The 60,948-nt window shown below is 42.5% G+C and overlaps 1 protein-coding gene across 1 annotated transcript; it reads left to right on the forward strand.

Moving 5' to 3' along the window:
• The first annotated feature begins 5,945 nt into the window (after positions 1–5,945).
• Positions 5,946–54,537, forward strand: NISCH (nischarin). The gene is made up of 21 exons (XM_075939424.2): positions 5,946–6,191; positions 10,630–10,713; positions 12,652–12,834; positions 19,772–19,820; positions 22,281–22,444; positions 25,660–25,755; positions 27,988–28,083; positions 28,749–28,901; positions 31,617–31,685; positions 32,187–32,372; positions 32,627–32,755; positions 36,372–36,485; positions 37,363–37,471; positions 40,651–40,772; positions 42,170–42,225; positions 42,768–44,096; positions 44,908–45,082; positions 46,603–46,762; positions 48,067–48,195; positions 51,830–51,991; positions 53,130–54,537. Exons 1-21 carry the CDS (start codon positions 6,114–6,116, stop codon positions 53,756–53,758), a joined length of 4,272 nt encoding a protein of 1,423 aa, XP_075795539.2. The 5' UTR covers positions 5,946–6,113; the 3' UTR covers positions 53,759–54,537.
• The last annotated feature ends 6,411 nt before the right edge of the window (positions 54,538–60,948 follow it).

Raw genomic sequence — 60,948 nt, forward strand, 5'->3', positions numbered from 1 at the left:
TTTTAATGATTCTGGACATTCTGTATACTTTTTTTTTTTTTTTGGACTGCTACTGCACATTGAGTGGATATTTCCAGAGAGCTATCCAAGATCTCTTTCTTGAATGGCAATAGCTAATTTAGTCCCCATCATTTTGTACACATAGTGGGGATTATTTTTTCCAACGTGCATTACTTTGCATTTATCAACATTAAAATTCATTTGCCATTCTGTTCCCCAGTCATCTAGTTTTCTCAGATCCTTTTGAAGCTCTTCACAGTCTGCTTTGGACTTACTATCTTGCAGACTTTTGTTTCATCTACAAATTTTGCCATGTCACTATTTACCCTTTTCTCCAGGTCGTTTATGAATGTGTTGAATAGGATTGGTCACAGGATGGGCCCCGTACTTACCGCTCTACATTCTGAAAACTGACCTTTTATTCCTACCCTTTGTTTCCTATCTTTTAACCAGTTCTCAATCCATGAGAGGACCTTCCCTCTTATCCCAGGACAGCTTACTTTACTTAAGAGCCTTTCGTGAGGGACCTTGTCAAAAGCTTTTTGGAAATCAAAGCACACTATTTCCATTGTCCACATGCTTGTTGACCCCTCAAATAATTCTAGTACATTAGTGAGGTATGATTTCCTACCATGTTGACTTTTCCCCGACAAATTATGTTCATCCATGTGTCTGACAATTCTCAACAGAAGAAAAGTGTAGTCACTGTTTATGTGGAATTATACAGAGATAAAAATAGTATGTTCCTCTTAAAATATCTGGGCTGATTAAACTTGCTGATGGGAAAGGCTTGTAAAATGGACTGAAATAATAATAGAGGCCAAAACCTATTAGCCAGAAGGACAAGTAACTTCCCTGTCCTGGCGCAAGGACCAGGGGCATGACCTGGTTAGAAGCCTGGTACTAAGTTCCCACCTTGACAGACCACAAGGGGTCAGTGGAAGTCCCATATATGCTGAGGCCCTGCCATGTGCCACACTCTTTCATATGGTCTTAAGCAAGTGGATATGATAAATATTGAACTCTCTCCCCTCCCTGCCTCTTGACAGCTGTGATGGGGAAGCTGCCTTTTGGCTGCTTCAGGCAGAGAAGTTCTCTTTCCTCCTCCATATTCTGGGCAGCTGGAGGGAGACTCTTTCTTCCCTCACTGTCCCTGCCTCGAGGGCTGTGTCTAGATTGGCATGATTTTCCGGAAATGCTTTTAACAGAAAAGTTTTCCGTTAAAAGCATTTTGGGACAAAGGGTCTAGATTGGCACGGACGCTTTTCCGCAAAAGCACTTTTTGCGGAAAAGCGTCCGTGCCAATCTAGACACGCTTTTCCGCAAAAAAGCCCCGATGGCCATTTTTGCGATTGGGGCTTTTTTGCGGAAAACAAATCTGAGCTGTCTACACTGGCCCTTTTGCGCAAAACCTTTGCGCAAAAGGGACTTTTGCCCGAACGGGAGCAGCATAGTATTTCCGCAAGAAGCACTGATTTCTTACAGTAGGAAGTCAGTGCTTTTGCGGAAATTCAAGCGGCCAAGTGTAGACAGCTGGCAAGTTTTTCCAGAAAATCAGCCGCTTTTCTGGAAAAACTGGCCAGTCTAGACACAGCCTTGGTGTTTGTGAAGGAAGGTGATTGGCTCTCTTCCTCACACCAGCCTACTGATTTCGGAGAGTTGCTGCTGTTGGCAAGGAGCTGCATTTCAAGGAGTGGCTGCACCATCTAGCCGGGAGGGGTTGCACACACCAATGTGTGCTCATTGTACATAAGTGCTGAGGTGATGCAGTGATGGAAGCAAAAAAATTCCATGAGCCTTGTGGTGTAAAATTGCAGCGCTTTGCACAATGACTGTAGAGTACTGACGTTCACCTTCTGGAAGGATTATAGTTAGGCCTCAAAAGGAAGCTGCAAACAGGACGTGAAATGAATAGCTTAGTTCACTGTCCAGAATGAAGCACAAGCCCTGAACAAACAAGAACAATGGGGAAACGTGAATCCTTTCATTTTTAATCATCTGAAACATTATTAGTAATGCAGCTAAAGAAAAAGTTTCAGTATCTAGTCAGATCCTCTTGGAAGAAAATCTCCTGCTGACTTTAGAGTTGCTACACAAAACCCAACATCCGTCTCCTGCCCCCTTCCCCAAGGTCCTGCCTCCATCACTCCATTCTCTCTCTCTCCTTTGTTCACTCTCATCCACCCTTGTTCACTTTCACAGGGTGGGCCAAGGGTGCGGGCTCCAGGCTGGAGCTGAAGAGTTTGGAGTGTAGGAGGGTGCTCTAGGCTGAGACTGGAGCAGGGGGTTATGGTGCATGAGAGGGTGCAGGGTGAGGGCTCTGGGCGGGAGTTTGGGTGCAGGGGTAAGCTGAGGGCTGGGGCAGAGAGGTGGTTGTGGGAGGGTTTGGGGTGCAGGAGGTTGTGCAGTGTGCTGGCTCAGGGCTGGGGGGTGAACTCTGAGAAAGAAGTTTGGGGCTGAGGCAGGGGGTTGAGGTGCAGTAGGGTGTGAAGGATGTAGGCTGCAGGAGGGAGTGCAGGGAACTAGCTGGGGCAGGAGATCAGGGTGTGGGAGCGGGTGTGGGGTGCTGGCTTCTGCCAGGCTGTACTTACTACAGGTGGCTCCCAATGGGTAGCACAGCAGAGCTAAGGCAGGCACCACTCCTAGATGCAGCCAGCATATTCCCGCAGCCTCTGGCAGGGGTGGGGAGAACAGGGGGTTCTGCAAACTGATCTCGCCTGCAGCACTGCCTCCTCAGCTCTCATTGGTTGCAGCTCCTGGCCAATGGGAGCTTCGGAATCAGTGCTCAGGGTAGGGCAGCACATAAGAATGGCCATACAGGATCAGACCAATAGACCACTTAGCCACATGTCCTGTCTTCCCACAGTGGCTAGTGCCAGATGCTCCAGAGAAATGTACAAAACAGGAGTAATCATCAGGTGATCATCCATTGTTGTCCACTCCCAGCTTCCAGCCATCAAAGGTTCAGAGACATGCTGAGCGTGGGGTAGCCTTCCTGACCAGCTTGGCTAATAGCCACGGATGGTCTTACCCTCTATGAACTTCCCAATGACCTGCCAATTGAGTGACAAAACTTTTGGGGTTCACAGGTGCTAACCTGGCCCCAAAAGAGGAAGTGTAATCAGCAAGTTGCCTGCAAGATGTTGCTTGTCCTGCCGGCCATGCAAACCCCACTCATAGAACATGGCAGTATTTTGTCAGCAACTGTGTTAACAAAAAACATTTGCACTGCTTGACCGTTAGCAACATGGCAGCTAAAAGCTGTATAGAACGGACTAAGTCTAATTCTTCTTTGAACCCAGTTTTACTTCTGATCTTCACAAGATCCCCTGGCAATGAGTTCCACAGATGGACTGTGTGTTATGTGAAGAAGTACTTCCTTGTTTTAAACCTGCTACCTATTAACTTCATTGGGTGACTCCTATTTCTTGTGTTATGTTAAGGGCCAAACAGAACTTCCTTATTAACTTACTCAACTTTATTTATGATTTTCGAGATCTTTATCATGCTCCCCTTAGTCATCTCTTTTCCAAGTATGACATCCTTGTGTAATGAATCCTCCTCGGCAGTGATAGGAGAAATGGCTGGAGAGACACTGGCTGCATATGCTAATCCTGCCATGCACGCACTTGAGAATTAATTAGGAACAGGAGAACAGGATCAGACAAGATGACAAACATGCCAATACAGCAAATTGTTATTTACTTCAGAAGATGGAACATTCAGAAGGAGCTTAATTAAAATTGCTATCTAAAAATACTTATTATCTCATTATGACACAGTGCTTGGCAGCAATTCCTGTTGACACTGTGATGATGGCAGAAGACCTTTATCAGGTATGATCCTCTTTGAAGTCACAAGCTGAGTGAGAAAAGGGAAAAGCTCCCACATTCGGGGAAAAAAGAGTATTCATTTATCAAGCGGACATTTGCCCCTACATGGAAGACTTGTCCTATCTGTTTACTGTCCAGTTCCAAGGTGCTCCTATTTGTTCTCAAAACACAGAGCCTCTTAACACTTAATCTATCTGTGATTCAGTTTTCCCATCTAGAAAATGGGAATAATGATGCTTACCTCCATTGCAAAAATACTTTGAGATCTATGGATGAAACGTGCTGTATCATGTAAATGGGGCAATTATACCTCCTTGGTAAAGCACTCTGAACTCTACTGCTGAAAAGTGCTACATAAAAGCCAGATACTATTAATGATAAAATATTCTACCCTTACTTAGGAAGCACAGTGTAAGCAAAGGCATAATTTAGACTTTCCTCTACACTGATTTGGAAGGTTCTGTTTACATAACCTGTTTACAGCAGGTTTAAAACAAAAGGAAGTTTTTCTTCACTCAGCACACACTCATCCTGTGGAACTCCTTGCCAGAGGATGTTGTGAAGATCAGGACTTTAACAGGGTTCAAAAAAGAAAGATACATTCACGGAGGCTAGGTCCATCAATACTTATTAGCCAGGATGGGTAGGAATAGTGTCCCTTGCCTCTGTTTGTCAAAGGCTGGAAATGGATGACAGGAGAGGGATCACTTGATAATACCCTGTTCTGTTCATTCCCTCTGGGGCATCTGGCATTGGCCACTGTCCGAGGACAGGATCCTGGGCTAGATGGACCTTTGGTCTGACCAAGTATGGCTGTTCATATGGGCCAAATTCTCTTTTGAATTACATCCCATGCAACCAGGGGCAGATGACAATTTTGTGGGGCCCAGGGCAGCACAATTTCGTGGGGCCCCCCTTTGACACAGCGCATGCGCGGGGCTTCTTGAAGCGCGGGGCCCGGGGTGGCCGCCCCGCTCGCCCTGCCCTATATCCGTCCCTGCATGCAGCCCCAATTCATGGAGCATATCTCAGCTCAAAATTTGCTCCATCGTTCTCCAAAAGTCTTTAGTATAATTAAATTAATACCTAATTCTGATATTAATTAATTTTTCTTTCATTTGTGTTTCCCTTTCTCTCTCTTTCTCTCCCTCTTTTGTCTTTCCTAACTTCTTTATTTTGATAAAGTTGAGCCTAATTCAATCCTTGGTTGTGTGGGTGTAAATGAAGGCATAATTTGCCCCTTTGATCTCCATGACACTGGTGTAATTTTGGAAGAGAGCAGTTAACTGTCTAGGTCTTTATTGGTGTAACTGGAATTATCAAAGTGGCTTCAGTGACATCAAAAGAGTTATGCCAATTTACACCAGCTGAAGATCCGTCCCCGTGGATTAACTTTAGTGTCACTGAAGTTGGAAACAGTCTCACTCTCTGTTAAGCTTAAATTGCCATTTCCAGCTACTCTGGAACCTTGTAATTCTGACAGTCTTCTGCTGAAAGGACCTGGGAGGGATAGCTCAGTGATTTGAGCACAGGCCTGCTAAACCCAGGGTTGAGAGTTCAATCTTTGTGGAGGCCATTTAGGGCAAAAATTTGTCAGGGATGGTACTTGGTCCTGCTGTGAAGGCAGGGGACTGGACTCAATGACCTTTCAAGGTCCTTTTCAGTTCTAGGAGATAGGCAATCTCCATTAATTAAGTTCCATGTCAAGAAGGAGCAAGGTTTCCTCATGGAGCTGCTGTGTTGAGATGCTTGTGAAAGCAGCTGTTACCTGCCTGAAAGGCAGGGCAGCAGCTACCCTTAGATGCGTGAGGCCTCAAGTGGCTATTGCAAGACGGTGTGGCTATTCTTTACCACGCTCTTGCTATCTCCAGCGCTGGGGCACCAGAGGAGACTTGCACCGGCTCCTGGGAAAACCATTTTCCAGGGAACTTGCATGAATCCCCCTCCTGGCCTGAGCCATAGCCCCGCCCCTAAACGGCGAACCCGCCTCTTCTCTGGTATAGCCCCGCCCCGTGAGCCTGAGGCCCCGCCCCTCCAGGGCTTGGTCCCGGCCACGGCGGCTCAGCCTGGCCCTACGCCCCGCCCCTCTGGAGTAGCCCCGCCCCTTCCGTGCGTCTGCTCGCGCGCGGGCCCCCAATCCCGTTGCGGCGGGGGCGCGGGACGGGGATGCGAACCAACATGGCGCTGGCGGTTGGTGCGCGGGGCCGCGGCGCTGCCGCGCGGAGGAGGGCGGCGGAGTGAGCCCGGGCAGGCCGCCGCCGCCGCCGCGCGGGACGAGGGATGGAGGCGGCGGGGGCCGGGGAGGAGCCGCCCAAGGAGGCCCGGATCCTCGGCTCCGAGCTGGTGGAGAGCTACACGGTGAGGGGCGCCCCGCGGGGGGTGCGGAGGGAGGGGCGGCAGGCGGTGCGAGGCGGGTGAGGGCGGCCGGGCTCGTCTCGCTCCCCGCCCCCGGCAGCGCTGCGAAAGCCCCCGGGACCCCGCTCAGCGGCCCGCCGGGAACGAGCCTGCTCCCGGGCCTAGCGGGTGGGCCCCAGCACCCGGCCCCAGCCGCCGCCGCCGCTGAAAATCTTGCGTGGAGCAGAGCCAAGCCTTGTATTGAGGCGAGCGTGGGGCGAGCCGCTGCCCGGCTCCCTGTGCTGTGCGCTGTGGCCCGTTTAACCGTGAGCTTTTGTAATGGAAACGTGTGGAGGGTTTTCCTGGGGGACATCAGGAGATTTGGGGAGGGTGATGGGGACTCACATTTTCAGCAAATATTTCTGAGTTCACTGAACAGCTTGGAGAAGTACCAGCGGGGGAGCCGTGTTAGTCTGAATCTGCAAAAGCGGCAAGGAGTCCCGAGGCACCTTAGGCTACGTCTAGACTGCAAGCCTCTTTCGAAAAAGAGTGTCTAGATTGCAACTAGTACTTTCGAAATAGCAAGCCGCTTTTTGGAAAGAAAGCACCCAGGCAGTCTGGATGCTCTCTTTCGAAGAAGCCCTGTTTGCATTCAAGAACGCCTTTTTTCGAAAGAGCACTTTGATCTGATTTTGATCTGAGGAAGTGGGCCTGGCCCACGAAAGCTCATCATCTAATAAACCATCTTGTTAGTCTTTAAAGTGCTACATTGGCCTGCATTTTGTTTCGAAAAAAGGCGTTCTTCCTCGTGAAATGAGGTTTTCCGCTGTCAAAAGAATTTCGATTTAATTTTGAAAGAACGCAGCTGTAGTATAGACGCAGGTGAAGTTTTTTAAAACCCTTGAGTCTGGACGCAGCCTTAGAGACTAACTGAAGTGTAGGAGCATAAGCTTTCGTGGGCAAAGACATGCATCTGACGAAGTGGGTCTTCGCCCATGGAAGCTTATGCTCCTACACTTCAGTTAGTCTCTAAGGTGCCACAGGACTCCTTGTCGCTTTTGCAGCTTGGAGAAGGCATTTAAAATGCCACAGTATGCAAATTCTATTTGAAAACACTTTGTGTAGGAATTATATAAAATAATGTCTTGGTCTGTGTTTCAAAAAGCTGTGTAAAATAATTATAAAGTAATAAACTTAAAAAACAAGAAGTAGTCTGGTAGCACTTTATAGACTAACGGAACATGTAGGTGGTATCATGAGCTTTTGTGGGCTGTGCCCACCTACATGTTCCGTTAGTCTGTACAGGATAAACTTAAAAAACAAGTAGTCTGGTAGCACTTTATAGACTAACTCAGCTACCTCCTGAAGCTTATGAAGTGATAGCTCAGGGAAAACCTCTCCATCAAATCACTCCATAGAACTAAAACTTTGTTCTCCTATTCTAGTTTGCTATGCTCTGAACAATCTCTTCTCACTGACTCCATTTGTATGATTGCATAGACTTCATTCTGCACTGTGGGTAGAGTTAAGTGCTCAGAAAATGCTTCTGACACCATTTAAAGGGATATGGTGTAATTTTAAGATGACTTCTTTCTGATTTTTTTTTTTACCCACTGTTATAAAATACTGTATAAGCTTACGGTAGTTGGAAAATTTTGAGGGGAACATTTTTACTTTTTCCACATTACCTTTGTGAACAGGGGTGCTGAGATCCATTGAATCAAGTTGTAAACCCTGTGGATGATGGAAATCATTTCAAGCCAGTGGATATGGCAGTATCTTTTAGCACCCCTAGCTCCAGCACAGACCTTTGTTAACTTTCGCACAGCAACGGGGCAGTTTTTAAAATAGGAAAATGTTATTGTAGAACTAAGGCAGTTGTAGTGCCTGAAATTCTATAACTGTTTAGATTTTACATTGGTGTCTCTTTAAATATTTGTAACATGACTATTTTCCTTATGTTTTCCACATTTTGCAATGAGTCAGATGTTTTAAGCAAACTTGCTGTTTAAAAGCAAGCCCCATGTTTGCTGTGCAGGACACTTTTATATTGGGCAGAGTAAATCAAAACATCGGTAGCTAGTGAATATTTCAATTAATTTGGTTTAAAGGAGCATTCTGTGTGGTGTTTGTTAAATATATATCCCTGGAAGCTGGCCCCAAAACTGCATTTTCCTCGGAGCAGAAGAATTTCAGTATCTGTATTGCTCCTTGGGGGGCGGTGATCTGTGCCTTTGCTGGGGGAGACCAGGTGAGCTGGCCAGGCAGGACAGGGTGGTGAGAAGCCCCAGAGACCAAGGAGGCAAGTGTCAGTGGCTTTGCTAGCACTCTGAAAAGCAGCCCCGAGGGGTCTTTTGTGACCTTACCCCGTCAAAGCCGGGTCCCAGCACAAGCCAGGACTGATCCAGCCTGTCCACGCTGGCTCTTAGTCCTGGGACCCAGCATCAACCCCCTACTGCAGCTCTTCAGTACAAGTGCTTGTAGTGCAGAGCTGCCGTGCCAACCCGGCATGAGTGCTACCCCCTTACTGGTTAACCATCGACTACATGATCAACGAATTACGTGCTTCTTAACATCCCTAATAGCTATCCATTAGCAGAGGGAGATGAACTATGCCAATCAGAAAGGCTCTCCCATTGGCATAGAAGCGTCTTCACGTAAGTGTCCAATGTCACAGCTGCAAGTGGAGACCTATACCTGGGCTTTGCAGTTTCTCACCGAGCACAAATTCTAGCATACACTTTCAACCTTTATAATTGCATGTAGTACTCAGATGAGTCGGTAATTCTTTGTATGACCTAAATTGTATCTTATAATTACTGTACTTCAGACACCCAATTACTGTTTCGTGTAGCAGGTGCTGTGCACTAGACCTCTTGATTGCATTCTGTTGTAGATAGGGATGTGGATGGGTAACCAGTGGCCCAGGAGCAGCTGGCTCCATGGTCTGGGAGCTGGCAGCCTCCCCACCCCTGCACTTCCAGCCCTGCCGAGGCTGCATGTAGTCTGGGAGTCAGCAGCCCAGTGGGGTGCCTGAAGCAGCTAGGTTGGAGCAGCCCCTGTCTATGGCACAGCCCCCCACCCTCACCTGTTTAATTTGTTAACTGGTTAAACTTAATGTTTAGCCAGTTAACTACTTAGGATTTTACATCCCTAGTTGTAGACCTCGTTTGTCTTGCAACATAGTAACATGCCATAAATTCAGCTATTTCATGAACAATTGAGCATTTTTGGTGTAAGCCAGTTTTAAAGTGTAAATTGATATCTATTTTAGTACATTGTATCTTAGTGCGCTGGGCTGATCACATAAAACAAAGACATTCTTCGTTTATTTAGATTTGAAAACTGATCACAAGGATTGTTGGTTTTTTTTTTTTCAAATGTGGTTAGTGATGGAACCATTTCATTTTAACAGTTATAAAATGGGACCATGTGATCTGCAGTCTTCCAAATTCCTGGTTATATTCAGTGATTTCAAGGTTTGCTGTTCAGCTGATTATTTCACTTCATGTGAATCCTAGAAAAAAGTTAAACAATGTAGTGCCTCAAATTTTGTGTTGTTCTATTGTACACTTGGAGATTGACTGTGTTGGTTTAGGGTTCCCCTCTGCCACCACTTTTTACCTTCCAACACCCTCCAGGTTTCATCATGATGACTTCCTTCCAACCAGTCAGAAGGTAGATTGAGTTACCTTTAGAAACAATCACTGCAGCTGTGTAAAAAGTCTCCTACAAATGAAAATCTTAAGGTTCACCTATTCAGTGCCTGTATAGTAAAATACTTTGAGTCCCCTGGTGTAAATTGGTTGCATCTTAGCTGTAATGGCCCACCGTGCACACAGCTACTGTGAAGCTCTGTCGTAGCTTGGAGCAGACTCATTGGATCTTGAGAAATCCTGTTTATCTTGTCTGGCTTCTCAGTTTCTGTAACCTGTAAGGGAATAGAGTTATTTAAATGTACCATGGACTTGCCTAGGCTTCTCTGAGCTGCTCTTCAGTTCGTGGGAGCTGTGAAGTCTGTACATGTATGCTAGGTTGTCACACGGGATGAATTTGGTAGACCTGAAGGAGAGTTATTCGCTTTTAGGGTTATGAAGGGAGCTTTTGAAGAGCCATGTAACTTAGCTGCAGGGAATGTTCAGAGCATAGGGCAGAAAGAGGTGACATTTTGAGATATTTGTGGTTCATCTTTAAATCATACAGATAAATGGTAATTGAGTTTAAATGAGAGCCAGCTGCCTGTCCTCATGTACCATCTTAGTAAGTGAGACCAGATTCCTTGTGCATTGGCTCTGTTGCTGTATTAGCTGGGTATGCTTAGATACTAAGGTTGGATAACACAAAACAAACTACCATTGCTGGATCATTTTTCAGTGTTATGTTACAAGAGACCTATAATCATCATCTTTTCTTTAGCATTCATACTCCTCAGGTACCTTACTCTGCTGTTTGCTTTCTTTAGGTATATATTATTCAAGTCAATGTTGGGAGTCATCAGTGGACAGTCAAACATCGTTACAGTGACTTCCATGACCTGCACGAAAAGGTAAAGAGAAGATTACTGTGATTTTTCACCACCTGCAAAATATTTTGAAAAACTTGTCAAATCCTGCTTCCTAACACAAGCTTACTGACATTCTTTTTAGAAAATATACAGTAAAGAATACTAGGCCTTTTGGATGTAGTGTTAATGAAAGAGTCGAGATTTCTTGGGTTGCAAAATGAAGTTCTTGCACAAGCAATGCAGTCTGCCTTTTTTATACTGCCTTGGCTAGATCATGTCAGCCAATAAAAAGGTAATTCAACCGTTAGGAGGGGTCATAGCCATTGTGCTTGCAGAGTTAAGAATGTTTTCATCACCTCCCCTGACTAAGCCAAAAGAAGGCACAAAACCAACCACCGCTATCCAGCAGCAGGGGAGAAGGGAGGAGAGGGTGCGGATGGGGGAAGCTGCTCAATTAGTGCACAGCAAAACTAAAAAAAGCAGTGTTGTACCTCCTGGAAGCTAGCATCTGCCCTTCCCCAAACCCTTGAATCAAGCTTGCAGACCAGTGGTGGGCAACTTGCAGCTTATTGGGGTTCTATGTAGAGATGTAAAACCTGTTTAATCAGTTAACCAATTAAATGTAACGCTTGACCGGTTAAGCACTTAAATGCGGCTGGGCATGGGTTACAGCAGGCCTACCCCCCGCCTGTGGTATGGTGAGCTGCTCTGGCTGGGCCTGCCGCATCATGCAGCAGGCCTGTCTGAGCTAGAGCAACCCCCGAACCCAGATTCTCCTGCCGGTCTGGGCCTCCGGTTAACCATAGTGGGTAAATATCACCCATTAAGGGTATTGCTCACTGGTTAACCATTCACATCCCTATTTCTGTGTGTGGCTCACAAGACATTTTGTTGCCAGGTACTGCTGGTTTTTGTCCATGTAGTTTACTTCCTATCAGTATTACAAAAGTGACCTGCACTTAAAGCAAGGGCACATGAAGCGAGGTGTGTGCTGATTGCACACAGCAATGATTGTGAGAGCCTAATGCTTACCAACCTGTACTGATTTACAACAGCAACATGGAAATGGGCGATTCTGAGTCCAAGACATCCAGATCTGCTATGAGAATGTCTCAGGGTCTCACTTGGTATCCTGTAGTACTTGTTGAACCTCTCTAATCTAGTATCAAAGGGGTAGCTGTGTTAGTCTGAATCTGCAAAAGCGACGAGGAGTCCTGTGGCACCTTATAGACTAACTGAAGTGTAGGAGCATAAGCTTTCGTGGGCAAAGACCCACTTCGTCAGATGCATGACATGCATCTGACGAAGTGGGTCTTTGCCCACAAAAGCTTATGCTCCTACACTTCAGTTAGTCTATAAGGTGCCACAGGACTCCTCGTCGCTTTTTCTCTAATCTAGGACTCTGATTCGGCAACATCCAGCAGGATCACAATCTTGCTGGATCAGAGTGCCCTGGAAGTGGGAATCGAGTCTGACAGCTGGAGCTCAGCAGTAGCCAATGCCAGCGGCAGGGCAGCTGGCAGCGGACACGAAACCCCAGGCTGGTGGTGGATGGGAAGCTTTGACTTCCCCTGGTCTGGCAAACTCCCCAGTTCGGGACCACTCAGATCCCGAAAGTAGAGGGTGCTGGACCAGGGAGGACCAACCTGTACTTACTGTCTTAAGCATTTATATTGCAATTATCTCTGTGGTATCTGAATAGGAGGAGTAGGCAAATGTTTTTTGTTAATGTTCACATTCCATGGTGAAGGTATAGTCAAGGATCAGACTCCAGAAAAATAAATTATTAGTGTTAAATTTGCTGTTAACTGTTTTCATGTTGTTTCGTTCTTATCTCCCTCCAAAAATGTCTGAAATTCAAAGCAATGTTACAGGAAAAAAGAAAACATTTGCATAATACTTTGTTGTACAATATTGTACCCTTCTTGCTAGATCAAAAACTATTTTAGATGATAACTTATAATATTGCTGTTTCTACAGCTTGTTTCAGAAAAGAGGATAGACAAAAACCTGCTGCCTCCCAAGAAGATCATTGGGAAAAATTCCAAAAGTCTAGTGGAGAAAAGAGAGAAGGAATTAGAAGTTTACCTGCAAACACTTCTCGTCAAGTTCCCCGTTGCTGCACCCAAAGTTTTGTCTCACTTTTTACACTTTCATTTATATGTAAGTTACGTGCTAGCTATGTAGGTATTTATAAAGTGCCCTCTCACCATAGTATTTTGCCCATTTGAGTCAATGAGCAGAGCAGGAGTCCAGTGAAGTTTACCTCCTAATTTTAAGTACAGGCAGTCCCCGGGTTACATGGATCCGACTTACATCAGATCCCTACTTACAAACGGGGTGAGGCAACTCCGCACTAGCTGCTTCCCCCCAGCAAACCAGGGAGACGCGAAGCTAGCACTCCCCCCAACAGACCAGGGAGATGCGGAGCGGCTTCTCTCAGTAGACATCTCAGCTTGAGAATAAAGGACTGAGGGAAGTGAGGTGTTGGAGAATAAAACTGAGCTCTGGAGAAATGTTTGGCTAGAGTTTCCCCTACAATATGTACCAGTTCTGACTTAGATACAAATTCAACTTAAGAACAAACCTACAGTCCCTATCTTGTATGTAACCCGGGGACTGCCTGTAGCTTGTTATTTTTTTACTTGATTAACCTCAGTCTCTGCAGGGTTTGGACAAATAAAAAGTTAGGTCATAGAATGAGTTTTGTCAATAACATCTTTGACGCTGTCCCTACTGTCATTGAAACTTCTATCAAATAATGAGGACAGGGCCTTTGGAATGAAAAATATGTTGGAGGAATACCCTAATGTACCCTAATGTTTTGAATGAATCTGACTTGCATTGTTAGACTGAAATCAATATTGCTAGGTCTCAAAAGGAAGATTATGTAATTGAACCCAACCTGTACTTAATGATTAGCGGTTGGAACAATGGTTCATATTATGACAGCTTCAAGTGGACCAGATGAAGAAAAATGGTCTCTCTACTGGAAAATGTACTGATAGTGGCCTCTTGAGGAAGTTCTACCCAGCAAATAGAATATTATAGCAGAAGATGCTTAAAGTAATAACTCCTTATTGCAGTCCACCAGTTGAAAATGGTTCATTCATCTCTTATGATTGGATTTCTCCTTTTTGCAGCATGCTGTTCTGTTGTAAGCATAATGAAACATTACAGAGAAGAATTTGCATTGGGGTTTGAGCAGGAAGGAAATGTAGCAATTGCTTTTAATGGATGAATGTGTGATTCTGAGCAGACACGATAAGTTGTATCCTGATAAATTAATATGACTATCAGCTTTTAAAAATATAACTGTGCTTGGTAACATGACATAATGTTTAAAATACAAGGTTAAGAGAGAAGTCCGGGTTCTAGTGTGGTTGTGCACAGCGTTCTTGTGTGACAATGAGTAAGTCACTTAATTTCTCTGTGTTTTAGTTTCCTTATCTATATAATTGGGGTTGATACTTTGATCCATTCATATTTTGGAAGGTCTTTGATTTCAAGTGGAAGTACTTCTACAGTGGATATGCAAAGCATTTTTGTATAAGCTACTTAACCTATAGTCTCCCTCTTCAAGTATTAATTTGGAAAATGGCATATTTAGGTAGACATCTAGATCTAAATTTTCAAATACATGGTTTTTATTTCTTGACCATGATTGCCCAGTTTGAGATAGAAGGAGGTGTGAATTTCAGAGGTGCTGCTGAGTTGTGCTTAACCCACGCCTCTGAAAATGAACCTTACGTGTCTGACATTAAGCATCTAAAATGTAACAAGCCCATATAATATTATTTAAATTGATTTTTGGTTTATTTTTTCCTATTTAAATGTTCACAGTTCTGAGAAATTATGGAGGGAATAGGTAAGGGGCCAGACAATTTAATGATAGTAGATAGTAAGAATCAAAAAAAGTTAAGGCTTTATAGCTGTTAATACACACATTTTCAACATTACATATAAAAATATACAAAGTAAATATCCTTTGATCAAACTCTAATAAATCCTTAAGCAGCACTTTTCATGCTTTGCCAATCTGTCAATTTCATTTATTACCCAGGATAGTAGTTCTTCTGAAGTATCTTATGTGTATGTTGAAGTCAACATTTATTTACCTTTACCAATAACAATCTAATCATTCCAAGCCTAAATATACCTAATGAGAGAGGCACATCAATATTTTATGGTTGAGCAAACTCAGGGACAAAGGTTAAGACTTCCCAATATGACCATCTGGCAAGTCAGTGGCAGAGATGAGAAGAGGATTTGACGGCCCAGCCCCTCTGCTTTTATGATAGATTGCCTTCCCATTTGCATCTGGGAATGTATCCAAACCCAGCTCATTGAAACATACTGCTATGTATTCAACCACATAGCTTTTTAAAAAATTATTAGAGCTGTGTTTAGCTCTAAACAGATCAACTCTCATCCGTTCTTTGGATAGTACTTGTGAGTTAACAGCGAAGTGAAATGTTGCTTAAATGATACTATTTTTTCCTAGTAGGCAAATCTGGGTTGATGTTTGAACTCGTTAAATCATGTTGCTCAGATGTTCTAGAATACTTTTAAATATTTACAACATTAGTTAGTTACACATCAAAAAAGCCTTAATATTAACAATTCTGCTAAATAAAAGCACCCCCTAGCAGGCTTTTAAACCCATATGTCAATGTCCTGTCTTCTGAAAGTGGCTAGTGCCAGATGCTGCGAAGGGAATGAACAGAACAGGACATTTGTAGAGTGATCTACCCACAGTCTTTCAGTCCCAACTTCTGGCACTTAGTGGCTTGGGCACACCCAGAGCATGGGTTTGATGGATCTGTCCTCCATGAATTTATTTAATGCTTTTTTGAAACCAGTTATATGTCTGGCCTTCACAACATTCCCTGGTAAGGGGGTCTAAAAACTGACTGCATTTTGTATGGAAAAACACTTGTTTGTTGTAATCCTGCTATCTGTTAACTTCAGTGGGTGACCTCAGACTTCTTGGCTATGTCTACATTGGCCCCTTTTCCGGAAGGGGCATGTTAATTTCAGCCATCGTAGTAGGGAAATGCGTGGGGGATTTAAATATCCCCCGCGGCATTTAAATAAAAATGTCCGCCGCTTTTTTCCGGCTTTTAGAAAAGCCGGAAAAGAGCGTCTACACTGGCCCCGATCCTCCGGAAAAAGCGCCCTTTTCCGGAGGGTCTTATTCCTACTTTGAAGTACTTTGAAGTAGGAATAAGAGCCTCCGGAAAAGGGCGCTTTTTCCGGAGGATCGGGGCCAGTGTAGACGCTCTTTTCCGGCTTTTCTAAAAGCCGGAAAAAAGCGGCGGACATTTTTATTTAAATGCCGCAGGGGATATTTAAATCCCCCGCGCATTTCCCTACTACGATGGCTGAAATTAACATGCCCCTTCCGGAAAAGGGGCCAGTGTAGACGAGCCCCTTGTGTTGTGCTTGGGGCCCCACCAAATTCACAGTCCATTTTGGTCAATTTCACAGTCATGGGATTTTTAAAATGGTAAATTTCACGATTCAAATATTTAAATCTGAATGTTCTTTGTGTTTGTAATTGTAGGAGTCCTGATCCAAAAAGAAGTTGTGTGGGGGTTGCAAGGTTATGGGAGTTGTGGTCCTGCTACACCCTTACTTCTATGCAGCTTCTGGCAGCAGTATTGCCTTTCCAGCTAGGCAGCTGGAGAGCAGTGGCTGCTGGCCAGAAATACAACTTTGAAGGCAGAAATAACAATGGCATTGTATGGTATTACCAGCCTTCTGCACTGCTGCCTGCAGAGTAAGCAGCCGCTGTATTATGGCCACAGACACAACACAGAAGTAAGGGTGACATGGGTATGGTGTTATTCTGCACTGCTGCTGGCAGGATGCTGCCTTCAGAGCTGGGTACACAGCCAACGTTACAACCACTGAGCTCCGGTTGCACAGCTCTGCAGGCAACGAAGAAAGAAGGGCGGCAATACTGTGATCCTCCTAAAATAACCTTGTGAGCCTTCTGCAAATCCCTTTTGGGTGAGGACCCCCAGTTTGAGAGTGGTTAGTTGAGACCTGGAGAGTGGCAGCTGCTGACTAAGTCCCAGCTCTGCAGGCAGCAGTGCAGAAATAAAGGTGGCAATATCATATCATGCTTACTGCTGCTGGCGGTAGCTCTCAGTCCTAGCCACTGCTCTCCAGCTGCCCAGGTCTGAAGGTAGCAGTGCAGCTACCTCTCCTACAGTAACCTTACAACCCTCACATACCACCTTTTTGGGTCAGGATCTTTACAGTTACAACACAGTGAAATGTTTTATTTAATTATGTAAAATAATGACATTTATGATTTTAAAAATCCTGACCATGAAATTGACCAAAATGGACTGCCAGTTTGGTAGGGCCCTACTCATCATTTTCTAAGAATTGCTGTTCTAATTTGTTCATTTAAAACAGGAGCAAGAACAATTCTATGCTGCTGAATTATTTTTTTAATGCAACTTTTGTAGCTTTTGATCCAAAGTTTATTTGGGTTGAACATTTTCGACAGATCCATGCTCAGTGCAGTTTCATCTTCTGTTTCAGAAATATGTTTTCTAAAATACTTCAGTAAATGAGCAAACTAATGTGTGGTTTTGATAGGCGCTGTCTTTATCCCCTTGTTATGAAGCATCAGAGTTGTCTGTGGGCAAAATAAACATTTGGATGTAATTAAGGGGTGGCAGTTGGCTCTCTGGAGGACAGAGCACGCATATTGGCTCCCACCTGCTGCCCTGTGCTGCTGCTTCTGACACAGAGGCAACAGTATGGGTGGCAGGTGACTCCCCGGAGTTGATACACGCCCAGCGTCATCTTTTAAGCCAGCTTCCTGGAGCCCTGTGGGTAACAGTGAAAGTTAACTGATTACAGTAAAACTCCATTGGTCCAGCACTCCTGGTGGTCCGGCACCATCAGAAACACGAAAGTGTTCCAGGCAGCCAGACAATTGGAGCTGCTCTGCGCCCGATTCAGCCGCTGCTGAAACTGACCAGCAGCTGAATCGGGGAAGCCGGGGGCAGAGCAGCTGGGGTGCTGCTGGGTTGGTCCGGTAATGCCGCCCATCGGGGCTGCGGGAGCAACCTGGCAGCACCCCAACTGCTCTTGGGGATGCTTAGGGCAGAGCAGCTGGAGTGCTGCCGGGTTGGTCCAGCAGCGCTGAGGAGCGGTGCTATGGGACCAACCCGGCAGCACCCCAGCTTCTCTGCCACAGGGGTCCCTGATTCAGCCGCTGCTGAAACTGAAGTAGGAATAAGAGATCCTCCGGAAAAGGGCTTTTTTCCGGAGGATCGGGGCCAGTGTAGACGCTCTTTTCCAGCTTTTCTAAAAGCCGGAAAAAAGCAGCGGACATTTTTATTTAAATGCCGCGGGGGATATTTAAATCCCCCGCGGATTTCCCTATTATGACCTGTAAAATTAGCATGCCCCTTTCGGAAAAGGGGCCAGTGTAGACGTAGCCTTAATGAATACTGAATTGAGATTCATTTAGTTTCTATTACATCCTCCATTATAAATTAGCTGAATATTTCAAGGTTAAGTTTAACTGTTGCTTGAAGGTTTACTTTTGATACTGTTTTTGCAGGGATTTCTTTGTGTTTAATAGAGAATTAATGAAAAAAATCTTACTACTTTTGCCTTGTGTCAACTGCCTTTGAATTTCCATAGGACCTTTCCTCATTGTGGGTGGGAAATATTTAATTCCCTGTCTTGGTGTCTTTCATTCCCCTCCTTTATGGACTTGGTGAGGTAGTAGTGTTAATGTCCCTCTGTTGACATTTTTTTTTCTCTTAATCTCCCTTCCATTTACACATTTACCTGTTGATTCATGGGGCTGCATTAAGGACAGGGTGGGGCAGACAGCACTTAAGCTGTCAAAGTAAATGTGAGGAAGAAAAGCCTAGAGCAGGGCTACACAACATGTGTCCCATGGACTGCCTGCGGCCTGTTTGTTTGCGGCCCGTACGGTACAGTTTGGGTTTATGCAGGGCTCAACATGTGGCCCACGAGTGGGATCCTTTGAACGTTGCCTCTACTGGGAACACGCTGCACAACAGCGAGTCAATAAAATGGTCTTCTGTTGATATGCGTTTTAGTAGTTAAATGTCTGGACTGTCATTGCTCATTAAAAGTGCTGTCATAAGGGTGGAAATCAAGTAAATATTTCATTTTATTAATATCGGCAGAACTGACTTAAATGGAGCCTGTGTGTTGTGTTAATCTTGCCTTAATCTTTGTATTCATGCCTGTAGGAGTGAAAGAAGCTATTTACATATATATTTGCTGGGCTTGACAAATAATACAATCTACTTGCCCGTGGCGAGTAGATTGTAATCCGGAAGAGCTGGGTTCGGACGATCTACGCGTGCGCAGATCGCCGGACAGTGCGGCTGTCGAGCAGGGCTCGCTGCGGTTTGGCGAGCCCTGTATATTTGTATATATTTACATATGTGCAACCACACTTAAGTTGCTCTCGGCATGTGCTGTGAGCATCGTGGTCCCTGGGGCTTCCAAAGTTGAGTAGCCCTGTCCTAGAAAGAAGTGAATTAACTAACTATAGCTATCCTTTTCTTTTGACCTGTGCAAGCCAATGAAGGCATCTTTTCCATGTTAGTGGTGTGTAGTCTGTCTGACATAGGAGAGGAAATCTTGAAAGTTTAATACATGAATAGCTTATTCCAAGATCTCTTTTCAAAATAGTGGACTTGCTGTTTCTCAGTTCTGAGTGATTACTACAACCTGTTTAAGGAATGAGTTTACTTTCAAGTAGTGCCAGTGTTCTTGGTTATATTTACTCGAGTATCTGTTACATTGAATAGAGTAAAGACATCTGCTTAAGAATGAGTGTATTTATCTGTAGTCTAATGCTGTCTCTGGCTTTTTAGGCTCTTAATTTTCAGAATTATTGCAAGCTGTATCTTTAGTGACTTTAGTATTTAAAAAATCCATAGATGTAATTATGGCCTCAGTACTTCATTTTTAAAGATGTTTCTGAAGATCTAATGTGTTAGGTTTTTTGATAGTCGTTAGAAGTGCTCAACATTTGAAGAATGGAAAACATTTAAATTAACTCAAAGTGGTTTGTTCTTTGCAGGAAATCAATGGGATCACAGCTGCACTGGCTGAAGAGCTCTTTCACAGAGGTACTGTAACGAGTTGCATAGAATTTAATAGAGAATGGCATGCAGACTTTCTTTGAACATCTTTCTCTCTCCCCCTCGCCCCCCGCCCCCCCCCCCGGTCTCCTATTTATTTCGAGTTTCCTTATCCTGTAATCATAACTCCGGTCATCTGAAGAAGTGGGCTGTGCCCACGAAAGCTCATGATACTATCTACATGTTTTGTTAGTCTATAAAGTGCTACCAGACCATTTGCTTGCTGTTTTTTAAATTATTTTTATTTGAATATACATGGGGTGACGTGTGTCCAGGCAGCTAGATATAGAGTTCCCTTTTGAATGTTGTAGATCATGTTTTCTCTGGTGCTTTTTTTTTTCCCTTCCTTTCCTTTCCTTCCCGTCTGTCTCTTGCTGTGAACTCTTCCCTGTTGGATGCTCCTTATTTTGGTACGAGCAGTGCTGGGCCATTGTCCATGCTGGCTCGTAAAGTTGCTCTCAGCAGCTAAATGGAAATGTAGCAAATAGGTACTTCCATGCGTGCGCAGACCCTGCCTCTTGGAATGGACTTATTGGAACGTGTGTCAAACTCTGATATGATGAGAACTGAATGTCCTCCTCACCAGGAAACTACCTCAAACCTCTTGCTGTGGCATATTCCAACCAAGGATGTAAAATCCCATTTAATTAGTTAACCAGTTAAACATAGTGTTTAACTGATTAACCATTCACATCCCTAATTCCAGCACTTCCTCTTGTAACTTAAATGTAAGTTTTTGTTTTAGTGCAAGCTGAAATAGAACTTAATTTGCTCACTGCATTCATTTGTGGCAATTTTTTACTTCTAACTTAATAGTATACTTAACCTCATAATTCTGCATTCTAGTCAGCTTTTGTTCCTGAGACTTGGCGACAGAATGCCTTTTCCATTTGTGAAGGGAATTCTTGTGTTCTTGCTGCTCATGGAGCTGGTCTGTAATGAAGCGGAAGGGAACTTGTGAAATGGTAAAACCATTTCAGAGGGAGTTTACGTGGATCCGACTTATGTCGGATCCCTACTTACGAACGGGGTGAGGGAACCCCAAACTAGCTGCGCCTTCCCCTTCCGAGACGCGCCGTAGCAGTCCCACCGCCCGCGTCCTCCGCGGCGAGAAAAGCCACTCAGCGTCTCCCTGGTCTGCTGGGGGGGTGCCCCCCAACAGACCAGCGAGACGCGGAGCAAAGCCGCGGAGAACGCAGGTGGTGGTACTGCGGCGTGTTTGGGCGGTCCCGCTGCTCGCGTCCTCCGCGGTGAGAAAAGCCTCTCCGTGTCTCCCTGGTCTGCTGGGGGGAGGGTGCAGCTAGTGCGCCCCCTCTCCTCCCCCCCCCCCCCCCCCCCAGCAGACCAGGCTTTTCTCGCTGACGCCTTTGGTAGAGCAGCTGGGGAGCTGCTGGGTTGGTCCCACATCACCGAGGTGTGGCGCTACTGGACCAACCCGGCAGCGCCCCAGCTGCTCTGTCCCAGGCGTCCAGATTCAGCCGCTGTTGAAACTGATCAGCGGCTGATTCCAGGAAGCCCAGGACAGAGCAGCTCTGCCTCAGGCTTCCTGTAGTCAGCCGCTGGTCAGTTTCAGCAGCGGCTGACTTGGGAGCACCTGGGGCAGAGCAGCTGGGGTGCTGCCGGGTTGGTCCAGTAGCGCCGAGGAGACCAACCCGGCAACACCCCAGCTGCTCTGCCCCAGGTTTGTCCGATTCAGCTGCTGCTGGTCAGTTTCAACAGCGGCTGAATCTGGACGCCAGTTCCGACTTACATAGAAATTCAACTTAAGAACAAACCTACAGTCCCTATCTTGTACGTAACCCGGGGACTGCCTGTATTACGTTGTCAGAACTCTTTAAAATAATAATTACAGGACGTGCAAACCTCATTAGATGTATATTGATGTATAGTAGCAAAGCAGAACCTGGCACTGGTTTGTAAGAATGAGTCTTCCAAAGTCTGCAGTTGGCCTTCCTGTGCTCTCATGGAAGCAAGTGACGGAGTGCTTTTGGAAATCACATCCATAATCCTTAAAGTTTGTTATGAAAACTGATGCTTGTCCTGTCCCTAATGTCTAATAACCACCTCTGAGTGAGGAGAAATGCTAGCAATTCAAAATCAATGTATTTGTGTACTATTTTCTGTATTCCCCTTTGTATACAGCAAATTCTGGGAAGTCTGCAAATATCATTTTTGTTAAAAGGAATAACTTCATGAAGTCTGTAGTTTTCAGTTCTTCAAATACTTGTTTAAAATGGCAACAACAAAAAAATGTTGCTTAAATACTTTAGTCAGAGCTATGGTATAAAGGGCAATCAGACAAATCTCCAGCCTGAGACACCCACCACATAATTCTGTTTTGCCTCTACCCTAGAATAATGATGAAAATCAGCTGTTTCTCCCTTTGGATGAAATCTTAAAATATTAGGCCTCCATGTTTATCATCACTGTGTTTTTGGCTTTTTTCAGGGGAGCAATTACTAATGGCTGGAGAGGTCTTCAACATCAGACCATTACAGTTATATGCTATCACTCAACAACTGCGGCAGGGGAAACCTACATGTGCTAATGGAGACGCCAAAACTGATCTAGGTCATATACTGGATTTCACATGTAGACTCAAATATTTAAAGGTAGAATGTACTGATGTAAATAACGTCAATGTCGTTTTCTGCAGTTCTTTTCAAGTCTTTATTTGTGTACATTAGAACTTAATAGTGCAGTGTTAGTGTCACTTAATCTTTTGAAAGCAAGGAAACTCCAATGTTAAGGCTGATTAGGTGCCCTAGAATCTTTACCTTATTGTGCCTAGAAGTAACACATTAGCAGCTGATATTTTTCTGCATGATGTGGCTTCCTCAGAGTCCCATTTTAGGTGCTTTGTACATAGGCATACAACCATGTAACCTTTCTGAGCATTGGTTGGCCTTTGGGGGTGCACATAACTCTGTGATACTTTCTGTTTAGTGTAGCGTTTATAGAAACTTTGTCCATCTCATCATTCTTACTTCATTGTTTTTATATCTGTAATTATAAATAGTTACTGTTCCATTGGGCAGATTGCAACCGAGTTTCCATTGAAAACCAATTTTAGCCCCTTATTATCTTAACAATAAAAGCTCGTGTGGCATCCTCAAAATTGGTAGGCTTAGGCCACATCTCCATTTATCATGCCAGAGATCGATCAGCCTGCTTTTGATTTAGCAGCTCTAGTTAGCAAATACTGAACGTGGCTCCAGTCACAGCAGTACTCCACACAGTTATAAGGAGTAAGGGAAGCCGATGGGAGCGTTTGCTCCCGTTAGCCACCCACTATGAAGATCGTGCCAAACTCAGCTGAGGTAAGCCAACTCTAGCTATGTATTTTATGTAGCTGGAGTTACGTACCTTAAGCAGGCCTTCTGGGTCTAGTATAAATCTTGCTCTCAGTCTGGAGCCAAGGCAGGGTTTTTTCTGCCAAATTTGAAGTGACCAGAAAAGGGTTTCCTCAGTTCTGAAGTAGTTAAAATAGAGGGTATTACATATCCAATTAAAAAGGCAGATTTTTTATGCTTTATAGCAAAGAGAAAACAGCTTCCCTGTGTCTTGCCTGACTTCTGATTTAAATCTGTCCGGTTGATCATATAGCTTCAGAAGACGTTTAATTGTAAAGGAGACCTTTCAAGAATATTTAAAAGTGAAAGCACTTACAGTATGAGCTTGCACCCTTAATGCAATGAATCAAATTAAATATTAATGTAATCATTAATTATGAATCCTATTACATATTAATCCATTTTTTGTCTGGGATTAGAATAGTTATGTGTCACAGAGCAGTGGCCAGGAACTCCAGTCCCTTACTAGGCAAAAATGTATGGCTGGGGAGACTATGCAGCTGTTAGAAGCAAAGCTGTGCCTGCAGTTCCCTTTCTGTGGAGCTTTCCCATTTCCAGCATTGAAGCTCCTATGGGGGGGCGGAGGGAGAGGGAGGGACACCCCTCCCCCCGTGTTCTTTGGCCCAGTAGTGTTGTGTAACCCTGTAAGCTCTGATAGCTTGTGCCTACAGCATGTCAGCTTTTTCAGAGCTTGCAAACCCCAAATGAGTCCAAGCAAGTAATGCACTCACTGCAGGCTTCTCAAATTCAGATGTTCATGGCAAGTGTTACCGAACTGTCTGCATTGGTACTGATATTAAGTGAAGACAAGCAGATAACGCTAATTTGGAGTTACTAGATTTACACAGAAATCCAACATGATACTCGCTTTTTTTCAATCTCTCAACTTGGAAATGTTTTATCCTACTTGAAACTCTGAGATGGAAGTGTGTACTTTTTAAATTTTGTTTCAAGAAGAGAGTTGATTTTTAATTCCTGGGAATTAGGGTGTCAATTAGCTTAGAATGGAAAACTAATTCCAATCTTAACTATGAAGTCTTTTCCATAACTCTAGGTGCTATAATGTATAAACACAAGGTGGCAGCCTTAGGCAAGGGCTCTAAACTTAAACTCCTGAGCCACGCGGATACCTACCTATATTCCATGTAGGCAGCATTATTCCCATAGGAGGATTTCTCCCATTGACATTAGCACCTCTCGCAGAGATGGAATTCGGGATGTCCACATGTAGTTGACTATACGATTAACCCATAAACCCAAGCTTATCGGTTAATCCTGGTGACTACGTGCATTTCTTCCTCCGCCCTCTACTTGCTAGGTCTTTATTAGAGGTAGTAAGGCGCGGAGCCAGTTCCCTGCAGTACAGGCAGTCCCCGGGTTACGTACAAGATAGGGACTGTAGGTTTGTTCTTAAATTGAATCTGTATGTAAGTCGGAACTGGTGACCAGATTCAGCCGCTGCTGAAACTGACCACCAGTTCTGACTTACATACAGATTCAACTTAAGAACCCCAAGTGTCCCCAAGTCAGCTGCTGCTGAAACTGATCAGCGCTGATTCCAGGAAGCCCGGGGCAGAGCAACTCTGCCTCGGGCTTCCTGTAGTCAGTGCTGGTCAGTTTCAGCAGCGGCTGACTTGGGGACGCCTGGGGCAGAGCAGCTGGGGTGCTGCTGGGTTGCTCCAGTAGCACCGCTCCTCGGTGCTACTGGACCAACCCAGCAGCACCCCAGCTGCTCTGCCCCAGGCGTCCTGATTCAGCTGCTGCCGGGTTGGTCCAGTAGTGCCCAGAGCAGCGCTGCGGGACCAACCGGCAGTGCCCCAGCTGCTCTGCCCCAGGGTCTGGCAACAAAAGCCTGGTCTGCTGGGAGGGGGGCACACTAGCTGTGCCCCCCCCCCCCCGCAGCAGACCAGGGACACGGGGAGCAAAGCCGCAGTGGCAGCGGGGTGCCGCGCCGCGGCTGGGGCTTCGCTCCCGGTGCCCCTGGTCTGCTGGAGACCGTCTCCAGCAGACATGGGGCACCGGGAGCAGCTTTTTTTGCCCCGGAGGTCGACCGCTGCCTGTGAGCTCCGGGGCGAGAGAGCCCCGTTCGTAAGTGCGGATCCGACATAAGTCGGATCCACGTAAGTCGGGGACTGCCTGTACTTGCTCTGCGATACTCTGCTGCTGACAGGAGAGCATCTTCACTGAAGCACTACAGCCGCAGTGTTTTAAATGTAGACCTGCTTCAAGTTCAGTTCCTTGCTTTCTCTATTTGGCTTTTGCCTTCAGTGTTTTTTCCCTTTGTTTTTTAAATGCTAAATTGTGTTCAATTGTCATTAACAGTGGAATCATTCAACTGCTTTGGCTATCATTTTGGAAAATTTGCCATTATTGTATTTATATGGTTCAGTCTCTGTCATTTACAGCAGACATTGATAAACGGATGCGTGTTGACTGATTTTGTTTGTTAATTCTGTCTTTAAATTTGATGCTAGGTAAATGGCACAGAGGGACCTTTTGGAACCAGCAACATTCAGGAGCATCTCTTGCCTTTTGATTTGTCAATATTTAAATCTCTTCATCAGATAGAGGTATGCTTGAGACACTGTTGGTTCAGAAATTTTCCAATGGCTGTTCAAAAGTAGTCTAGCGATACCATTATTGCAACGTATCACTTAGTATTGGTGAGCTTACATTTACATTGGCTTGGCACTAGAAGTAATTACAATGTTTGTTTATAAATTTTTATTGTTTATATTAATTATTAATAAAGGAGACAAGTACCACTTTCTCTAGCTTGGGAAAGAAGGATGCTAGACTAGATATTTAGAATAGCTCATTTTGTACTTCCCCTAAAAGAGCAGGATTCATAATAGAATTACAGTAGATCTTTGTTTCAGATGTAAAAATCAAAATCACTTTTGTGATGATCTTCCTGCTGCTTAGAAAAGATTAGTAGGAAGTTTTAGCAAGGTGTCGTGTTACTAAAACATCTTTATTTGTTGAAATTCCAATATTTACAAATAATACCGTGAAATAAAATGTTTTTACAGTGTACTTCGAGGTGCAGTGCTTCTGTTTGTTAGTTTAGTTAATTTGAAAAAAATATTTAATTACAATTGGTCTGACAGTGCAGTTGAGACAGTTTCTGTTACATGAAATGAATGGCTGCTCATGTATTACATCATAACTTGCTTACCAGACAGAATATTTACATCATATGGAGATGGCCAATGTCTGTACTGTTATGAAATATAGAACAATAGTGAACTCTCATTTTCAGGGTACAGTAAATGTTACAGATTCAAAGACACTGGGGTTATAATGGCAAATGCATCAAAGAAAGCATTAAATCAGCTAGAAGAACTCTGATCAATCCATATAGGTTTATAGATTCCAAGGCTGGAAGTGATCACTGATCATATGATCTGACTTCCTGTATGACAGAGGCCATAGTGGTTTTTAAACTACAGGGCATGACCCAGGCATTGGGTTTCATTGCTGCAGGGGGATCAGGTGACCAGCAGGGGTGCTAGGACAGACTGTCTGTCTGTCCTGGTGCCACAGACTGTGCTGCACCCCAGAAGTGCCTGGCTCCTAGGTGGCATGGGGAAGTGCGCACAGGGCTCCGTGCCCTGCCCCTGCCTTGAACACTGGCTTTGGACTCCCATCGGCTGGTAATCTACTGCTAGCTGCTTCTGGGGCACCATATGGTCTGTGGGGCCAGGAGAAGCAGGAAGCTGCCTTAGCATCCCCGCAGCATGGCTGACTGGGAGTCGTTCAAGGTAAGCCCCTCTTTCCCCAGCCTTGATACCCCCAAAGCCGGACCCCCCCTACACACCAAAGCTCTTATCCTCAGCCCCATCCTGGGGCCCACACTCTACTTCAAATTATGTTCGGTCACAGGCATCAACAGTTTTCTTCAGTGGAGTCATGAGGGAAAAAAAAAAGGGTTGAAAAACACTGACATAGATGTTTCCCAAAACAATTGCTAGAACCTATCTTTTAGAATAGTGGCAAAAAATTGTCAATGGTGAAGAATCCCCCATAATCCTGTGTAAATTGTTCTGGTGATTGATTATTCTTGCAAATAAGGTATGAATTTATATAGTAACTCTGACTTTGTCTAGCTTCATCGCTAAAGAGCCCATTGTCAAATGTTTGTTTCCCTCAAAGGTACTTATAAACTGTAATCAAGTCACACCTTAACCGTCTCTTTGTTAAATTTAGTAGATTGGGCCCCTTGCGTTTGTCACTATAAGGAAGGTTTTATAATCCTTAAATAATTCTCCTGGCTCTTTACTGAACCCTTTCAATTTTAACAACATCTATCCTGAAGCATTGGTGCCAGAACGGACATACGATTCTAGCAGGGGTCACATGAGTCCTAAATGCAGGGGTAAAATTGCCCCTCTACTCCTGCTTGAGACCCCTGTTCACACATCCTCTGGTTGCTTTAGCTGTTTTGGCCACACTATCAAACAGGGAGGATTTATTCAGCTGCTTATCTGCCTCCAGCTATGTAGACTGCTGTTGTGATCTCTGGCCTCAGGAGGTCTGGTGGCTCGTAACTACAGTGTGTTCAAGTGTCATCAACAGTGGAATCCCTCAACTTCTTTGGCTGTCATTTTGGAAGGTTTTTTGTTGTTGTATTTTTATGATTCAATCCCTGTAATTTACAATATACATTGATAAATAGATGTGTATTGACTGATCTTTGTTTACTAATTCCATCTTTAATGTCACCAGCCTCTCATTCCTTAAATTCTAATATTCATGTACTTGTGACTTATTTTATAAGGCTGTATTTTCCCTTTAAACAGATAAATCACTGTGGTGCAAATCTTATTAAAGGGCTGACTTCATCAAAGCACACTTTAACCACCATGAGTGTTCGGTTTTCAGCAACCTCCATGGAAGTAAGTGAATTTTTTTAAGGCTGACAGTTGTTCAAAGCTTGTCCAAAAGCGATGCAGTTGCAGGAGTATTTGTTTGAAGTCATGTCTTTCTGTGTCAAGTTTTCCTGTGAAAGCCATATGACTGAAGGGTCCTATATTACCTTGAAGGGAAATGTCACTTCTGTACATTGGAAGGGATTGTTTATCATCTGTGCACTGACTCCTTAACAGCTGTTTTTTCAAACAAAATGTTGACAGATTTTAAGAGATCTTTATTAGAGGGAATTAGTTATTAATCCATAACTGTTAATCCATAACTGATTATTTCCTGCTTATTCAGTTCTCTGCACTCTCATTGGCTGAGGGGGGTGTCTGGTATCCATGACAACTGTAGTTATTTCTCAGTAATCTGAGTGTCCATGCAGTTTCTTTGCTTGGAGAAGCTACTGCTGTCTGAACATCCCATCCTTATGCTCAAAATAAGCGTCATTCTTGGAGTTGCAATCCTGAGAGTCCAGATATTAAATTCTATTAAATTTAATCTGAATGTTTTCTGAATTTAATCTGAATAGTTGTCAAAGTTTCTTCAGTGAACTGGTGCAAGACTTGCTTTGAGAACTATTTGTTTTCCTTGAAGGCGTAGATGTAATGCTTTAATAATGTTTTTAATTGTCTGTCTTACACAGGAAATTCTAGTGCCTGAGGCTTCTGAATTTGACCATTGGGAGCCAGAGGGTGCCCTTTCAAGTTGTCCTGTGACAGCGGTTATCCCAACTTGGAGGACTTTAACAACCTTAGATATGAGTCACAATCGCATATCTCAGATTGATGATTCAGTGGTAAGACATTATGGAGCTTAGTCTTCAAGACATTTTCTTGTTTTAAAAAAATACATAGCAAGCATACTGTGAAACAATCTAGATAGCTGGCAAGGCTTGAAATTTACATTAGAAACTTCCATTTGTCTAGAGGGTTTCTGTTTGCACTGATATTTTTTTCACTTAATATTATACAATGACAATCTAAATCACAGAAAAAGCAATTAGCTAACCACAGTGAAATCACATGATTAATTGAAATTAATTGTGATCTTAGTTGTAATCCCACAATTAAAATAGAATATCAATTGACATTAAATATTTTGGATCAATTTCTACATTTTCAAATATATTGGTTTGTTACAATATAGAATACAAAGCATACAGTGCTCACTTTCTATTTTTATTGCAAATATTTTCACTGTAAAAATGATAAAACAGTATTTTTCAATTCATGTCATACAAATATTGTAGTGCAATTTCTTTATCATGAAAGCGCAACTTACAAATATAGATTTTTGTTGTTGTTGCATAACAGCAATTAAAAACAAAAGAGTGTAAAAGGTTAGAGCTTACAATTGCACTCAGTCCTACATCTTGTTCAACCAATTGCTTACATTTATGGTAGATAATGCTGCCTGCTTCTTATTTACAATGTCACCTGAAAGCGAGAAAAGATGTTTGTCTGGCAATTTTGTAGCCAGCATTGCAAGGTATTTGTTCCAGTTATACTATCCTCTTCATGCTTTGGCCACCATTTCAGAGGACATATTTCAGTGCTGATGATGGTCATTTAAAAAAAGTGTAAATTAAATTAGTGACTGAACTCTCTGGGGGAGAATTGTATGTCTCCTGCTTTTATTTTACTCCCGTTCTGCCATATATTTCATGGTATAGCAGTTTCAGATGATCACTTAGCGTGTGTTCATTTAAAGATGCTTTCACTGCAAAACACAAAGATGGTACTAATGTGATATTTCTGAGGATAGCTACAGCTCTCAACCCATGGCATGAGAACCTGAAGTGCTTTCCAAAATCTTAGAGGGAGAAGTCATCAGGCATTTTCAGAAGTCTTAAAAGAGCACACACTATTACGGAAACTGCAGAACCCAAACCAACAAAAAAGAAAATCGCCCTTTTGCTGAAGGCATCCAACATAAATGATGAAAACGAACATGTGTTGGTCCCCATTGCATCAGGGTATTTGAAAATGCAAAAGACAGCCAAAATATTTAAATAAATGGCATTCTGTTTAACAATGTGATTAATCACTTTTTTAATCACACAATTAATTACAGTCAACTTTTAATTTCTTGACAGCTCTAAAAGGAATAATTTTGGAAGCTGCTTAAGCAGGTTTGTTTGAGGGCAGAAACTACTGAATTAAAAGTCGATGGCATTTTCCGTAATGGGGATGTACTACTTGGAACTATGTTCTTCCCCGCAGTGGGGACATGGACCTGCAATTTTGCAAAATCGTGTGGTAAAAAATCAAACATAATAAATTCGACCTCAATTCATAGTGTAGACGTGGCCTCAGGCAAAGCCAGGGCACTGGCAAATGCAGGTGCATATGCAGCATGTTGTGATTGATTAGTTAAATTTCAGAAGAGCTGCAGTGTTCGTGCAACTTTTACTGTTCAAACTAGTCTTATTTTTAACTGTTTATAAAAAATAAAATCCTGTTCTGGGATAGGTTTTGTCAGTGTTTTCAGCAATCTTGAATCCCACCAGTTCTAGTAACACACTTGATAGTGTTTTCAATATGAAAAATCTTCTGAACATGAAGACCACATCCTAAGTACTCAGTCGAGCCATTGGTTCCTTTGTTTTCCTTTCCACGCGGCTTCTCAAATTAAACATAATTAAAGTAAGCTGTGGTTTTTTCAGCTGTCACTGCTATAATGTATATGCACCTCACAAACAATTAACAAAATTTTCCTCGTAACCCATATGTGAGATAGGGAAGTAGTTATCCTAATAATGTAAACGGGGGAATTAGAACATAGATTAAGTGGCTTGTCGAACGTCATTAAGTCTCTAACACAGGCAAAAAATAGTCTCCGTTTGCAAGGTCCAAGTCGAGAGACTTTACCTCACTGCATTCCTTCCTCCCTTCAGTTTTTTTGAGCAAAGATTGATCTTTTGGGAGATGAAAACCAACACAAGGATATAATGCAGGCAGCATCACACCAAGTCTCTGAATGAGTATCAGTAATTACTTTAATTCTGCAATATGAATGAGTTTGAAGGTTAGGGTGTAAATAGGATCTAGAGTTTATTGTGGTTTTATGAATGCTTCAGTGAGATACAAAGTTAATGCATGAACTGTAGCCATAAGAGCCAAGCTCATCTGACTCTTGCGATTTTTAGCTTTATCTGGTTTGCTGCATAACCCAAATACTCACTCCTACTGAGATGAGCTATCTTAAATGAACCTGGGCTGTAATGCATGGCTCAACTGGGAGACAGCACATTAAAGAATGAGTATGAAAGCCATCATTTCTTGACCTCAGTTGTCAAAGAAAAGATGTTTTTTTTAAAGTAGTGCTTGATGCCACTTAAGTTGTTAAAATACCATATTCGGTGAGTGAGGGTTTTTTAAATTTTATTTTGCTCAGGACATAGAGACATGCCTTTTTCTTATTCATTAATCAGCTCAAGGCCGGGAAATGTGGGCAGATTAACAGAAGCTAAATGACATTTTACTACATAAAATCATTTCTTCTCTTCCAGAAACTAATCCCGAAGATTGAATTCCTAGAATTGAGTCACAATGATGTGTCACTAGTAGAGAATTTACAGGTCAGTGACATATTTGAAAATTGAATTTTGTCTCCAAAGTCTTGGAATGTGAGAGCACAGAGCTGCTTCCTTTGGACTTTGGTATTGGCTGATTTTCTCATGCATCGTCATTAACTGTAAAGATTACATCCGGACATAATTAAAAACAATTGGGGCAGGCTTCCTCTTCCATGTTCCACCATATACCACTTTCAGTCCTCTGTTTTCCGTCTTACATTTTTTTCTTCTTTCACCAATTTACCTCCATTTTTATTGCTTTGCACAGCAGCTAGCTGGCAGTGAGGGCAGCATGGGTCTGTAGAACTGAGCTGGGAGGATCCCACCCTCCCTCCATCAGGCCCACATAGATGAATAATACCATCCATATATTTTTCAGTGCTGGCTACTATGTAGTGTAATCTTGCACACAGCTGGGGGGTGAGCATTACCATGTCTCAAATACATGTTGTTTAATTTGACTGAATTGGTGTGTGATGTTACTGTGTTCTTTTCGTGTTGCAGCATCTTTACAACCTCATTCATCTGGACCTATCCTACAACAAAATTGCATTGTTGGAAGGTGTCCATACAAAACTTGGGAACATCAAAACTCTGAATTTAGCTGGAAACCTCCTGGAAAGGCTATGTGGCCTTAACAAACTATACTCACTAGTCAACCTGGATCTGAGCAACAACAAAATAGATCAGGTAACTACTTAGTTTCATTTGAAGAATACATTTAACTTTTAAAAAATTATCCTTCAGATTATGGGCAATATGTTTCAAAGTGAGTGGTTTCAGATAAATAAGTTAAATACAGACATAGTAGGTTTTTGTGCTTGCGGTTATGATAGTTTTTCTGTTTTATTCACCATATGTTTCGTCTACATGTTTATACATACGCTAACTTTCAAATAATGCAGATTTGAGTGACACCTACATTTATATATTACAATTTTCAGATTGAGGAAATAAGAAACATAGGAAGCCTTCCATGTTTAGAAAAGGTGATTTTATCCAACAATCCTTTGAGCATCATTCCAGATTACAGGACCAAAGTGCTAGCCCAATTTGGGGAAAGAGCCTCAGAGGTAAGCCATATAGAATTTGTATTTGATTTCAGCACTTAAAAAGCTTTTCATTTCTTTTAATCTGTAGAGAAAACAAGTAGCTTTGGGTGGTTGGCACAACTGTCAAACTAGTTTGCAAAAATTCCCTTAAATGTTTTAAGAACATAAGAACGGCCATACTTGGGTCAGACTAAAGTTCCATTCAGCCCAGTATCCTGTTCTCCAACAGTGGCCAATGCCAGATGCCCCAGAAGGAGTGAACAGAACAGGGAAACATCAAGTGATCCCTCTCCTGTCATCTATTTCCAGCCCCTGATGCAGAGCCTAGGGACACCATTCCTGTCCATTCTGGCTATAAGTACTGATGGACCTAACCTCTATGAATCTATCTAGCTATGTTTTGAACGCTGTTAAAGTCCTGATCTTCACAACATCCTCTGGCAAGGAGTTCCATAGGTTGACTGTGCTGTGTGAAGAAAAACTTCCTTTTGTTTTTTAAACCTGCTACCTATTAATTTAATTAGGTGACCCCTATTTCTTGTTATGGGAACAAGTAAATAACTTTTCCTTATTCACTTTCTCCATACCTGTCATGATTCTATAGACCTCTATCATATCCCCCCTTAGTCTCCTCTTTTCTAAGATGAAAAGTCCCCATCTTTTTAATCTCTCTTCATATGGCACACATTCCAAAACCCTAATCATTTTTGTTGCCCCTTCCTGAACCTTTTCTAATGCTAATACATCTTTTTTGAGATGAGGTAATCACATGTATATGCAGTATTCAAAATGTGAGCATACCATGGATTTATATAGCGGCAATAAAATACTCTGTCTTCTTCTCTATCCCTTTTTTAATGTTTCCCAACATTGTTTGCTTTCTTGATTGCTGCTGCACACTGAGATTGTGTTTTCAGAAAACTACCCACAGTGACTTCAAGATCTCTCTTGAGTGGTTATAATTAAATTAGTCCCTATGGGTATGTCTACACTACAGAGTTAATTCGAACTAACAGACGTTAGTTTGAATTAACTTTGATAGGCGCTACACAGGCAAACCGCTAGTTCGAACTTAATTCGAACTAGCGGAGCACTTAATTCGAACTAGGTAAACCTCATTCTACGAAGACTAACGCCTAGTTCGAATTAAGTAGTTCGAATTAAGGGCTGTGTAGCCCCTTAATTCGAACTAGTGGGAGGCTAGCCTTTCCCAGCTTGCCCTGGTGGCCACTCTGGGCACCATCAGGGAAACTCTTCTGCCCCCCTCCCAGCCCCGGACCTCTTAAAGGGGCATTGTCTGGCTACAGTGCCCGTGCCAGGTGCAAGCCTGCCAGCACCCAGCCAGCAGACCCTGCACCTGGCACGGGACGAACCAGCCACCCGCTGCCACCCAGCCCTCCGCCTCTTCCCGGGACCAGGCTGGTGGCTCCCGGGAGCCTGCCCATGTCCGCAAGAGGCGGGTGCCCCCAGGTCTAGTGCGGACATCGTGGACCTCATCCACGACCTCCGCACTAGGCACAGGAAAGTGGCTGTCGAGGGTAGGATAGCTGCCAGCCTGGCCACCCAGGAGCAGCTTTGCATGAAAATCAGGGTGGTCCAGTGAGACCCCTGACCCTGAGCGCTGAGTTTAGAATGGCCGTCCTGGGTCAGACCAAAGGTCCATCTAGCCCAGTAGCCTGTCTGCCGACAGCGGCCAACACTAGGAACCCTGGAGAAGATGGACCGAAACAATGACCAAGCCATTTGTCTCGTGCCATCCCTCTCCAGCCTTCCACAAACAGAGGCCAGGGACACCATTTCTACCCCCTGGCTAATAGCACTCCATGGACCCAACCTCCATGAATTGATCTCACTTCTCTTTAAACTCTGTTCTAGTTCTAGCCTTCACAGCCTCCTGCAGCAAGGAGTTCCACAGGTTGACTCTTTGCTTTGTGAAGAAGAACTTTCTGTTATTAGTTTGAAGCCTGCTACCCATTCATTTCATTTGGTGTCCTCTAGTCCTTCTATTATGGGAACTAATGAAGAACTTTTCTTTATGCACCCTCTCCACACCATTCATGCTTTTATAGACCTCTATCCTATCCCCCCTCTGTCTCCTCTTTTCTAAGCTGAGAAGTCCCAGTCTCTTTAGCCTCTCTTCATATGGGACCTGTTCCAAACCCCTGATCATTTTAGTTGCCCTCCCCTCTCCCAGCCTCTCTCTTCCCCTCTCCCACCTCCTTTTCCCAGTCTCCCCGAGTTTTGTTCAATAAAGAGAGATTCTGTTTTTGAACACACGTGTCCTTTATTTTGTACATCAGCAAGGGGGGCTAGGGAGGGGTAAGTGGAAGGAGGTGAGGGAGGAATGGGGTACGAGCCCCCGATGGGGAGGACTGGGATGGCTCTGTGGGCTCCTCGGGGTGGAAGCTCTCCTGCAGCCCCCCAATTTCTCCCCTCCCCCAAATGGCAGCCTGCGGCAAGTGCAGCCGGTCTGATGGCCGAGTCCTGTGATATGCCGAGTGTGGGCATTCAGGGCACTCCAAGCCAGGACTGCTTTGCTGTCCCTCATCAAGTTAGACAAGCGAGCGGGGAACCCCTGAGAACTGTCTGTCCGGGGTGGGGGTTGGGTCCCTTTAAGCACAGCCCTCAGCTAGCCTGAGACAGCAGCTCCATGCTCTAAGTCCTAATCTGATGCCCTGCCGGCACTGCTTCCGGCCATCCTTAACCTCGGTTCAGGGTCCACTCAATGTGGACATGCTAATTCGAATCAGCAAAACGCTAATTTGAACTAGTTTTTAGGTCTAGATGCACTAGTTCGAATTAGCTTAGTTCGAATTAACTAATTCGAATTAAGTTAGTTCGAATTAGTGCTGTAGAGTAGACATAGCCTATCATTTTGTACTATTATACTTCTGTGGCCAGGGTTCCTCCTGTGCCCCCCAGTCCACCACAGTGTAGGTTGCTCCAGTCCAGTGTGGCTGGCCACCACTGGAATTAACTGGCAAGTGCCTGTTAATGGGTAAGCATTCCAATAAGCCTTGTGCTTACTGGTATTCTTATTGATTAACTCATTAACAGGGCTCAACAATTAGTGTAATCTACTTGATTACAAGCAGATTACAAGCCGGCACAGCCACGCAGCACGGTCTGCACGAGCTCAGCGTGCCGAACCGCGCAGCTGAAAAATGTAAGGCTTTGTCCAGGGAAGGAAGTGGCACATTTATGCTTGAATAGAGTTTCTGCTGAGGAGTGAAAATAGTTTCTCTGGCATTTTTGAACTTGTATTAAAATTGTCTTGGTCATTTAGAAGTTAAGGTAGGAAGGTCTGGCTTTCCATGCAAAGTAGTCCTACAGATGTACTTAGTTTGTTATTATGCTACCAGATTACTTTAAACATTGGTATAATCATAAGCAGGGCTCGCCAAGCGGCAGCAAGCCCCACTCACCAGCCGCACAGTTCTGCGCTCTGCGCCGTCTCTTCCGGGTTGTAATCTACTCGGCACAGGCGAGTAGATTACATTATTTGTCGAGCCCTGATCATAAACAGTCAATGGTCATCTCAAAATAGTGGTGGTGTCTTGCTTCAATGAGTATATCGTTCTTTCAGTATTGCTATTAAGGCATAACCAAGCAATTTGTCTTTATGGATTTTCTTTAGGTCTGTTTGGATAATATCAGTACCACAGAAAAGGAACTTGACACTGTAGAGGTGTTAAAAGCTATTCAAAAAGCAAAGGAGGTTAAGTACAAACTGAATAACTCTGATAAGAAGGTGAGTAAATGAAAGGGAGAGGATTGGGGGCTAGAAACCATGTGAGTAGAACATGGACAATGCTAGTGCTTGCAAAAAATTATAGAAGTTAGGATAATATCTCAAATTACTCTTGGATCTACTTGGCTTACTAATGAAGCATCTATATTGTAACAACTTTTACAAACCATTCCTTTCTTGCTTGTTTAATGTCTGATCCATTTTAAATGCAGCAGTTTTGCACATTTTCTCTGTTCTGTTCCTTTAACTTCAGTAATATCTTGGCCTTCCTTTCTGTGGTGGTCTGGCAGATGGAGAGAAGGAGGGATGGATAGAATGACTTCACAATATACAGAGTGACTAACTTGATGAGAAGCACAGCTATGCTGGTCCATGTTATAATTTGTGTAAAGTTCATTCAAAGATCACCAAAAACAAATTCCGCTGATTATGCAGAAAAGTATTAAAATTTTTAAAAAATCCCTCCCTGTTGGCACTGATAGGGATTTCTTTGATTTTTTTTCTCTGAGAAGCAAATCGGATGAGGTTCTTCCTGCACTAGGAACATGATACCAGAGTTGGCATTAGAAGAGCTAGCAGAATTTGTGCTTTCCTTTCGGTCACTCATCTGACGTGTGAAATGCACTGTTCCATCAAGTGGTTAATATTATCAAAATGGCATTTTCCAGAATTGATCCTTATAACAGAATATCACTAACAGCAAATAAAAAACAGATTTGAATGGATGTGAATTGAAAAATTAATATCTGAGCTTTTACAAAAAACAAGCCATATGATTATGTGGATTTGTTTGAGTTCTTGGATCTAATATTTGCTCTGTAGGTTTATTGTCAGGGGTATTCTTGTATCTTTAACCACGACATACTTTCTTTATTAGATCAGTGAGGACTCCAGGCTCACTGCTGCCAGCTCCAAATCAAACTGTTCTTCTCTTACTGTTCATCCTTCCTCTCCTTCTCTGCCTCGTGCTGTCAGCTCCAGCCAAGGTAATCATGTATGTATCGTGCTGCTGGGCCGGGCCTCTTGGTCCTGATTTTCTAGGCTGCATTGATATACATGAAGTGTATATACTAAATATGAGGCTTTGTCAGCATCAGTTGAAGTGTAAAGGTGAATGGGTATTGTCCCAGACATCTAAGCTATGTTTATAATAGTAAAACTCTTACTTGTGGTTTTCCTCTGGTGGTGATAACTGTGGTAGCTGTAGCGTAAACCTGGTGCAAATCTTTGTGTCACTGTATCTAATTCTGCTCAAACCACAGGTGGAGGACTATACACCCAGCTTTTCCTCTACGTAAAGCGATGCTTTGAAATTCCTTTTCTTTCCTATTTGGTGTTGAGATATTAAGAGGGAGTTGATGAGATGGTGGTTCCCATATTGCTTTCTGACAAGAGACATGGTTGAGTAAGGAAATCGAAAGACAGGCAGCAGAGAAAAACATCTGTAATAGCAATATTAGCATTGATTCTAACCCTGTGGTCTCTGTATACCTGTTGTGCCAAAATCCTCTTGACACATGTTCATAAAAGCAAACCCGCTGCCTATACAGGGCATATACAAAAAGGCTTTGTGCTCTGTGTACCTCATATTTACAGGACTGCTGATACATGACTAAGGATAAAGTGAACATCACTGGGCTTGTTTGGCATTAGTTGAGTTAGAAACTCAAAATTATTACATGAAAATTGGAAACAAATGGTGGTAGGAGTTAAGACTACTTTTAATTCCTTAAGAGGTATTGCAAACCAAGGTATAGGTAAGTTGTATGGGTTGGAATGGGAAGCAGTTGGCCATTTTTGTGTGAACATTGTAGTCCAGCTGAAGAAGATGGAAAAGTGTCCACAGATCATGCTCCTAATCTGGGAAAGAACAAGATGTTACCAGCATGTCTGCAGAATCTAATGAGGCTTCTCCAATTTCTTCTGTGAGAAAGCAAAGATTGTTATAGTATCCACATGAATATTTGTACATAACCAGTATAGGAACCGACATCTCAGAGCAGACAATGACTTTTACCTTTTTATGTACTCTGTATAATTTCAGTCTATTTTAGATTGCATTTGTAGTGTATAGATAAAATGTAATCTAACTCTGGATAGCTGCTACTTAATTTATTAGGTACCTTGATTCTGTCACTGTTTTTCTAAGTACTCAAGTATTCCATATTGTGTATGTCACTGCTTGATAATGGAGTTTTGTTATAAAATATCAACATGAATCTTTAGAAAGGCATCCACGAAGAAGTAAAAGGAAGGTGGGGGAATAGTTTACAAATAGCTGCACAAATTGGAATTACAAATCTCTGGGAAATATTTAGGTTTATTTATTTTTTTTTTGTAAATATTTAAGAGTATGTTAAATTACGGTTCTTTCACACCACAGATGTACTGCTTGAAATGCTCGGGCATCTTATAAAAATTTGCTGAAAGAAAGGTAACATGAGAATTAAGGTTGATTTACCATAAATCTTTAGTAAGATGTTTTCACAACAAGATAGGGAAGGCTAAAACTTAAAAAAACAAAACAAAACAAAAAAAAACCAGAATTGGAAAAGAAGTCCAATAATACAAACTAGCTGCTGCTGAGGTCCATTTCTAAAACTTACTTGTAAATATTTGGGCATTCGGAAAGGGTATTTTCTAAATGTCACTTGATTTTAAGAATTCTAGCTAGAAATGTTGTTGAAATATGCACTCTAATAATCAGTTTTACTGTTAGACTTGGAACTACCAGGAACAATGCACTTGGTGACATGCTGTTTTTATGAGCTGTATTCTTTGCTGTCTTTCAAGACAACATCTGTTTCCATGATGTATTAATACAGTTAAATGTTGCAGTAAATTGCTTACCGGAGAGATGTATGTAACTGGACAGGAAATAATATATCAGAAATAATGCTTTAGCAGCCTCTTAGCTAATTTTGTTCCCTTCATGGTTAAAGCAAAAAAGAAATAGCTTTTTTTCTTCCGAGTTGGGAAAGAATATTTGATTTGACTAAATGATCTTTTAAAGCCAATCTAGAAAGTTGCATCCATAACTTCTGTGCAAGTGCTGTTCTTCATATCAAGAATAACAATATCAATAAATGGTCCAAGCGCACCTGTTTCTAATAATTAAATTATGTATATGACATGCTGATGTAAGAATCCTTATAATTGGTAGTATTGAAAAATTGATTCCCTGTATCATGTGCATAAACACTGTTAATACAGGTTGAACCTCTCTAAACTGGCACTTTCTGGTCTGCCAACATCCGTGGTCCAGGAGGACCACGGATGTTCCAGAACCAAAGAGTTCCAGTGGAAGGTTGGAGGCTGGGAGCACTGCAGGCCAGGAGGGTGGCAGGATGCTGGCAGTGGGCTGCCAGGGGGGCCAGGAACCCAGCGTGCCACAGCTGAGCTGCCCAAGAGAGCGAGCATGGCAACGGGACAGGCAGCAAGCTCCTTGTGGCAGCTGGGCTAGGGGTAGGATGCTGGTAGCAGGGGGGCCAGAAATGACCCACCTTTGCCTGGCAAAATCCCTCATCTGGGACTGGTCACGTCCCAAGGTTGCCAGACCAAGGAAGTCCAAACTGTAGTACCTAGGGCTTCCCATACAACCCTTGCATACACACTCAGGCAATGTGGTTTGGACAGCTAGTCCTTGTTTAACTCAAATCAGTTATTCTAAAATCAGGTGAAATAACTGTTTAAGATTAGTATTTTGGATACCAGCCACATTTGAGCTATCATAGTGGGGGGGGGGGGGAGGGAGAGGGAGATAGGGGGGTTTGGATTTGGTGGGATTTTGTAGCTGTAAACTTAGTAGACCATAGAGATCTGAGAAAAAAGGCACAAAATCTGAAAAGCATTGCATTTTTAGAATTGCTCTACCAGCCAATAAATGTTTGACATAAATTATCCTTCAGATAAATGCCAGGTTCACTATGCCAGATGTGCAATCATTTGTTTGGAAGTTCTGCTGTAAGTGCAGACCTCTGTGCAGCTACTGAGTCTCCATATAAACAAAATTCCTTTGGTACCGTATGTTCTATGAAGCTATACTCTATTGTATTAATAACCACTTGTCAAGTTTTGCTTAGATATTTTAAGAATACTTGTCAGTTAGATAATGTGTTTTGATTTTGTTTCAACATTCTTTAAGAGCTATTTGTTTTTGTTCTAGAAATAATTTGTAGAAAAACAGCCCTAGCCAGCAGTTTATCTCCATCCAGTAATTCGACTCCTACAGACCATACAGTTACCCAGAGATGCTCTGAAATACTAGACACTAGATACAGAAGCCAGGTAACTGCAGTTCTGCTCCCATGTCTCTTCTGTTTAAAATTGTTTTTAATTCATGGTTTTTCTTGGAGCAAAATCTTTTGTTAAAATAATCCCAGTCAGAATTTTTGTATTAATCTGATTATTTTTGCACTACGTGAATAGTTGTAATGGGACAAAGAAGAGTTAGCACCAAATTACTTATCAGTTATTAGGAGGTTACTTACAGTTTGTTAAAACAGACTCATTTTTTTATTCTGGACTTTCATAATAAATTGGGTGTAAAATCAGTTTTCAGGTTTTAAGCAAGATATCTGAGTGTTAAAAGGAAATCCAATACTTGTCCAGCTCTGATTAAGAACTAAGAGACCTAATTTACAGTAACTGACTTTTGATCCTGTGGACTAACAATACTGACTTTCAGGATTTTTTTCCACTGAATGTAACCTTTTCTGTAGTGCTAGAGTTCTTGGTCCACCTTCTAATATTTAGAACCATTCATTTCGTATATGGAGTTGCAGAGAACAGGAGTGCAGTGTCCTAACCTTGCTTCACAATACCTGAATTGTGATGATGCTATCGGGACCATCACAGATTGACATGTCAGTATCCCATCACTGTCATTACCATAAACCTAGCTGCTAAGATTGGAGGCTGGGGCGCTCTGTCACTTCTGTGTGGTTGCTTGAAGGCAGGATGGACACGGGATGGGGATAGCTATCCTCTTGCTGCTGGGTGGGAAGTTTCTCTTTCGTGCCAATAGGGAAATCGAGGTGGGCTCAGTTTTCCCCATCTAGGCTCCAGGTTCTTGATGGCTCCTTTACCACTGCTACATTAGTTTTAGGGAACTTGCATATATTAAGCAACATTGGGAGCATTCTTGTTTGGGGAGCTGAGTCAGCTGGAACCTTTGGTCTGCCACTGACCTAGTGTAATCTTCAACAAGTCACTTTACTGTGTGTTTCCCTTTACCCCTTCTCCGTAAAGTTTCACACTGCATAACATCATTCGTCCAAAGATCTTAAACTGCTTTTCAGTCTCATAACCCCAGTGAGGTAGGTAAATAACCATTTTACAGGGGAGGGAATTGAGACACATGGGTGACATGCCGACTCAAGGCTAGAGCCACAAATAGAACCTGTATCTGCCTGCTCCATTGGGTGTTCAGGTTGCTAAAGTAATGTTAGCAAAATACTTCAGTTACTTAATGAGGTCCCTTAGGTGAAAATTAATTACCAAGTACTGCAAGAGATGTACTGGTCAGACTTTAGGATTCAGCCACTTATTGATCTGACAGCTCAAGAACCCTATATTGATTAATACTGTACTATGACTAAACCCATGTTCACTGAAGTTTGTATGGCACTTCTGTTTGTTATATAAAACTTGGCAGCTCCCTGACCTTCCTTTCTTCTCCTTAGATGCCTGCTTCTCTGTTGGACTTATCAAAAGAATATGGAAAAATTCATCACCTTTGGTGAGATGAAATGACTAACTTCTAACACACATCTGCTAATAATAGTTGGCTACTGTCTTTGGACACAAGTCCTAGCCTTTACAGTAGAATGTGTTCCTCTTTTTGGAACTCTGCTTGAAAATTTTGCTCAGCTTGAAAATTTCTTCATGAAATTTTATCAAACTCTGGGAGGCAGATGAAAGTCCACAGCTGCCTCAGTGTCTGTATAGTGGAGTGGTCAAATGACAAGGTATCATCCTGCTTTATACCGGTTGAATTATCATTACACCTGTGGCGATGAAATGTATTAGGGATGAAGAACCGGTAGTCCCTCTGTGCACTTGTCAGTGCTTCAAGGGTTAAATGATACCAGTCTTGTATTTAAAATTAGTAACTGAAAATCACAAGATATTCTGCACAAATTACACTGTGGTAGACGTTCTCTTAGTGATTGGATAGGTTTGGGTATCAGTGTCTTGATATGCAGTAGAAAAGGTCTTGGATACATATGACTCCTCTGAAATTCAGCCTTACACTTACTGTTGTTTTTTCTGTCTCTGAAGTTTGGACCATTCAGATGAAGAACATGCTGTATTACCTGACCCTCAAAACACCGTAATCTTGCCTTTTACCTGTATGTCATACACTGCCACCAACCAGGATTTTACCCAGCACCTCTCCGCCATGATAGCACAGTCTTTGCAGAGATCACTCCCTTCCTCTATTGAGAGAGAAGACAAAGAGAGCCCCGTGAGGGATCCTCGTGCCTCAGATACTGAAGATGGCTATTTTGAAATGGGACTCGGAGAGCGGACTTTCGAGTTCAGTGCTCCTTCAAATACTGCCCCACCTGCTCCTGATAGCAGAAGAGCAGAGAGCATTGACATAGTCAAAATTCTCTGGAGTTTTTCTATTCAGGTTCGTAAAGGAGGACTCAAGCAGTTTGCTGCTTGTTTGGTTTTGACTGATAGCGTAATAGCTGTGTTTGAGATTCCTCATCAAGAATCAAAAGGCAACTCCCAGCATATCCTATCTGCATTGAAACTAGCATTGTGCTTTCCATATACGGATCTTACAGAGTTCGGTTTTCTCATGCCAGAAATATGCTTAACTCTCAAGGTGAGAAATAATGACAACTGCCTGTTTATTGTTTCGGACTCCCAAAACCTTCAAGACTTCTACTCTTGTTTGCAAGCCTGCTGCTCCCAAGGCTGCACGTCCATGTTTTCAAGCTCCATGTTGTACTGTGGCAAAGCAAGCTTGCAAGAATTTGTCTACCGACTGATGGGATTTGATCACATTTCAGCAGATGACATTGACATAAAAGGTTGCTTTCCAGCATATCTTGTTAACAGTAATAAAACGGATGTTCAGAAAGCCTTGTTTCTGCCAGGATCAGTGGGTGATAACCGAGCATGGTCTGACCATGCCTTGTGTTCTGCACTTTATTCTACATTGTATAAATCTGCTGAACAGAGTCGCTATGCATTCCATCCTTGTTGGGTATTTCTGACACCCCAGCATTTGCATATAGTAAAGGTTGACTTCAATGTAATGCCAGCTAAATGTATAGACTCAGAAGATGCAAGAAATGTATTCAAGCTGAGCAGAATTCCACTGGCTTCTGTTGTGTTGCATCCGACCAGTCATCCTATCCACCAGAAAGGATCATTCTCAGATGGACATGTGCTAGAGTTACTTATTGGATACAAATTTGTTACAGCAGTATTTGTTCTACCTCATGAAAAATTCCACTTTCTAAGAATCTACAGTCTTTTGAGGACACTTCTGCAGGATGTTAAAGCTATAATTATATTGAAAGCTTCCAACAGTTTGGAATCAATAAAAAATTACCTCGTGGATTCAAAAAACAGACACAGCCAGACAGCAGGGTAATTGATGTCCTTAAAATACATATGGTGAAGCGGTGAAATTAACGTGGTCTGACCAGCACAATATTACTGGAAATGTGCATTTAACAGAGCTGCAGGATCTTAGTGATTGAGAATCAGGCCCCTAGTACTTGCACTGCCTTTCTTTTGGCTTTGGATACAAGGTTATATGGTGTCAATTGACTGTTCACACCTTCTGCTTGGCTTTGTTTATAGCCTATTATATACTCCTGTGAAAGGCAGCTTTGCATTTTGCCTGAAACGTAGTAGAAGGAAAGTGAATGACAGGTGTTCACTATATAAATTATTTTACTTTAACAGGGAGTATATTGAGGCAGGATAAGAGTACACAGCTATTTAAACCAGAGATCTCTATTCTGAATTCCTGAATGGAATTTGAAGTACGAGTGTTGCATATGTGGGGAAAAACTCTGCATCTCTCCTTGTTACAGGTTGAACCTCTCTTGTCCGGCAACATCTGTGATCCAGTATGAATTTAGTTGGCCAGATATCCACTTACCATGAGTGTGGCCATCTTTCCCACAGTCCCGTAAGGTTGGTTTACAGCCACCAGTCCTAGTTCTGTGCTGTTATTTATCTCTAATTTACCCCTAAATGTCTTCTAAATGCCCAATAAGTAGTGGAAGTGTTGGTGATGCTGCTAGATAATATGGACCTCCCATGATCCAGCAAATTCTCTGGTTCGGCACTGGTCAAGTCCCGAGGGTGCTAGACTAGAGAGGTTCAACCTGTAGTTGTTTTTTTCTGTGTGCATTCTGACGTGATGTTTCTTACTTTCTTCTGCCTCTAGCTTTTGCAAGCCTTGTTTGACACTATCATCCTTGTATCCATCTGAATTTCTGATGCAGAAAATTTCGGAAGATAATCAAATTCCAGTTTATCTTCCAATTTCTTCGTCTCTTCAGTATGTGGCTGGGCTAAAAGGAAATGCCATTGTGGAATTTTTCCATAGCAGCGTTGCTGAGGTATTGTGCACAAATTAGGGATGCTTTATGCAGGCTTCCATCAAGCTTTTAAAATTAGAAATGTATTTAAAAATCTTTCTTGTTCAAACTTAAACCCAGAGCTTAATAGTCACTCTTAAATCTGGAAGTTGCTAATCGAGGCCCCAATCCTGTAACTGATTCCAGTCGGGTAAACCCCTCCACTGAGTCTCTGGAAAGTTGTTGGGAGCCTACAAAGCTCTGAAGTCTGGCTGCCAGGTCCTCAGTACATGGTCAAGCCTTAAATTAATGTCATGTTTTTCTTGAAAAAGTTTTTCTTGAAAGAGACAGCTCTTTTTTTTAATCAGTAAGAGTTAGGAAGCTACAAACCATTGGTAGGGAGGGCTCTGAGGGAATTTAGTTTGGTGCCATTTAAACTTCACTGGACCAGTGTCTAGGGCAGAGGTTATCAATCTTTTTTTTTTCCCCTGGGTGCCTACCCTTATCTCCTTCCCCCCATCTCCCAGCATGCTGTAAAAGTGACACAGGCCACATGTGACACATACTTAGCTTTTGATGTCAGCTGGGTGTTGTATGGAAGGAAAGCAGGTTTTATAATGGCCAATCCAGTTCAGGTCTTTGTTCAGCCCAGCAGAGAGAGTATCAAATTTGCATACAAAGGTCAATTCCACACTCTCCCTCTGTAGTTGGCTTTTGAAATTCCTTTCTGCAAAATGTGGTACACTTCCAGCCCACTCCATTAGCCTCATTAGCATAGCACTATAATTGACAGATACTTCTCCTCTCCCTCTTTTTTTTGTTATGAATTGTGAGGGTTCCCCCTTTCTTTCCACTCGTGCTCTTCTGAGGAAGTGGGTTGTGCCCACAAAAGCTCCATTATACTATGTATTTTTGTTAGTCTCCCACGTGCTACAGGACTACTCCTTTTTAATACATAACATGTTACTTCAAAGTGCTTTACTAAGATGAGAAGTCCTTGCTTCTGTTGTTAGGCCTGGGGAAGCTGGTGCAGAGGTTCAGTGACTTGCCCAAGGTGATGAATACATTTGTGGAAATCTAGACTAGAAGCTAGGTAGCCTTGTGGAGATACTTAATCTAATTGCTAGTCAAGCTCCTTTCTCTTTTCATAAAGGTGCTTGAAGCCAATAGTATTTGAAGGTTTGTGTTGCTCTTTCAGATGTTAGGCACTTGACATTTACTTAACAGATGCTCCTTACCTAGATTTTGGTGATACAACTCTCAGGTTTGCTGGTTTTAGGTTTATATAGTTCCTCGTCAGCGCTGTGAAATGAGTCGAACAGTGTGGCAGGCTAACCCACAACAAAAACTTCCTGTCACCCATTCACTCATGCTCAGTAGCACAGTTTCATGGACAACTCTTCCCATAAAGCTGCACTCAGCAAGTTGAGGGAAAAGATTATCACCCTTGAATTTGTGTTCAGATATTAGGTGCACTTTGCTTTACCAGGAAAAGCAGTTCTCAAAAGTCCTAGTAAGTCAGAGGTGAAGATGTGCAAAATCAAACACAATTTGTCTTGCAGGTGGAAAATGAAGAGCTGAGACATCTTATGTGGTCTTCTGTTTTATTTTATAAAACTCCTGATATGGAAGTGACGGCTTGTGTGTTGCTCTCAACAAAAGCTATTTACTTTCTGTTGGATGAGTCTGTAACTCGTGCCAATGAAAATGAGCACCAGCTGGGTAAGACAAAAAGGGTTAATTTTGAATCTCGAGTACACTTTTTGGGTAGATTGATGAATGTGTCTCTTCCATCTCTTCTTCCTTTATATTCAGGGTAGTTCTGACTAGCACTCTTTGTTTTGCAGCCAAGGAACTTGAACATCCCATCATGGTTTTTCCAGGCTCACTCCTTGCAGTATGCATGGATACCTAGGGCTTTACCTTGCAAGAAGGGGTTTGGGTCTAATCCAGAATTGAGCTTCAAATAGCCCCTTTATGACATTTGTGCAGATTTTTTTTGTCTGATGTTACTTAGCAGTCCCTGGCATCTTTTGTGCAATTGAAATGGCAGTCTGTTGCTAGCAGCAACATGTGACAGGCCTACGGCTTGTATTGGGCCCCTCTTTCATGTGAATATCTTACTGATATTCTTGTCATTGGCAGTCAGCATGTCCCAAGACTATGATACACTTCCAGCCATATTTGCCACTTGAGTAACAAAACTCCGCAGTTGCTTTTAACAGTGTGTCTCCTAGTCTGTGCTAGTGGTTTACTGCATGATGGTTTTCATAGTAGTGAGGCTTAATATTTTTAGATTTAGGATGCACAATTTTATTCTGATTATGCATAAGCCATTCTTTGAATGTGCTAGTCTTCGGAAGGCAAAGTGCATGTTCCACTAAAGAGTGGGCAGAAATGGAGACAGTAATGAACTCTAGCCATTAAATACATGTAGGGTTTGTTTTAATGCAGGGGTGGGCGATACTTTTTGATGGGCGGGGAGTCACTCCAAGAATGTAAGTGGTCAGGGGCTGCACTCTTCCATGATATTTAACAGAGGAGTTGCAGGGCCTGGGATAGGAGGGTGGATGCAGAAGTCCAGCAAGTTCCTCAGCTGAGCTCCAGGACTGAGGCCCCGTCCCACAGACTGCGAGGGCCATGTGCTGCTCTGAATGCTGAGAGTATGGGGGAAGGGGCAGGGGTACTTTGTGTGTTTTCCAGCCAATGGGAACTGTGAGATTGTGCTGGGAGAGGGGGCGGTGTGAAGCCTCTCACACCCATCCCCCTGGGCTCACAGTGCTCAGTTCACAAAAACTCATTGCCTCTGAAGCCAGCTGCTCCAGGGAGTGGGGGGGTCACTAAAGAATAATGCTTTTCATGGGCAAGGGATGAGTTTGTTTCAGACACAACAGTGGAGAAGTTTATCATTTATTTTAAAAAGATTGTTCTGAGAGCTGAACTTAATTTTCACGTTTGTTTTCTACATTTAACATTCTTCCTTTTTGTGACTTGCTCTTTTTCATACTGTGTTCTTAATTCATTAGATGTGTGGAACCATGAAAACTCAGATTGTGAAAATAGCTCTTTCCACCTCTCTTGCTGCTTTGTGCTAAAACTTAATGATCTGCAATCAGTGAATGTTGGACTTTTTGATCAATATTTTCGAATTGCTGGTGAGTAACATGTTATGCTGTAGATTTTTTTTTCTAGTTACAAGCACTACTATCCTCTTGAATTCATCCCTGCCTTCACTAGGTTTTTCATATGGAGGACCATGTTTTCTTGCCATCTTTTTGTAATTAACACATTTCCAGTATGGTGACATACATGTTTCACTGGTGCCACTGTATAAATACACATGGCTAAAAAAACTGTCCTCTTCTAGTGGCTTATGTTGCCCAAATAATAATTTTGGGGTGTGAAATTTTACACTTTCCTCATCTTAAGTGAAATAAAATGTGGGAGAACAATCCCTTCAGCCATGTGTAAAAGATTCATAAAAAGCAGTCATGAACTTTTTCCACTGATATGTTTCGTATATTTTTGTTCTTCGAGATGTCCCTGTGGGCGCTCCATTCCAGGTGTTGGTGTTTCCCTGCGCCTGTGCTCAGAGTTTCATAGTAGTGACCACACAGGCTGTACACGTGGCAGTGCCTGCCTCCCACACCATTGTCTAGAGAAGTGTTGCAGGTGTGGCCTGGACTCCTCCATTCCCCCTCAACCATCACGGACCAGAGCTGGAGCTCCATTGTCCTGAATGACCTAGTAGATAGACATGGGAAACAAGCTATAGTTTTAGTTCTAGTAGTGTTAATAGTTTAGTAGTTCATCATTGTTAGTACTTTCAAACACCTCTTCCTGTTGAAATAAAAGAATTCTCTCAACAACCAGTCCTCCCCATGCTGGCTCATTGGGCTTCAAATGCTGCACAACCAGATGGACGTTCTCAATGTGTCCTGTGCCTGGGTGAGACATGCGTCCCCCAGAAAAATGTAGCCACCAGAGTGTTGTCACAAGAGGGTGCTGTTGTACAGGTGATCAGTCCTCAACAGCCCCATAGTCTTAAATTTGCACGAACAGTGAATTCACAGTAGACAAAATGTACCTTTAACAAACTTTATTATAAGCAATTCAGAAGCAATATTTAAATTTAGTGGTTAGCAATTAAAAGGCAGGTTAAAAGCAATGTTCAAGTTGATTAGTTAACAGTCTAATTCTTAACCCAATTTAACACACACTCTCAAACACATTCACACATACCACTCACCCTCTGGGGCTGGCCAAACCCCAGATAATGTTGGTTAATTTGGTTCAGGCGAGAGTCCAACATGCATGTCACCCCAATATGCTGAATTTATGGACTCCGACTCATGGGGCAAAATGGTGTGGTATGTATCCCCACGGCGGGGGCTAGTCGGGTGGGATGTTATCCATTGGTTGCACACAGATGTTAGTTAGTGGCACCACCATCCCATCTCACTGGTGTGTTCACGACCAATCTTGAAGCACCCTATTGACTCCACCCAATTCTGCTTGTCTAACCACAAGTGATAAGCAACGGAATGTCCTTGGTTAGGTTTCTCCCTGGTTAATTCTTCTTATCTAGGAACGTTGCCTCCTTCTGTACACTTTTGTCTCCTTAGTGTGCGCAGTTTTTTCTTAGTCCTTTTTCTCAAAGTTGTAAACGAGTCCATAATACTCTGGGGCACTGACTTGAACCTTATTATGGCCTCTCTTCAGCTCACTTCTGTTAATCCACTCATGCCAACCGCTTGCACTGCCCATGATTCGTGACAGTGTTACAACACAGGGACCGGAGGCTCAAACTTATATTTATGAAAAAGTATTAAGTCAGACCAGCCTAGGACCTAGGGCAGCAACCCGCTTCCTGCAACAGCTCAGCAGCTCCTTCACCGCCACGGTCTCCCAAACCAAAAGGATCTTCAAAGCAACCCTTTTTGGTGCCACATCAGTGAATGAAAATAGTGTGCTCTGCACGTTGAGTGTTTCTTAATTTGTGTACTACGTAAGTGGAAAACATTTTTGTTTATGGAATGCTCCCATTGAAACTGGTAGCCTTGTTGTCATGTAGTAGTGGAAGTGTTTCACCACCATTGCCTCTGCAATTAAGATTGTAAAGGCAGATAATCTGTGGCTATATCTTCATTTACACAAAAAAAGCTGAAAATGATTTTATGATGGTTTAATTAAGATATTTGACAATTGCATTAGGACTTGAACGGGCAGAAGTTTAGTAATGACCTGTAAACACTGACTATAAGTTATGTTTTAATGGTTTATTTGGCAGGCTTGCTGAGTAGAGGTCATCTAGTCTTTAACACAAATTGAGATTTCCCAGCATATTTTGAAATGAATTCAAACAACGCCTGACTCTCTTACTCTGTTCTCAGAGTTAGTGTCTCTTGTCAAGAGACCATTCTGCCAGTTTTATGTGGGATGTTACTTGAACATGCTTCCCAGATGCATAAGGCTATTAAATAAGGGAAATGTAAACTATTCTTCCTGATCTTTCATTCTTCAGAGTTTGTCGCACCTTCCATTTTTAATGTGAGTTTATCCAAGTCGCTTATTAAATGTCATTTCCCATCTTCTTTCTTTTGACCTCCAGAAATTACCGTAAATGTTTATGCATTGAAGCCTCTCTTCCATCATTCTGCACAGTTTTTAAACTTGCATGGGCTGTCCTACTTTAACCTCTTGGTGGTGTGATGCTAACAGAGACCTCCACTAAAAGCATACGCTAAACTTCTAGCTGGCCAAGGCATTTGCAAAAGCACCTGTCCCATTTGAACACGGACATAGGTGCATAAATCGCTAAATCTTAATGAGAATCAAAGGGACTCAAGTGACGTAATAGCTGAAGAGTTTTTGAAAACTGTATCCTTGCTTCTTTTAGGACCGTTATACAACAGAATAGCCTAGCTTTCTCACAAACAAGCACCATCAGAATAATAGCTAGATCTTATTCTAGCACTTTCCATCAGTAAGGCCAAATGTATACAAAACATTCATGTTATGGACCTGAGACCCACCAAAACAAATCCAAAGTTAGGATTCCAGGTGTCAGTTCTGTCTTGTGCAAAGATCGTGACACTGAGTACAATTTGTACTGCAAATTTTATGGTGGACTTTAAGACTGAAAATCAGCCCTTACTTTGATTTAAGGGATTCTGTCACCTCGAAATTGAGTGAGTTTAACCAAATGAGTTCAACTTTGCCTCTGTCTATCAGCTGTTGGGACTAAATGACAGAATGGATCACTCAATATTGCCCTGTTCTGTTCATTTCCAATGAAGCGTCTGGCATTGGCCCCTGTTGGAAGATGGGATATTGGGCTAGAAGGACAATTGGTCTGACCCTACATGTCCATTCCTGTGTTCTTATATTTTCAGTAGTGGCAATGAGATACTGTAAGGAAACTGAGCATATAAAAGGAGGTGATGTAGGTGACCTTATACAAAGTGTCAGTGCAGAGATTAAACTTTGGAGAAGCAGGGAGTTTAATGTTCACTTGTGACATCAGTAAAATATTTTCAGAAATTAAGGTGGATTTTTTTTTTTTGAGTAAATTTTCTGAGTAATGCTCAGAGGGTTAAATGTCTACATTCAGGAGTGTTCACATCCATTGTTCCGAAATGAAATGAGGTACCTTTTCAATGCGAATGGCTTTGGTCAGAGGATCATTTCTAACTAGTTAACTATATCAGTCACTTTGTTCAGGAAACTTTACATAGTGACGGATGAACATTTGCTGAAGTTGTAAGTGGTTTGTTCTGTCTTCTCCAGGATGTTCTGCGGGTCATATAGTAACCTGTCTAACTAGAGACAGTTACAGTACTCATGCCTTCATACAGCACCTCATGGCCGTGCTGTCATTGCTGGCACGTACTCCTTCACCAGAACCAGTAGATAAGGACTTCTACTCTGAATTTGGGAATAAAAATACAGGTGAGTGGTTCATTCTGTACTCTTAGTTTAGTAAATAAAAGACCATGTAACATATTTTTTTAAAATCCAAAAGTGAAAATGTATGCATTGGTTGTTTGCTTCCTGTTAACTCAATTCCACTTCCATTTGAAGTCCTGTGTGAGTACCCTAGACTTTCCTGTCTTAACAGAAATGTTTAATTTCAGAAAGTTTTGCATATTGGGAGACAAAATGATAATATACCTCCTTTACTAAAATCCAAAAAATTAATATCCCTTACTCAATCTTTTGGGCCATTTACAGCTGTAGTTCGTGTTTATAGGTTAAGCTTATAATTTACAGATGTCTTTTTGTCTCTAAAGCTTGTATGTTCGTGGACCAATAGCAATGTCAGATTAGGTTAGATCTAAGAATTTTTTTAAGATGTATTAAATTGATACCTTCAGCCATTATAATGTGTAATGATAACTGCTTTTGGCTAGATTTCTAACTTTAGTAGAGGGTTCTCTAAATAAAGCTGAATTCTTTGGTGGTATTTATGATTATTGTAGGAAAGGTTATAAAGAAATCATTGTTTAAGCCCGTTACGAAGCATTTTCTTGCAGCTGTTTATGGTAGTCCATTAAGGAAAGTAGGCTAAAAATCAGCTCACGACACCACTAGATATTGTGACTTGAGAGAGGTGTTTTCAGAGGAACCATTTAAAGATCTCTGTTCATCTTCTATAGCAATAATAAGGGATTTCTTTATGTTCAGTGATTCCACACTGGATTCAATCCATGTAGAATTCAAAAGTCACTTGGCTTCCCAGCCCACCCGCCCAGCTACTATTAAGGCGTATACTGTCTGTGGTATGAGAATTCAGCTATTTTTTTTCTTCTTCTTACATCGCCACCACCAATTAAAGATTCTATAACTGAAACTGAGCTGAAAATTGTTTAATGCAAGAGGCAGAGGGGAAATCCAGTAAGGCCATGCAAACCAAATGAATTATTCACATTTTTATACAAATATAAACTGTGTATAAATAATTCCTAGACTTGAGTTATTCCAGCTGCAACAGACTCTTTCAAAGGATCTAATGTTTAGCCACATGCCATAGGGAAACCTCGTGTAATACTGAATGTAAAGTACAATTCGTTTATATTTGTGTTTGCAGGAAAAATGGAGAATTATGAACTGATTCACTCTAGTCGAGTAAAGTTTATGTATCCCAATGAAGAGGAAATTGGGGACCTAGCTTTTCTAGCAGCAGAGAAGATGGACAGTTTGGCTAATCACCACTCTCTGAATATCCTTCTGTATGTGTTAGCATTTCAAGTGAATCATATAGAAGGAACTGCTCAAGCCAATAGTTCACTTCAGGCTAAAACACTCATTTTAACCAGTTCTGATTTATTCCTTTTCAATGAGGATTATATCAGTTACCCACTACCTGCGTTTGCAAAGGAGCCACCAAAGACAGACAAGTATCAACTCTCAGACGGCAGACGAATACGGGATTTAGATAGAGTGCTTATGGGCTATCAGACATATCCACAGGCCCTCACGTTTGTGTTTGATGATGTTCAGAACCAAGATCTCATGCAGAACTTAACGCTGGATCACTTTGGAGATACTGTCAGTGCCCCAAGAGTAAGTACTAAACATAAAGGCAGCAGGAATAGAGAGATCCAGTGGTGCATCTTTATCCCAAGTGCAGAAAGCCGTGAGAAACTCATCTCACTGCTTGCCAGACAGTGGGAGATCTTGTGTGGAAGGGAGCTGCCTTTGGAACTCACTGGGTAATGGTCACACAGTGATTGGCATACAAAGTAAAGCACAGTATACGAATGAGCGGGACTTTTGGTATTATCGCATAACATACTCGAAGGGTAATGCTGGACTCTATTGTCATGGTTTCCTTGTGCAGAGAACAATTTAATATATTAACACAGTATAACCTTCTGAAGTGTTAACTGGGAATTAAGCTTTTTGTACATTCTATTTTTATGCAATGGTATATGTATACAATTTTCATGATGCATCCCAAGAAACTGTATGGAGCAAAAGGAGTCAACACTAGACGTTGTCTAGGGCTGTGAACATTTCCACTATTTTTCAGTATATATCAGTCTAGCTATTCTATACAAACTATACTATGTAAATAATGTTAAGAAAAATGCCTGTGATATGTTAAAAGTGCAATGATATTTGTACAAGATGTATTTTATTGGGTATGCTGCTAACACTTATTATTTAATGACTTTACACACACTTTTAAATTTTGTCTTTTGGAGGTCAGATTTAATTGTTTGCTGCTAATCATGAACTTAGTGGCTAAACTGGCAAAAAGGAACCCCAGCTAAATGCTACGTTTTCATCTGAAATTATAGTTCCAGGGCACTCTTTTTCTTAATAGATTAGTAAAATGATTAAATCAATTTGCTACCATCCTGGAAATGAAAAGTGCCCAGCGTTGATTGTACTAACATTTTGTCAGCAAATGATGAATTTGCACCTCTGAGTGTCCAGTGTTGTTTCTGTTACCTACTTTCTCAATACAAATAAAGTGAAATTTGACACAATATGTTTCCCTGGCCTTGTTTACTATACATCTGTATTCATACTGATTCTTTCAAGCATATGCAAGTATGTGACTCCTATAGAGCTATACTTGCTTAGACCAATTAAGTCTTCGGCCCTAAGTCTAGAGGTGTAAACTGTTGTTCTGATGAATGATTGCAAGTAAGTGCATCTGACTCTTAGCAAGATTGTTTTGTAACATTCTTGTTCTATCTTCATTCTTGTTGTATCTGAGTGCATTTCTGTGCAAATTAGCTTTACTAATGTCTATTACATGAGAGGGGGAAAATTTTATTTTGGAATATTTTGTATTCTATACATGCATGCTGCTAGATGTATAGCTCAAAGAAACATGTCTTCACTTAGTGCAAAGGTGGTGAGGTTTGTTCCTGTGGGAATTCATTCTACAGCCTCGGCCCGGCCCCCAGGAAAGCTGTCCTCTACTCAGCAGCCGAGAAAGTTCCATTGTACCAAAGGAGCAGTTATCAACCCCAGTCTTCATCTCAGAGGTTCAGTCGTTCTTTTAGATGTGATGGGCCCAGACTAGTAGTGCCTTAAAGACAACAACCAGGATGGCCACTGTGATATTCTGTAGGAAGTCTCCATGGAGAGCAGAGGACAGGTTTGATGTATTGGAGTCACTCCTTATCCTGTGAGGACATGTTTCAACTGAAGCATCCTAAACACAGAAGTCTTCATTCCCAGGTGTGTTGCAATGCGTAACCCAGGAGAGAGGTGACAAAGGTGTGAATAATGGAGGCCAGGTCATCCTGTATCCGGATAGGACAGTCTCCTAGCCAACTGGAAAGTGTAACTGGCTGTCGTGTCAGGGCATTCGTGAGCAGTCCAGGATTACTCCTAAACTACAGACTAATTAACCAATTGTAGGTGCAAACCTTCCTCCAAAGGAGACTTCCGAGTCTGTCTTGCAGATATTTCATAGAAAAGCCTAACATGACATGTACACAAGTATAAGGACCAGCATCTGCCGTTTAAAGCAAAGTAAATCTAGAGTGAGTCCACTGGATTTACTTTAGATTGTGGCCTCGTAAATGGAAGCATCTGTTTGCACCTATGCGCAGCAAAGATATGGTTAGAAGTAGAGGCCTCCTAAAAACAACACCATAGCCTGAATGTGATGGAAGGTGAAAGCAATGCACTGTGCAGGATTTACTGTACGGTAGTACTTTGCCAGGAAGCTCTCATATAAAAAAAATGTGTGCCCATGCAAAGAAAATAGCTTCTTGAAGGAGTCTTTCTGGTGCTGGTCTTTTGTTAGATCCTATAGTCCAAAATTCTTCCCGGCTGCCAAAAGTAATATAGCTAGGAGATGACATGTAGATTTGTCTGCTGTACGCAGCCACAAATTCTTCAGGGGACCACACAGAATTCTCTTTTTATCATAAGGTAAGGTTGCTAGAAACTGTGCAAAATGCTGGCCTGGAAAACCGTTGTGTCTGAATCTTCAGGATTGCCTACCTCAAGTGGGGCTTAGTGCAGTTAGGACGTTTGATTGCTACTAGTCTGAATAATGGCTGTTATAATGCTGCTGAGATGCACCTTGTGTGCTGAGAGGGAATTGCTCATCATGACTGTCCCTTACTTAGTTGAGATGCGGGGGCTTGCATTTTTCTCACACCCTTGTATATGGCTCAACATTTTAAACAGAAAACTCTGTCTTGCTATTCATGAGATCTGTCCTGGGGAATCATGTGCCAAATGAGCTCAGAATCAGAACCGCTTGCCTTCCTGTCACGGAAACATCTATCTGGAAGAAGTCAATAAATTGATCGATTGATTGATTGAACGTTGAAATAATCTATTAATCTGATTCAGTTTCCACACCTTGGAAAATGTAATTTTTTTATGCTGTGGTATGTAATCGAGAACAAGGACTGCAAAAGACTTAAAATCCACACTCCCTCGAGGGGTTAGACTAGCAATCATGGAAACAGTTTTTTTTTTTTTTTAAATGTAGAATTCCTTTTCAGGATCCTGGTGCCCACTTCAAATTGACTTCGGGGCAGAACTAATGAAATAATTTATTAGACAAATGTTGCAGTATTGCTCAAATGATACAAATGTTTCATTATTTACCCAATTTAGAGAGTTAAATAATCTGTGAATTGCATATTTTAATAAAATATTTTTAATTGTATGTTCATTCAGATAAAGGATGCATCATGTCTATAAAGCATCTTCCACCCTTAACTATCTCAATTCACTCTTCATTCACTTCAACTTTCAGTTCATTGTTACTCTTAAGTTTGTTTAAAATCTCATTCCACGTTTTCGCTTGTTCCCTCTGACTTTGGCCCTCGTTCTGCAGTCAGAACCTCATGCCCTCAAATAGCCCACGTAAAGTCACTGGAGCTCTGTATGGGTGGCAGGATCTGTCAATGCAAATTCAGCTACAAGATCAGCGCGTTATTCTGTTCCACTCCCTTCACACAGTTAGCACCAGCTGTCTGTACATCCTGTCACATGTCATCCTCAGTGTTTGTAAGAGTCTTCAGTATCTCATAACGTCCAGGACATCTTTCATCTCTGTACCTCATCAACCATTCCTGTTCTCATTCAGAGTGTGTCTAGATTACAGAGATTTTCGAAAAGTGGCCTTTTTTCGAAAAAACTTCCCTCTGCGTCTAGACTGCTGCCGCGTTTTTGAAAAGTAAATTGAAAGAATGTAGCAGTTTTTTCAACCATGGAAAACTTTGTTTTACGAGGAAGAACGCCTTGTTTCTAAAGTGCTCTTTCAAAAAAAGGCGCTATGTAATGCCAACTGCTTTTGTGAAAGAGAGCATCCAGACAGCCTGAGTGCTCTCGTTCAAAAAGTGGCTTTTTTGAAAGTACTGGTTGTAGTCTAGACGCTCTTTTCCAAAAGGCTTGCAGTCTAGATCATAGAACCATAGAGAAAGAAGAGAACTCAGAAGCCCATCAAGTCCAGCCCTCTCCCCAAGGCAGGACCAATACCAATTAAATCAACCCAGCCAGATGTACCCTCAAAGCCTCTTCTCTCTCACCTAAGCTTCTTTTAATTTCTACACCTGTGCTCTTAATTGTGTGTATCTGAAAGCATCTTGCATCTAGTTGGTATGAAAGATGCCCTGCAAAACACAACTGCACTGTAAGCATTTGTGGGACTGAAAAATTTCTTTTTCTGTTGGGCTAAATTTCAGTGTGGAATTTTGCAGACTCCTTTTTATGATTTTTTCCCCCCCCCCTACTTTAAATCTACTGTTGTATATTCCACTTGCTGTGGTACGATCTTCAGATTGGTGCTATGAGAGCACATGTGTAAGTGTAAGAATATTATGTCATTATAAAGAAAATAGCTTCCCAATACCACCTTGCCTAAATTATACAGGCTGCATTCCCAGCTCATGTAAATTAGTGTAGATGGAGTGAATTAAATCAAGCCATCTTGATTTACATCAGGTGAGGATCTGACCCTACACTGTTAAATTCCCATATTTAGTATAACTGTAAAGATGCATCCAAATGAATCCTTGTAAGGGAACATGTTAATGACTGAAGGAAAATAATCCACCTTGTTCTGATCTAAACTTTATCCTCCCTCCTTCAGAATGAAATTTTTAAAGTGCTGGTTATGTCTACTTAGCTTCCCATTTGTGCCATATCCAATTTAATAGCATGTCTACACCATTCTAGCTGACCATTCTGCCTGGCGCTGTGTGTGTGTCTGGGGGAGGGGGGCATTTTTATATATATTCTATAATAGACTTTGTTTTATTTGTTTTCCTGTTCTTATCCCCTTGGGTGTAGGTTTCTGTAAAACAGATTGTTGGAGAAAATTAAAATAAGACTCCAGCCCTTTGCCCTTTTTGTTTAAATTGCTCTCTGATTAATACCAAAGACTATTAACTCCTCTTCAGTTGTTAACTCCTCAATTCATTTTCTGAGATGAAGAGAAAATATATAGCATAGCGAATGGTCTAGAGAAGGCATATCAGGAGCATCTCTTCTCTCATAATTCAAAATGGAGGCAGTCAAATGAATAGGTGGCAAATTTAAAACTGATTACTGGAATGTGGAGCTCATCACAGGTAGTTACTGAGGCCACAAGCTTTGTAAAGGAATGAACATTTGTGTGGGTAATAAGAGTATCCAGAGCTGTGTCAATGATAACAATGTAGGAAGGGCTAGAAAACCTCTTGTTTCCATTTTAAAGCAATTTCTTTTAGAGGTCAAGATGGGATCTGTATATGAGAGACTCCCACGTCTGCCTCTTGTGAGAGTCGCTCACCTACCACTGGCCATTATCAAGCGGCTGGACTGCATGGACTTCTGATCTGACCCTGTGCGGTAATTCTTCACTGCCTAAAATGATGATTTTAACATATATCTTGGACCTTTGCTATGCGTGGTCTGCTTGATCACTTCTAATAGCAGGAGCTCTAATGTAATTACCAGGCTGGTGTTTGCATGTATGTTGAGCTATTTGTTGTGCCCCCTTGAAAGTTTAAACTCCTCAGGGTCACTATTTCTAGCTCCATGTCCCTGTGCTTCAAAGTGGGCTGAGTACCGTGTCGTGCCTGCCAGCAGCCCAAGCCGCAAGTACGTGCCTGGCGGGACAGTGACGTAAAGCGGTCTGCTCAAGAGAGGGCTATTGTAAGGGAGGACTTAAAAATGTGGGGCAGGGATCTAAGGAGATTTGCAGAGTCACCCAAGAAGGGTGAGTGAGTCCATAGCTACGTACGTGCTCTGTGGGAAAGGTGTGTGTTAAATGTGGCCTAAGTTGCATTGACCTGCCAAGCTGAGAGTGTAAGGTAGAGACGCTCTCTTGGAAGTTCCTGTGTTGCTTCAAATCAGCAGGGCCATTGTCAACTGCACGTCTAGCATGAGCTCAGCAGCTGACCCATCGTCTCTTAGTCTTGTTTCAGCTGAAACTGTGGCAAAGCACTTGCTGCCCCTTTAGCCAGATGAATTATCCGGTATCTCCATGCCAAGTCGTCCTATAGCTCAGCCATGGGGAGCCACACTCCAGGAAAGGAACAGAATAAACTGGTGCAGGTGGTTGCATGGGCTAAGGTTTCTGCCTTTCCAACCCCTTGCTGCCTTTCCAATCCGTTAGGTGAAGTGAAGCTGTTAGAAGGGAGCATGAGGCTGGCTCTCACTGGGGCGCAGAGATTTCTAAAAGACCTGGATGTGGGGAGAACAGGACTGGAATAGACCTAGACAGCAGTCATTTGCCAATATTTCTACTGCAAATGTCATGCTGTTCCCAAGCTGCCTGAATTACCAGGATGTGAACCTAAATAGTTTCCTCTTGAGTCACTCGGCAAATTCTGCCCCGAGAGGGAGGTCGACACAGGCACTACTCACCTGCTTGGAATACAGCACTTGTGTGTGTGAAAGAGAGACACACCCATTCTCCAAGTCACTCGGCGACCTCTGTGCTTTGCTGTCCTATGCAAACTGTTGAATGCCCATCCCTTCCAACCTGCCAAAGAGGAAAGGAGTCCCTTGTCGTTTCACACTGTGCTCTGGCAGCCAAACGCCGCGAGGGAATTTGCTTCCTCTAGAAACTTTTCTGCTTCTGTGGTAGAGTAGGCCGTGTTCACCAAGCACTGGTGGCTTGGCTGGTGGTGCCCTTAACGTTATCTTTTCAGTTCCACAGGCATCTAGGCATTTGGATGATTGTGAGCAAATAAGAGTTTGTTTTCCCAAAGAGGGTAACAAAGGCGTTTATTTTTTTCCACAGATTTCAAAGAATTTGCAACCCCCACAAAAGCCACATGGTATAATAGAATGGATGGTAAATCATTTGTCTTGGCTCTTGCTAATTTCAGTCAAGATTATGTAAACAAAAGATTTCAATTGCCGGAAATTGCCCAAGCTAGTTGGGCCTGCCAACACTACAGAAAGAAGGCTGGTAACCCAGTGTTTTGAAATACATAGGGATGAGAGCATGTGGAGGGTTAGGAGACTCTTACTACGTATCTTGCTTTTCGGAGAGAAATGTAGTGTCCAGTTGGGTTACTTGACTAACTTGCCAGGCTCTGCCTCCATTGTCCTTAATGGACAATTCTTTGTGTCTTTTTGAGGTCCACTCCTGTACATTTTTCCTTTCTACTTATTGTCTGATGGAGGGGGTTGACTTAGTTGCCCCCTTTCATGTGTTCCTTCAGCTGCACAAAGACAGGTCAGTCAGCCTGGCAGAAGGCCTGGCTTCCTTCTTAGCACACGTCCCAGATATTTCCATCGTCTTTTTGGGATTAAAAAGTTGCTGATCTCTAAATCTCAGAATGTGTAATTAATTCATTTTATGTAATAACACAGAGATCGCAGAGTAACTTGGAGAAAGGGTCGGTCTCTCTCGCTCACACACACCAGTCATATAGATATTTAGGTATCTGTCCAGACCTATCATAGAATACTAGAACTGGAAG

This window comes from Pelodiscus sinensis, chromosome 11, assembly GCF_052426305.1.
Source record: "Pelodiscus sinensis isolate ZL-2025 chromosome 11, ASM5242630v1, whole genome shotgun sequence".
Taxonomy (NCBI): domain Eukaryota; kingdom Metazoa; phylum Chordata; order Testudines; family Trionychidae; genus Pelodiscus; species Pelodiscus sinensis.

What these genes read in the sequence shown, in the direction of transcription:
- NISCH (XM_075939424.2), top strand. Translation starts at nt 6,114, where the DNA reads ATGGAGGCGGCGGGGGCCGGGGAGGAGCCGCCCAAGGAGGCCCGGATC. An exon ending in CTCAGATTGATGATTCAGTG is followed by an intron (nt 28,902 to 31,616) that starts GTAAGACATTAT and finishes CTTCTCTTCCAG; the next exon opens with AAACTAATCCCGAAGATTGA. An exon ending in TCAATATTTTCGAATTGCTG is followed by an intron (nt 48,196 to 51,829) that starts GTGAGTAACATG and finishes TGTCTTCTCCAG; the next exon opens with GATGTTCTGCGGGTCATATA.